This window comes from Neoarius graeffei, chromosome 9, assembly GCF_027579695.1.
Source record: "Neoarius graeffei isolate fNeoGra1 chromosome 9, fNeoGra1.pri, whole genome shotgun sequence".
In the NCBI taxonomy this organism is placed as follows: domain Eukaryota; kingdom Metazoa; phylum Chordata; class Actinopteri; order Siluriformes; family Ariidae; genus Neoarius; species Neoarius graeffei.
The window spans coordinates 57,919,826-57,991,914 of NC_083577.1; the positions used below are offsets into that span (position 1 = coordinate 57,919,826).

Consider the following 72,089-nt stretch of genomic DNA (forward strand, 5'->3'; position numbering starts at 1 on the left):
AGATTGGTTTGGTTTTTAGTAAGATATAAATCGACCCATACTGTTTCAAGGTTGTTACCAATGTCTTTCCTAGGATTAAAAGCAATATCACTTCTTTATTTGTAACAAATCCAACACCCATTCAGATTCTTTACACTTTATCCATCCATTACCTGTAGCCGCTTATCATGTCCTACAGGGTCGCAGGCAAGCTGCAGCCTATCCCAGCTGACTATGGGCAAGAGGCAGGGTACACCCTGGACAAGTCGCCAGGTTATTGCAGGGCTCACACATAGACGCAGACAACCATTCACACCTACGGTCAATTTAGAGCCACCCCTGCATGTCTTTGGACTGTAGGGGAAACCGGAACACCCGGAGGAAACCCACACAGACACGGAGAGAACATGCAAACTCGGCCCTCGTCTGCCTCTGGGCTCGAACCCAGAACCTTCTTGCTGTGAGGCGACAGTGCTAACCACTACACCACCGTGCCACCCTTTTTTACACTTTAGTCTGTACCATAACTTTGATTCTCTCTGTCTTGCTGCATGTATAGCATATACAACCCCGATTCCAAAAAAGTTGGGACAAAATACAAATTGTAAATAAAAACGGAATGCAATGATGTGGAAGTGTCAAAATTCCATATTTTATTCAGAATAGAACATAGATGATATATCAAATGTTTAAACTGAGAAAATGTATCATTTAAAGAGAAAAATTAGGTGATTTTAAATTTCATGACAACAACACATCTCAAAAAAGTTGGGACAAGGCCATGTTTACCACTGTGAGACATCCCCTTTTCTCTTTACAACAGTCTGTAAACGTCTGGGGACTGAGGAGACAAGTTGCTCAAGTTTAGGGATAGGAATGTTAACCCATTCTTGTCTAATGTAGGATTCTAGTTGTTCAACTGTCTTAGGTCTTTTTTGTCGTATCTTCCGTTTTATGATGCGCCAAATCAGGCCCGGCCCTTACCAATTTGACACCCTATAGGCAAGATTTTAGGTGGCGCCCCCTCCCCAAAACCAGTTAAAGCCACTGATAGTGTATCTATACTAACAAGAAATGGAATAGCTTTGTCTTAAAACATTCTTTTATTTAAACAAAAAAATTGCACGTTCAAAATACTTAATTAAAGGCATTAAAGAAATTGCACATTCAAAATATTTAATACTGAATTAAAGAAACAAATACAAAATATGAACTGAATATAAATAAATAATATCGACATCATCTTTACTGAGTGTGACATTACCTCTGTCTTTGTCGCGTTTTTCCTCCTCTTCTTTCCTTTTCTTTCTCCCCTGGGCTCCTGACAATTTTGGACGTTTTGACATTTTTTCAGCTTGCATTAAAGCACGACCATCCTCCCCAAGTAGTAGTCTAACATATGTAAAGCCTGGTCGGACGAGAGGGGGCGCCTTGGGAAAGTAACAGGTCTATTAATAATAATAATAATAATTATTATTATTATTATTATTATTTACTGAATTCCTCACCACCCGCTCGGTGAGTTGCTTTTGTGTCTTCTTCCTTTACAGGAGAGAAAGTGTGCCATTTATGCTATTTGTAAAGAGAACACATCTGAGTGCTTGTTTCGTTTCCCTGCAGTCTTGACGCACTGAGATTGTTTCTTGTTTTCAACGCGTTTATTATATTTTCCTCCAGGAAGCTCTTCGCAACATGGTTGCTTGAATGAGCTGCTAAACTGTCATTTTAATGAGAACACAGATCAACAAAGCAACTTTGTTTTATTAAAAAAAAAAAAAACGTGCCAGGCACCATTGGAATATCTCGCTGCGAAACGTGTTTGGTGCATAAAAGACCTTTACTTCAGCCCAGAGTGCTCAACGACACCGACAGACTGCTCCAAATGCAGTCTATTCAAAACAAGCAACAGATCTATGTCAGTTATCTACATTATGCAAAAACACTCTTTAGCCAACAACACTTAGGCTATTACATGGCCAAAACAGAGAATAGCCACGGATGCGCACTTGCGCGCCCGAAGACACACTATAGACAGGGCGAACCACTGTTGAGCGCTTATTGTATCATGATTAACAACCACCACCACACCCCGCTTTTTTTTGACAAATCGCACCCTGACTACATGCTTTGCTGTACAATTAAATTAGGCTAAGACATTATAATGCTGACTCGTTTTCAGAATAGTGGAAGTCATAATTTTTCTCCCCCCGTTTCTGCGCCCCTGGATGGACGCAGCGCCCTTAGCATTTGCCTATATTCCCTATGCCACGGGCCGGCTCTGTGCCAAATGTTTTCTATGGGTGAAAGATCTGGACTGCAGGCTGGCCAGTTCAGTACCCGGACCCTTCTTCTACGCAGCCATGATGCTGTAATTGATGCAGTATGTGGTTTGGCATTGTCATGTTGGAAAATGCAAGGTATTCCCTGAAAGAGACGTCGTCTGGATGGGAGCATATGTTGCTCTAGAACCTGGATATACGGTACCTTTCAGCATTGATGGTGTCTTTCCAGATGTGTAAGCTGCCCATGCCACACGCACTAATGCAACCCCATACCATCAGGGATGCAGGCTTCTGAACTAAGCGCTGATAACAACTTAGGTCGTCCTTCAGTCCGAATGACACGGCGTCCCTGATTTCCATAAAGAACTTCAAATTTTGATTTGTCTGACCACAGAACAGTTTTCCACTTTGTCACAGTCCATTTTAAATGAGCCTTGGCCCAGAGAAGACGTCTGCGCTTCTGCATCATGTTTAGATACGGCTTCTTCTTTGAACTATAGAGTTTTAGCTGGCAACGGCGGATGGCATGGTGAATTGTGTTCACAGATAATGTTCTCTGGAAATATTCCTGAGCCCATTTTGTGATTTCCAATACAGAAGCATGACTGTATGTGATTCAGTGCCATCTAAGGGCCCGAAGATCACGGGCACCCAGTATGGTTTTCCGGCCTTGACCCTTATGCACAGAGATTCTTCCAGATTCTCTGAATCTTTTGATGATATTATGCACTGTAGATGATGATATGTTCAAACTCTTTGCAATTTTACACTGTCGAACTCCTTTGTGATATTGCTCCACTATTTGTCGGCACAGAATTAGGGGGATTGGTGATCCTCTTCCCATCTTTACTTCCGAGAGCCGCTGCCACTCCAAGATGCTCTTTTTATACCCAGTCATGTTAATGACCTATTGCCAATTGACCTAACGAGTTGCAATTTGGTCTTCCAGCTGTTACTTTTTTGTACCTTTAACTTTTCCAGCCTCTTATTGCCCCTGTCCCAACTTTTTTGAGATGTGTTGCTGTCATGAAATTTCAAATGAGCCAATATTTGGCATGAAATTTCAAAATGTCTCACTTTCGACATTTGATATGTTGTCTATGTTCTATTGTGAATACAATATCAGTTTTTAAGATTTGTAAATTATTGCATTCCGTTTTTATTTACAATTTGTACTTTGTCCCAACTTTTTTGGAATCGGGGTTGTATGATGTGCTTTCTTCCTTTTAGTTATTGAGGTTAAGGTTAGACTATAGAGTGTATAGGTGTATGCATATTATGGGGGGGACTTATAAGTCTGAGGCTTATATCAGGCTAAGTAAAAGCATATTTTTCGCCTGCTGGTCGATCTGAAACCATATCTGTTTGTCCAATCCCACATCCATATGCGTGTTTACCGACTGCACAGCAGGGGGACTCGTGCGCGTCTCCGTTGCTTTGCGCGCTCACGGTCACTGCCTGAAAAGCTGCTCTACTGAACAGATCCTGCTCTAAAGGACAGCACGAACATGTGAGTATTTCTACGAGTCGTTTCTCTGATGAACACTGATGACAGCGCTTTAAAATCTGAATAAATTTCGGCGCATTGGATATATATATATATATATATATATATATATATATATATATATATATATATTACACAAAGCTTTAGGATTTGAGTTAGGCTACTTCTGTTTTTGCAGCATGCATTTTTAAAAACGCAATCTGCTTCTCACTTTTTTATTGATTTATTTTTTTAGAAATGCAACGCGCTTTCATGTTGTAGTGCTTAGGCAGAGACATGGCTCATAAAGTCATTTAATAGTTTCCAAGGTAATGAGTTTAAATCTCATTGGGCATACACCTGAACTCTTTACACAGGTGAGAGATTTTGCCATTTCTCATTAACCTATGTTACATCGACACATCACAAATAATCACAGTCATGAAGTCTTAGGCATTTACACCATTTACGGTGTTATACTGTACCTAATTGCTTAACATTTGATTGGGAGCATTTATAACTGTGATGGTTGGGGGATGTGAGTTTGTACTGGGTATACACTGAGTTGGCAATTTATAAAGTAAACATGAATTACATTTTCCTGTGGTTATCAATTTGCATTGATGAATGGATCTCTGAGAGCCTGTTTGTGTGTGATATCTATTGGAGTTGGTGTGCAGTGGTTAAAGGAGCATATTTGTGTGTTTGATGGCTATAGGAGTTAGTGTGTGATGGTTATATAGGAGAGTGTTGGTATGTTGATGTGCAGTGGTTATAAGAGCATGACTGTTGGAGTGTGTGTGTGAGAGAGAGAGAGAGATGGTTGTATGAGATAGTTGGTGTGTGATTGGTATCGGGGTTATTTGGTGTCTGATAGTTATAGGATCATGAATGAATGAATCAATGAATGAATGAAAACGACAACTTGGTTGCCTATACAGTAACACAATATACACCGATCAGCCATAACATTAAATCCACCTGCCAGCCATAACATTAAATCCACCCGTTGAGGCATGGACTCTACAAGGCCTCTCAAGGTGTGCTGTGGTATCTGGCACCAAGACGTTAGCAGCAGATCCTTTAACTCCTGTAAGTTGTGAGGTAGGGCCTCCATGGATCAGATCCAGCACATCCCACAGATGCTGGATCGGATTGAGAACTGGGGAAGTTGGAGGCCAAGTCAACACCTTTCTCATTGTCCCTCAAACCATTCCCGAACAATTGTTGAAGTGTGTCAGGACACATTATCCTGCTGAATAAGGCCACTTCCATGAGGGAACACCGTTACCACGAAAGGGTGTACTTGGTCTGCAACAATGTTTAGGTAGGTGATATGTGTCAAAGTAACATCCACATGAATGCCAGGACCCAAAGTTTCCCCGCAGAACATTGTCAAGAGCCTCTACCAATTTGCTTTCTTCACATAATACATCCTAGTGCCATCTCTTCCTCAGGTAAGCAATGCACAAGCATCTGGCCATCCACATGATAAAAGAAAACATGATTCATCAGTCCAGGCTACCTTCTTCCATTGCTCCACGGTCCAGTTTTGATGTTTACATGCCTATCATAGGTGCTTTCAATGGTGGACAGGGCTCAACATGGGCACTCTGACTGGTCTGCTGCTACACAGCACCGTATGCAGCAAGCTGTGATGCAGTGTGTATTCTGACGTCTTTCTATTATAGCCAGCATTAACTTCTTCAGCCATTTGTGCTACAGTAGCTCTTTTCTGGGATTGGACCAGACAGGCAAGCCTTCGCTTCCCATGTGCATAAATGAGCCTTGGGAGCCCATGACCCTGTCACCGGTTCACCAGTTGTCCTTCCTTGGACCACTTTTGGTAGATACTGATCACTGCATACCAGGAACACCCCACAAGACGTGACATTTTGGAGATGCTTAGACCCAGTTGTCTAGCTGTCACAATTTGGCCCTTGTCAAAGTCACTCAGATGCTCATGCTTGTCCATTATTCTTGCTTTCAAAACATTAGCTTTAAGAACTGACTGTTCACTTGCTGCCAAATATATCCTACCCCTTGTCAGGTGCCATTGTAATGAGTCAATGTTATTCAGTTCACCTGTCGGTCATTTTATTATTATGGCTGATCGATGTATTTAAAAAAGAAAATTGTGACAGCCTACATATTGAAAGAACATCAGTGTCTTTTTATATAGATAAATGCAAAATAATCAAATTAACAGGTTTAACTAGATGAAGTGTGGAGTGAAAGTAAGTGCTTGCCAAGCTATCATGTCTCACATCCTTTTGATTTGACCAAATTTACATTTCTGCCATATCTTATTCAAATTTGCTCTGATCACCTGGTGTTGATGTATGATGGATATGGAAGTGTGTATGTGTACGTGTGCATGTGCATGTGCATGCGTGTGTGTGATGATAATAGGAGTGTGTTGGTGTATTATAATTACATGGAATCATACACAGTCCGATGCTTTAAATATTAAATGTCTTTTTTTTTAACAGTGGTTAACTCTTCATTCTTAATTCTGGTAAAGACCAATACCATGTAATGTGTAAAACATATCTGTCATAATACACATTTAAGCAAAATTAAATGATGCAGACATGAAAAACTTTGTACATTTCTCATATCTTTGCACTTGAATTATAAAAATATGAAAACCAAGTTTAATATGTTAATCAAGTCAACCAAATGAACCCCATCTCCATAATAAATAAGATCCATTCTGCTGGAACAAATCACACATTATTACAGTTGGGCAAAGTGAACAGTCCCCCAAATTGCCTGTCCACTAAAATATAATCTTTGATGGGTTTATTACATCTATTCAATTATATATCTCTATAATTTGCAATTATATCAGTTTTAGAATATGTCTATAAAATAATACATTTTAAATACTTCTTGTTTATACTTTTATGTTGTTTGCATTTCTTTATGCAAATTGTTTTTCTATTACATTATTGATGTATTATTAATTACCGCTTATCTCTTCATCAATTTAAATAATTTTTTTGCCCCTCTCATTTCCTTGTGGTGTATTGTTATCGGCATGTAGCATGTGTGCTGTAGCATGAGAAAACAAAGATAACTCTTCTGCAACTAGCTTTTAATTTGACTGGATTTCACTCTGAAGCCTTCATATCAGGTAATTATTTGGTCATGGTCATATGACCATGCTATTTTATTTCTGATGTTTTAGTGAGCAGTATTGTGAGTTGCCTATACTATTTGTGTATTTACTAGTGGTAAGTATATATGAGAATAAACAATTCATGTAGATGTAAAAGCAGTAGTTGTGGAGCATATGTGCTAAGTATTTGACTGCAGATGAGATCTGTGTTACATCATGAACATCATTATATCATGCAAAAATAAGGTAGCATTTAGAAAGACAGGCATGTTGAATAACTTAAAGTATCATTTGTAAACCTAAGGCATTACTAAATTACTCGTGTCAAAAAAATTATACTTTCATAAGGTGTGAATAACATGCATACTGTTTACTCCACTAAGTATATTAGCTTATCATGAGCATTAGGCTAGTTGATTATAAACCATAAATTAATACAACACCTTAATGGCAATATCTTGGAATAGTGACATCTTATTTTTTGAGCTTTTTTAATGTCTCTTGTGTTGAATGGTGTACATTTTGAAGTATTACAGTATTGTGCAAAAGTCTTAGGCACATGCAATGAAATGCTGTAGAGCAAAAATGCCTTCAAAAATAATGAAATTAAATGTTTTTACAGTAATGCATGAAAAAAAGTCAATGTTTGGTGTGACGACCCTTTGCTTAAAAAATAGAAAGAAAGAAAGAAAGAAAGAAAGAAAGAAAGAAAGAAAGAAAGAAAGAAAGAGCACTTTCAGGTACAGTTAGTGCAGTTTTATAAGGAACTGAGCTGTAAATTTTACTGAGTATTTTACACAATCAGCTACAGTTCTTCCGGACACTTTGACTGTTACACTAATTTCTTATTTCTGTAGAAAACCCAGCAGCCTTTATTATGTTTTTTTTCCCCTGAAAAGTGGTCTGTTATGTTATATGTGGCTTTCTTTACTGACATACAAACGTTTTTCTGTAACATTTAATTTTGTGCTGGAAAACTAATGCTCAGAAATCTAAAGTGTTTTTTTTTTTTTTACGGTTCCATAATGCAGAAGTCATAAAATAAAAGTCGATAACAAAGTTTGTACTAAAAAGAAAAAAGTGCCTAAGACATTTGCACAGTACTGTTTATACACTGTTATTGTGTCAGGATGATAACAGTGTTCAGTAGATCATGTTTAGATATCATTAGCTAGAAAAGATAATACCTCCTACCTGCTTTGCATCACTTTGAAAAACGGAGTCCATCTCATTTTCAATGCAAAATCATTGTAACAATACAATACAAAGAGTGTATTTTAATGTGGAATGCACATTACCTGAGAAAGAGGAGGTTACAAGACCAGCATTTGTTATCAGAAATAATACATAGCACCAGTATATGTTCTGGCAAGTAAATTGCTTTAATACCATCAGTAAGTATAAATATAACTGACCTTTTAAGACAATAAATCTGTTTTCCTCTTTAACTGTCTAAATTTTCTTCAACCTCATACGTTAACCTCAGGCGTTATTTGCACTATAATAATGCTATTCAATCACACTGAATTCTATTCAATCATCTAAATCCTCCTAGAAGCAGTTCGGCATTTAGAGCATGGACCATTTTTTATTACAGAATTCAGCATCAACATTATAATCAACATGAGACAGTGAACTGTATGTCTACTATGGACAACGCCTATCCTAACTGACTGGCAGATTAAAACAGCCCTCCTGTATGGGTTTCCCTTTCTCTTTACTTGTTATCAGAATCTGGAAAATGGAAATTGGTGATGAATCCTTTATATGTTGTCATTCTGTTACATGGGATTACTTTTAAATGAATTACATTGAGTTACTTTTTTTATAAATATGATTATTTTGATTAGAACCCTTGTATTTATGATGCTGCACTCATAATTAAGTAATACTCAAATGCATAGCACAATACAGTTGTCAGAGAATATAACATAGCCAAATATTATTTTTCTTTGTTTTTTTTAAATTAGGCATTAATTTCCAGTCATTGATTCTTTGTTACTTTATTTTCAAAATTCTTAATTTCTGGCCCAAACGGTAATGTGAAGTGTGAACAAGACAAGGTGTGCTACCTCAGCCTTGGACATTTGTGTAGCAGTTATGGGAAGGGGACATGATGGAATGTGTTTTGAAAAATCTCAGTGCTGGTACTCTGGGGAAAGAGTGAGTAGCATTGGATCCATGAAGTGGTTTTGCTTCAGAGGGCTAGTTTCTGACCACTAGGTGTGAATAAGTGAAAGATCTGGATTGGTGTGGTTAATAGACTTCCATGTACTGATCCAGCATCTCTGCCTTCTATCATGACTAAAGAAAGTAATGTCCTTCAGTCTTCCATGGCTCCTCACTTCCCAGCAGGAATTCTTTTGCTTGTGTTAGTCTTTTGCTACCTGCTACCTGTTGTCATGCGGTGGCCATTGTTGCTGAGATGAACTTGTCTGTTCATTGGACTGTTGGGCTCTTGATGATGACTACCTGAGGTAATGTAATGTATGTTTGAGCAACTGACAGAAAGAGGCTTTTGTTTGTTTGTAATCAGATGAAACAACACACTTCAGAGAGACCTACCACTGTAAGTATTACTTTCAGAGACTTGGAGAGCCTTGATAAAACCCACCAATTAAATGGACCAGGGTCATCCTATCATCTCTGAGAAAGATTGAGTTATAGGAAGGGGTGTTCAGTTTCCTGCAGGGAGCTGCAAGGATATCTTGCCATGGCAATACACTGTCAGAAATAGAGGTATAGTAGGAGTCCATTTCTGTCCCCCAAGGTACAATCTACACCAATGTACCACCTTGGGCACGTTATTGGTCCTTACGGTAAATATGTATACCTTTTTAGGGACAGAGAGGTACATATATGTTCCCAAGCAGTATCTAATAGGTACAAATAAGTACCTTAGAGGGTATTGCCCCAGTGACAAGCTGTTGTACCCCTAAAGGTATGATAATGTACTTTATTTTCTGAGAGTGTATACTGTCCAGGAGTTGATATATTTCTGCACATCAGTGATTAAAATGAAACACCAAAAGCAGCAGTAGAAGAGTTTCTGGGCTCCAGAGTGTGCCAATGGGATCACTCAACATCGTGAAAAGATGACGGGACACTTTTAGCAATTGTCTCCAACTTCCTGATCTAGCTCGATGGCAAGGAGTTCACGGTTGCCTAAGTTGCAGTTTTCTTAAGACAGTAAGTTTGTAACTGAGTGGAGTTTACCTGGTTCTCTCTATATTGGGGTCAAAGCACAGTACTGATTCTTACCTCAGAAGCATGCAAGTATATGAATGTGACAGCCAGGTTTACATGACATAGGATGGAAACAGCATGTTTCTTGAAGGAAGTAAGCTATTCACAAATGGAGGTGTTTTCAGTGTGCATTTAAAGGTAGACTACCTTTCAGATTTTTCAAGTTTAGGTCATAAAAAGAATTTTCCCTGACACCCAATTCCCTGATACCCTAAATTCTTTCATGTTTTTTCTTGCTTCACCATAACCCAATTCAAGATACTACGTCATGCATCACGTGGTGGGCTTTCCCTGTTCACACAAGGCATTGTGGGATACAAATTTGAAACAGGAGAGGAAAATGGAAGACGTGAATGAAATGTGAAAGACTGACTACAGTAATGGAAAGCGAGAAGACGTTATGTTGAGAAGGAAAGGAAACGCAGGACCAAACTACTAAATATCGGCGGTCAGTGAGCGCCTTGGTGTGATCAGCTGTTCGTTTAGCAACAGAATGATATAATTGTCAGTGCACAGTCAAGGTAAACCTGTCCATGGCAGTAATGCAACACTGAAGAAGACGACGACAACTCAGGTAAGTGTGCACATTGACTTCCTCTGTCTGCTTGACTGTGCGAAGCGAGCGATTTCATGCACATTATTTGCTAGGTAATCCCCTCAAATTAAATAACTTCCCAGCCACAGAATGGCCTGTGGTTTTTTTAGATATTGCAAAAATAAACATTTTATTTTATTTATTTATTTAACCTTTCTTTAACCAGGAAATGGTCCCATTGAGTTACAATAACTCTTCTTCCAGGGAGTCCTGGCCAAGATAGGCGGCTAAAAAGTTACATTACAATAAAACACATAAAACAAACCACAGCTACACCACATCTAAACAGACAAAAACAAATCAATGCTAACAGCCTATGTATACACAGACTACTAAAAAAGCACACGGCAAACAAATAATGATATTAAAAACAATTACAATGCTCAGTTAATGTTGCTTTTAAAAGGTCTTTAAAAGAATTAATGGGTGGAAGAATTTCAAGATTTAAAGTAACTTGAAGTTCATTCCAAAGCTTTGGTGCATATGAAGAAAAGGCAGTTTTACCAAGTTCTGATCTTGTTTGTGGAGCATGTAAAAGTATTTTTCCTGATGACCTTGTCCGGTAAACACTATTATGAAAAGAAAGCAAATTAAAAATGTACAGGGGTAGTTTACCCATTAGGGCTTTAGCAATAAAAGTCAGTGCATGGATTCTCCTTCGGAGAGAGAGAGAAGACCATTGTACAGTTTCATAAAGAGTGCAGTGGTGAGTCCCGGCTGATACACCAGTGATGAACCGCAGGGCTGAATGGTACAACACATCCAGTTTTTTAAGTAAAAACAAACTGGAGTGCATATATAATGTGTCCCCATAATCAAGCACTGACAAGAACGTGCTTAGAACTAACCTTCTCCTTGCATGATAAGAAAAGCACTTCCTCATTCTAAAGAAAAAATTCAACTTTGGTCTCAATTTCTTGCAGAGGCTCTCAATATGTACACCAAAAGACATCTTATCATCCAACCAAATCCCTAAATACTTGTATGATGATACTCTTTCTATTTCAGTGCCATCTAATGTTGACACACCAATATTAGCTGGAGAGCGTGATCGTGTAAAAGACATTATTTTTGTTTTTTTAGCATTCAGTACCAACCTTAACTCAATAAGAAATGTTTGTACATGATTAAAAGCAGACTGCAGTTGTGCAAATGCATCATTCACTGATGAAGCTGTGGTATACAAAATGGTGTCATCTGCATAAAGATGCACCTTTGCTTGCTTCAAGTTCTTACCTAAATCATTTATATAAATAGAAAATAAAATTGGGCCCAAAACAGACCCTTGTGGGACACCCATAAAGACTTCTAATGATGATGAAGTATAGTTATCAATAACAATACATTGTGTTCTACCACTGAGATAATTTGAAAACCACCTTAATACAGTACCACTAAAACCTATGCTTTTTAATCGCTTCAGAAGGTGGTCATGGTTCACCGTATCAAACGCTTTAGAAAGGTCAATAAATATTGCAGCACAAGACTCCTTATTATCCAAGGCATTTAAAATATCATTTGTGACTACGGTTACGGCTGTGACTGTACCATGGCCTTGTCGGAAGCCAGACTGCATAGGATTTAAAATGGAGTTTTCAGTTAAAAAATGTTTAAGCTGCTCATTTATAAAAGATTCAAACAGTTTGGCCAGCACAGACAATCTGGAGATTGGGCGATATATCACAATGACCAAATTTCAGAGGGAACTAGATTTCACCGATTTTATGAAATTGAAAGGCCGTCTAGCTTTAAACAGCTTTTCATAAGCTGCGTAAATGAGTCATGGGTGGCACTTCTCAGGGGAAGTGGAGCACTGGGTATTCACTATGATGTGAATATTGTACATAATAGTGGATATACTTCTCTTGTCTTTCTGGTGATGAAAGGAATGAAAGTTAAAAGAGCATATGAATGTCTACTGAAAATGACTTCATCATTAGTCTGCCAGTAGGTTTGTTTAATAGCTTTTAAAGTGTAAACACATAACCAAGAGAGTAAATCTTTGTACAAGTATGGTTAACATTTAATTTCACAAATATATAGAAAAATGCTTCAGGAAACTAATGCATGATTAATTGTTTAACATTCATTATTAAACAGTATTCAAACTTGTACTTCTTACATAACTTATTTCATTATATTTTACTCATTCAAACACTACATGCTTAATGTTCATAGTATCAACAAGGTATCATAGTAGTAAATCAGACAGGTTGCCTGAAAAGCTCAGGGTTTTTAGATTTATTGCCCCACCCACCCCACCACAAAATATAACCACAATATAATGATTCGGCTTTAGTTAACATGATTGTCAACATAAAGCTATTATTTAAACCATACCTTTTCAATGTTATTCACACCTGTAATGTGATAGGAGTTACTCCTGAAATGTTATAATAATACATAGATGAAACTAAAATACATTGCTTTAATTTATCTCACCAGATGTTAATGGTCAGATCTTGGTATTTTTCTTTGGTGTGAATATAATCCTAATTAAAGCACAAGTCATTGTGGCTTATATTGTCTGGCTTATTTTAGAACAGTGTCTTCAAGAGTGCTTTCAGGGATTGCTCTGCATGAATATTTCCAGTTCATCAACTAAATTTGCAGTTCTCCACAAAGAATCAATTTAATATCTCAAATTGTACTTCACTAATAACAGTATGGCTTTCCTAGCTCTGTGACTACTTTGCCCAGAGTTCACATGTAAAGAATATCAGACTGAAGGTTATATGGTCAGGGGTGGCACCGTGGTGTAGTGGTTAGCACTGTTGCCTCACAACAAGAAGGTCCTGGGTTCAAGCCCAGCATCTGACGAGGGCCTTTCTGTGTGGCGTTTGCATGTTCTGTCTGTGTGGGTTTCCTCCGGGTGCTCTGTTTTCCCCCACAGTCCAAAGACGTGCAGGTTAAGTTAATTGGTGGCTCTAAATTGACCATGAGTGTGAACGGTTGTTTGTCTCTATGTGTTAGCCCTGCGATGACCCCGCCTCTTGCCCATAGTCAGCTGGGATAGGCTCCAGCTTGCCTGTGACCCTGTACAGGATAAGTGGCTACAGATAATGGATGGAGGGTTATATGTTCAGCAAAACCTAACTAATTTCTTTTGACTATGTACAGTGTTTAATTGAAGCACCTGTTGTGAATGAAATTTCTTTCAAGCTGAGGTATTACTGGGATATTGACTTGAAATAATAAAGTAATTTAGTATTTCATTCAGTAAGTGCATTTTTCCATTCCAAAGATAAAACCATCATTATGACAATGGTTTTCCCCAAAGCGTTTTAGCGTATCGGGCCCGATACGCTTGCTCTGCTTGCCGATATGGTTAGTCGCTTTAGTTAAAATCCGATACGCTTAGATTTATACTGATACGTTAAATTTCCTACCCGCAAGTAACTAGATACATAGGAGAGCAAATAACAGATCCGTTTACATATTGATTGATATTTGTGTTAAACAAGCGGTCTTCTTTCCCAATGTTTGTGTTGATTCTGTCAAAGTAATATGTCTGCGTGGTATGATGTAAACAAACTAATCTGTTGGCTATGTCAAGATCACGTGTTCAAACCGTCCAATAAAAATATCGAAAGAAAACGTCAGACATCCCGGAATTTTCTGATTCATTATAAGCGATCTCATCGGCTGCCGATGTTGTCCTCCACCAGACGGACAAAGCCGACTGATTTTAATAAGCTAGGAGAAGACTCGCTGGACAAATTAATCCACGTCAGCATGGATGACAGGGAGATGGACCATGAGAGGGTTGCCCAGCATTGGGCCAACCAAAAGCCAAGGAGAATTAATCTGCTTTAAAGGAGTAGGAAACTTAATTCATTAGTTTGGGTTTGCAGAAAGATTATGCACTTATAAACACTCTCACGAAGTGAAGTTGTCCAAATGTGTCAAATATAGCATAATTTCAAATAATCATAAGCATTTTTGGCAGTGTGATGTCACTGGGATCCATTTAACAAAAGAATGCTCCGGATTATTCTTTTGTTAAAGGCTCACAGTAACATCACACTGCCAAATATGCTTATCATTATTATTCGCAATTATGCTACATTTGACACTTATAAACAAATTCCCTTCATGAAATGTGTTTATAAGTGCATAATCTTTCTGCAAACTTAAACTGTAGAAATTAAGTTTTCTTTTCCTTTAAATATATGTTTTAATCTTAATCTAGTCCATTTAATAAAGTGCCAAAATTTAAACTTTATAATATGCAGTTGCCTCACTTTTCTTTTCAGTGCATCTTAGTTATACATATATTATGGTAATTGCATCAGAAACATTCTAAATCATTAGTTATAGTAATACAGCAACTTATTTTAAGGTGGCAGTTCTTAGGTTCAGATCCCTTTGTGATCAACAGGAGGTCATGATGATCGATTCTCTTCATTGGCTTGCATAAGATGGAGCAAACCACTGTTCATATTTTCATGCACATTTTTGTTACAACACTACTTGATCATAGGTAATTAAGGGATCCCCGTAGAGCTATCATATACCTCAGTAATCTATAACAAAACAGTTTAACTTGCATGTTGAACTTTAAGGTGAAATTTCAAATGTGTATACATTAATACTGTTTAGGTCAGAAATCATTGAAACACTGGTAAAATCTATCCTATAATCATGTATCTAAAACCTCTCAGAGACCCTGAAAATGCACCTGAGAGCATCTATTTTCAAAAAATTTTCCGGGAGAGCATGCCCCCGGACCCCCCTAGTTTCACTTCACGCCTTTGGCGCTTGCTTTCACACCATTGGCACTCAATTGTCTGTGTATTATCATGCCAGAATGTAGGGCTTTAATTTTTTTTCTGGGGAAAACACTGCAATTATGCACATAAAACCAGTAGAGGCATAGACACATGTCATGAGTTTCTGAGCTTACTTTTTGTTCTTGACATTCTCACCTTTACCCTTTTGCTATTTATCTCTATCTCTCTAAACGCAGCATTGCCATCCATATTTTGAATGTTCCAGCTCAAGTACACAATACTATAAATGTTATTCTGAAAAAGTTTCCTTCTGTATTTACACAGAGTTGCCAGTTTAGTATGTACACCTATCTAGTAGCATGTGGTGCATTCTTTGGTCTTTAACAGAATACAGTATTTGTACTAACTATGCCACATTTTTTACTCAGTAATGGTTCAGTTGTCATTCTTTTTTGCCTAATGGAGACACATTTCCTTGTTCTTCACTGAAAACATCGGCACCTACCTAATCTTGAGCTGTTTTAGCCTATTCGAGCTGAAAGCTAAGTGATAAATGGAGTATTTTAAGGAGAAATTCTAATATTAAATTTGAATGTCGTTTGTCTTATTCTGGCCGAGTTTTAGTGTAATTTTCAACATTCTACTCTGATCATTGATCCACAAGCTATTTTATTTGCAGGATTGACAATCACAGTTTTTTTTTTTAAATAAAATGGATGACAGTCAACCACACAAGCGCACTACCAACCGTAATCACATTCAAAATCACCACGCTCACTCCTTTTACTCATTCCATCATTCAGTTTAGTGATTCTAAAAATGCTGGTCTACCTGATTTATTCCATGTAACCACAGTTTTTGTTGAAGTAAGACTTGTTTGAATCACCATTTTTGTGAATGTAACAGCTTCAGTGTTAATGCTTAGAATGAGGGCAAATACAGTCAATTTGAAAGTTCATAGAATCTGAAAGTTTAGTCTCTGCACCTTGACAGAATGTTATATATCAGCAAAAAAGTTGTTAGAAGAAAAAACCTTTATTTGTCACATGCACACTCAAGCACAGTGAAATTCGTCCTCTGCATTTAACCCATCTGAAGCAGTGAACACAGACATACACACACACAAGTGAGCAATGAGCACACACACATACCCAGAGCAGTGGGCAGCTACATATGCTACAGCACCCAGGGAGCAGTTGGGGGTTAGGTGCCTTGCTCTAGGGCACTTCAGCCCAAGGCTGCCCCATGTTAACTTAACCGCGTGTCTTTCAACTGTGGGGGGAAACCAGAGCTCCCGGAGGAAACTCACGCAGACACGGGGAGAACATGCAAACTCCACACAGAAAAGCCCCCGTCAGCCACTGGGCTTGAATCCAGAACCTTCTTGCTGTGAGGCAACAGTGCTAACCACTACACCACCATGCCGCCCACGTCATGCACTTCATGGATTATGTTTCCATGGATGTGCTCTCAACCCCATTGATCTTAGAAATAAATTCGAATGCCTTATCACCTGACTTCACTAATGTCCTTGTGACTGAACAAAAACAAATCCCCACAATCACATTCTAAAATGAGATACACATATGTCAGATAACGGAATCCAGGGACACATGTCCGCCCGGGGGCATTTTGAGTTATTGACAGATTCAGAAAGTACAGTTTCTAAGCTTTCCAATGATGCCTTCCATATGGAGATCTGACAATATTTGAAGAATGTGTGGCCTTTTGAAAGTGCATACCTCTTAAAACAGAAAAGGGAGAAAATCGCCCTCAAAGTTTTCCATCTCAGCTACTCTGGGTGTAGGGCGGGCACATAATGGTGCTCATCTGCATGACATTAAGGAAAGCCCTACCCCCTACGAGCTAGCACGATACTACTTTCATGTAAACAAAGATCACCACGTCAATTTTCCTTCCATGCAAAGTATGCCCAAAACAATTATGAAGTACAAAAATAAGTTCTAAAGTATACTTTAACGTTTTGTGGTTGAAAAATTACTCACACCATAAGAAAGATAGCACGATGATGACACAACTAACACAACACTAGTTTCATGTAAAGCCTCGGTCACAACCGGCCATACGTGCTCCTACGGCCGGTCTACATGCAAAAAACGCAAGAAACGCATGGAGGGCGCGCGTGAAACGCACGAGAGCGCGCGTGTGACGTGCGGATTTTCGAGCCCCAGACCGGCCGCAGAGGTTCTTTGTCATGTCAAACAAACTCTACGGGCGCTTACGTTTTTTTCAGGTTGCAAGACAAACTTACGGCCAACGCGCGTCTTTCTCCATGGAAAAAAAAAACGCAGCTATTTGGGAAACGGCAAAAATCGCATGGCCAAAAAAATCGTATGTCCGGTTGTGATCTAGGCTTAACCAAACCACAACACTCTCCGTTACATGCAAAAATAACCACACAGCCTTAGATTAATAAACTTACCCCATCAGAAAGAGAAACGTCGCCTTGCACACATCAATGCCTCCAATGGAATATGTAGTCCTAGAACGGTCCGTGTATCATCCGATCATTCAAGTATTCCATTCAATCTGGAAAACGAGGTTGCGCTTTTTTTGTTGTTGCTAGAAATGGTTATCTCCGATGTAAATACCATGTGTCTGTTTGCTTCGCGGTGTTTCAGCTCCTCTGCGCTCTGTTTAGTTTGCTCATTCCATAGTGAAATTACGTGCCTGTATGCAGCTTAAGTAGCCACGAGCTCAGCTCGTATCATACAGCTGATTGACGAATAAAAAACAAAAACAAAAGACTTAAATCATCATGTGAATGGCCCATATGGTAATTTACCCACACCCCCCAGCAGGCTACAGTCCTGACAAAAATGAGACAAATTGCAACAAAAAATGTATGCTTTTCCAACAAAACAATCTATCTGAAATACTGATTGCATTCTTCAAGATCTCAACTTGCACATGATGGAAAAAAACGAAAATCACAAATTTCGAAAAAAAAAATGCTTCTTTTGTGATTATCTCAGATTCGTTTCGGCCGACATGCGTCCCTGGATTCGGTGAGGGGTCACATATTCCAAACACATATGGAAGTGATGCTTGGGTATCTATACTTTTGGTCAAGCAGTGTATTAAAAGGTCTGTTATCACTAGAAGAAACACAGCATTGTAGGGAACTGTAACTGCAAAATACACTGCGCTACCAAAAAAAAGTTGCGCACTCTAATATTTGGTTGGACCGCCTTTAGCTTTGATTACAGCATGTATTTGCCGTGGTATTGTTTTGATAAACTTATGCAATGTCGCAACATTTATTTCAGTCCAGAGTTGTATTCATTTTTCATTGAGATCTTGTGTTGAGGATGGAAGAGTCAAACCACTGCGTAAAGTCTTCTCCAGCACATCCCAAAGATACTCAGTGGGGTTAAGGTTGGATCTCTGGGGTGGACAATTCATATGTGAAAATGATTCCTCATGCATCCTGAACCACTCTTTCACAATATGAGCCCTAATTTTATGCCTGTGCCATCAGGGAAGAAAAAATCCATTGATGCGATAACCTGGTCATTCATTACATTCAGGTTGTCAATTGACTTTATTTTATTGCCCCATAATGTTGCTGAGCTTCGACCTGACCAACTGAAGCAACCCCCGATCATAACACTGCCTCCAGAGGCTTATACAGTGGCCACTAGGCATGATGGATGCATCACTTCATGCACTTCACTTCTTACCCTAACACACCTCTCACCCTGGAGTAAGGTCAGTCTGGCCTTATCAAATCACATGACCTTTCTCCATTGCTCCAGAGTCTAAGCTTTATGCTCCGTAGCAAATTGAAGCTTTTGATTAGTCTCACTACCAAGTGGTTTTCTTTTGGTCACACAGCTGTTTAGTAGCAATCCTGTGAGTTCTCATCACTCTGTGAGTGTGAAAATGCTCTTAATTTCAATATTAAACAAAGGCATGAGCTGTACTGTTGATTTTTTTTAAACGATTCGACTTCACCAAGCATTTAAGTGATCTCTGACCATGGTCAGTCAGGATCTTTTTCCAACCACATTTTTTTTTCCATGAAGTTGATGGTTCACCACTATTCTTCCATATTTTAATAATGCGTTGGACAGTTCGTAACCCAATTCCAGTCATTTCAGCAACCCCCTTAGTTGTTTTCTTTGCTTGATGCAGGCCAATAATTTGACCCTTCTGAAACACAGTTGCATCTTTTCCATGAGTACAGGATACGTCTTCCGACATGTTTGTTTAAGAAATGAGAAGCTACTCACTGCATCAGTTGGGGTGAAAAGAATTGTTGCCAGCTGAAACACATTAATCACTGCAGTAATTATCCAATCAAAGGCTCTTATGTATTTGCTTATTTAAATCCAAATGACGACTTTTTTTGGTTGGTAGTGTAATATCTTTGCCAAAATAATGAGCTCATTAGTTAAATATATTTTAAGAAGCAAAGTGTGACTGAGCTATGCTTTGTATTCCTCCAGTGCGCTAACATTTCTTGCAGAAATATTTTTTTTTTCATAGTGTCTGGGTGAAACACAGTACTGCAACTCATTTATATCCTTAATGGGTGGGACCTGGAAGCGCAATGTTCATGGGAGGGAACTGGAAGCACACTGTCTCAAAACTAAATTCAGAAACACCAGGCACAGACACAAAATATCATTAAAGAAACAGCAGTGGGTTTCCCAAAAGCCTCATAACACTAAAGGCATCTTAACTAGGAGAGACAGTGTTCATTGTGCTGCTTGCTCTACCATTTAATGATGATCTTTGTGCTGCGATGCTTTTGGGAAACCCACCCCAGTTCATTAGTAGGTGCATCACTGGTGAGGCCCTACTGAAACTGATGTGGTAAAAATGATGGCCAAACAGTTTTCAAATATAGGTCCTGTTCTCTTGTTTGAAAAGAAGGGATTGTTGGGGGTGAGCTAGTGGCTGAAGGAAAAAAGTGTCCAAAACCCAAATACCAGGTCTGGGATGAAATTTTTGGGATATCTTTTTTTTTTTTTTTTGAGTAAGTGGATGTCTGTCATTTGATGAAACATGGGTCACAGGTTATGAGGTGTGCTAATGTATAAGGAAAGGTTATTCAAACAAGTAATGGGAAGGTATGAATGAAATGAAATAGGTTAAAGGTTTGCAGAAGAGGCATGTTGTGCATCCAAACATATATTTATCAATATTGGTGCAGTTCGTGAACTTACCCATGGAGTACACAGGATAATAACAAGACAAGTAGATATACCTCCTTTACCACAGGATTTTCCAGGACATTCACATGTGGAATGTTATACACATAATTACACAAGACCAGCAAATTCAGTAGGCTAGATTGTGTGGTCTATCTCATATGGTACATACTTGTACTGTATATTCTTGTTGTGCTGCTTCTTAAAATCCAGGATCACTAAGATCACCAATTCAATATCAGACTTCAAAGGTAATGTTTTACAAATATTTTCTGTTTTCTCTGTATTTGGTCCCAGGTATGGATCCAAACACCACCAATCCAAATGGCACAGGTGTGGCTAATTTTACAGACGGGCTTGGTAGAAGTCCTGCAGGCATGATCCTTCTCTCTCTCACTCTGTCTCTGCTGGCTGTACTAACCACAGCAATCAACTCCTTAGTCATCACTGCCATCACTGTCACTCGCAAACTTCACCACCCCGCTAACTACCTTATTTGCTCTCTGGCTGTGACGGACCTGCTGGTGGCCATCCTGGTCATGCCTTTTAGCATCGTCTACATTGTGCAAGAGACATGGGTCATGGGTGAGGTAATGTGCACCATCTGGCTCAATGTTGACATCACCTGCTGCACATGCTCTATTTTGCATTTGGCAGCTATTGCTGTGGATCGTTATTGCGCCATCACAGATGCCGTGGAGTACTCCAGGAAGAGGACGTCTCTTCGGGCTGTTGTCACAATCAGTGTTGTTTGGCTCCTGTCCATTCTCATATCTCTACCTCCAATGCTTTGGAGACACTTCAAACAAGGAGAAAAGCAGGAGAACGAATGTCTCATAAGACATGAAAACATTGCTTTTGCCCTTTACTCCACATTTGGGGCCTTCTACGTCCCACTTATACTCATCCTTATCCTTTACTATAAAATATACCAAGCAGCTAAAATTATTTACCACAAAAGAAGGCCCAGCCCCATGAACAAGCTTGAGATAAATGGACACAAGATCCCTATGTGCGCTGACAGAGAACAGCAGAGTCATAATGCACTCACCCTACCAGAGAAGTCAATGTCAGAACCCTCTACAGAGAGCAACAAGAAACACAGCCCTGCCACAAGCCCAAATTTTCAGCCTCGCCATGAGATGTCGATCAAAAGACAACGGATTTCAGGGGCACGTGAAAGAAAGGCAGCCATGACCCTGGGCCTCATTCTTGGGGCATTTGTCATCTGTTGGCTGCCATTCTTCATTCAGGAAGTGATTATTAGCATATGCAGCAACTGCACCCCCTCCAATGAAATGGCTACATTTCTGACCTGGCTAGGATACCTTAACTCACTAATCAACCCACTCATTTATACCATCTTTAATGAGGACTTCAAGAAAGCATTTCATAAATTGATCAAATGCCGAAATGAACTGTGATACAGAAAAATGGAATGTCATTGCTTTCATTGAAAATGTTAAATATTGATGTGAAATTTTGAAAATGGGAGAGAAAATGAATACTTCTATAATGCAGGTGAATATTTAAAAGTGATGACCTTTGTTTGTCTGTAAAAATACACACATTGCCCATCAAAAGTTTGGAGACACCTTGCTGTTTTCAAGTGAATTTTGACTTTAAATGCTCCCAAAAAACTTTAAAACTGTGCAGGAGAAACCTGTGCAGGAGCAGTCACCCAACCTTTGCCCAGGATGTTCTGTGATGAGTCAGACTGAAAGGTTTGAGAGACAGAGGTGTTCACTGGCATGTTCTACAAGTGGTACAAGCTCTCTAAGTAACGTGTATTAAATGTGTCCATAGTTTGTATGAAGAAAGTGTAACTGTTTTTACTGCTGAGATTTTTAAATGAACATATACATTTATTCTCTTTTATATACACATTCACATACATTATAGCCAAAAGTTTGTCGATACCTGACCATCACAGTCATTTGTGCACCTTCTCCAAACTGTTCCCATAAAGACCCCAAACACTGAAGTATGCTATTACCAGTCGATTTAATTTGTATATGTCACAAACATCGTACATGTAAGCTGGTGTATGAAAATAAGTCATCTTATGGGATTATAATAATCATAAATGTTAAAGAAAAAATATGCCTGTATTTTCTGGGATAATTTTTAATATTATTAAATTGAATGTTATGTAAAGGTTATTTAATTTTTATTTAAACCTTTAATATATTTAAAGACAGTATAGGATGTCAAGAAAATAAACATGCCATATACATGATACATCTGTTATTATATATGTTGTAACATAGTCCTCAGTAATAATCAACATACTAACATTCATGCAATGCATTATTTTATTAGTCATGCAATAATTCATTTTTTTCTTATAAATATTTATTGAATATGAAAGGAGACCTGTGTAAATAATTATTGCTGACAAATAATGACACGGTTCATTTATTAGACAGAAATTCAGTGTATTGTCAATTTCAAGTTTGGTGCTGTGAAATATGAGGAAAAAAAAAACGTACAGATTTCTCTCAAACTGCTCAATGACACATGCGCAACAGACACATTTCCAGTGTTCATTCCACAAGTCATATATTTTTCTTGCTAAATATAATGCGTATAGTTAAAAATAAACAAAATATAGCAATTCTGTGGCACCATGTGAAGATGCATGAAAATGCAAGTTCAACAGTGACTCCAGCTGCATATGACAGGAAATGCAATCAATTTATTGTCTCTATAAAATTATCATCATCATTCAGTTCACAAGCCTCAGATAACAACAGGAACCCATGACCATTTGGAGAATTTTTATTAATTTACACCTTTCAGAAACCAGAGGATACATATGCTTTATTTTTAAAGCTTGTGTTATCATCGTTGCATAATATTGCTCTAGAATGATGTAACCCAGGTTCATGCAAGAGAATGAATGCAATATTAGCTGGACAGCTTTGCACCAATTTTAATTGCTGATAAGTATAATGATTATCCAGTTCTGGTTTATGAAATTGTTCACCTATTGTTTAATTTCCCTTCATATACTGCATATACATGTCTTTGACATAAAATATGGAACAGAAATTCCTGAACTAATTTGCACTTGGAATATAGGTGTCCTGTACTGAGGTGAAAAGGTAACGGAAGGTAACAGATGAAAGAGTTCACACATTACTACGCATATTATTCTAAAATTCCATCCTTTCCATACAACATGCAGTCGATTTCACAACACACACTCAACTCCCATCAGTATTTTTAACAGGACAAGTTTCACAGACAAATCAATAAATATATTATGCAAGCTTTGATATTGACATTCTAAATGGAAAACAAGTTATAGACTTATCTAAAGTTTATGCTCACTGTAAACCGTGTATGTGTGTGTGTGTGTGGGGGGGGGGGGGGGGGGGGGGGGGGGGGGTTGTTGTTTAATGGCATGCATTTTTATTTCCAGTTGCTGATATTTTTAGGTCCAGTTGCTGATATAGTCCATGCTAAACAGACCAAGTAGGGCATAATGTCTTAGTGCTTATATCTAATACAAATATTCATTTGTTTTCATAGCAATAGTGCAGCATACAAGCTAAATTAACAAAATAGTAGAGAAAAATAAATTAAATATTCTAGAAATTAATTAATTAAATTTTAAATACATTAAATATAAATTACTATACTGTTAAAATCATATTAAGAGAAATAAAGATGGTTAACACAAATCATTAAAGATATATATATATCTCCAGTATAATTATTAGCATAAGTGCTGGTAGTAAAACTTGCCCTTTGAAGTGTAGAGGAATTATTGTTAAGAATCTAGATGCATAGTTATCCCCTTAAAAGGGACGCCAGCTTTTCTGGGTTTTTTTTTTTCCATTTTTATCCTACCATTGACAGAGAAGCTGGCTACAGCCATAGTAGAAATATCTGTGCTCTCATGCATTTGCTAAAGAAAACATAAGCCTATCAGAGTTAGGCAGGTCATCCCAAAACCCTAAACACTTAGTGATAGAGTTTTAATTAGTGTGTGCTGTTGGTGGACCAGTCATAAGGCATGTAGCTAACTTTAACTTTCCCTGTAGATAGAAGAGTTTTCAGACTTGTCTTCTTCTGAGATGCCCTCATATGGTTTAAAACCCAGTTCAGCAACTGCATAGGAGAACACAACTTTTAAAAGAAGACCTTGTACATGCTATATGCAGCTTGAAATTTTTAGCAAAGTTTCAAGCTCAAAGAAAAGAGCATTGACTCAAACTGGCTCAAGCTTTTGAATCAGGCTACCTTTTCATCAGTGTCTCCAAAATCTGTCTTGTACCATTTGAAGATCTTGCTAAGCTTCAGCTCTCTTTTCACAGAATTCACAATGCAGCCATCATCAGCCTCCAGAAATGCTTCAGCAGCAGTTCGCAGCTGACTGCTAATGTCCTGGTAAGAAACATTTAGACTCTAATAATAATAATAATAATAATAATATGAAATCAAAAAGCTAATTAACTCAGAAATAAACATGCAGTTCACCTGTGGGGTATAGATCCTAATGGATGGGCAGCTTTTCGAACCACAGTTCAGTGCAAAATGAATTAGAGGCTCTGCTTCAGGAAGTGCAACCTAATGAAGTATCAAAAAACATGCGATTGATCAAAATGAAACTCATTGTCTTTTAAATGGCACGGCTACTACTACAGCGTATTACTTTGTGTTACTTTATACAGTCCATGCTTTCTCCTTCTATTTGAATAACTCAACTTAGTAAAAAAAAATGCATTGCATTAAATTAACAGCATTATCTTAAATTAAAATCATAACGTATTAAAAATACAAGAATTTGTATCGGGTAATTACTACATATTCCTCTGATATTTAAAATACTGATAATTATTAATATTATCATCATCAAGTGAACTGTGTACATTTTCTAGTTTTGCTGCTAGAATAGATAATGGAGTGCCCCTCAGAAACAAATAGTCAAAAAGACATTAGTCAGGAACAACTAGCTATTATTGTAATTATCCTATTGAGGACAGCTGTACAAGGAAGTGAGGCTGAGAATGATTGTTGTTGCTTCTTAGATGCATGGAATTATTAGCTGATGGATTAATTTAGACAATTAAGAAAGGACTCCTTAAATGCTGAGATTATAAAGCACTATAGACTGCCCCTTCTAACAACTTTACACAAGTGTTAACAGCAGTGTAAAACAGATACATTTCACCTGTAGTCTCGGGTCATTATTTGAGAAGGGCTTCAGAAATTGTGCTACTCCTTTCCTATTTCCCCGCAGCACTCCATTCTCAATATCCTGCAGTGTGAACACCTCTCCTCCAATCAGGTAGCTCACAAAGTTGAAGAACTGCACAATGATATGTGTTTTTCATTTATAATCTGTTATTTCAAAGCCACATACAACCCCAATTCCAAAAAAGTTGGCACACTGTATAAAATGTAAAAAACAGAATGCAATGATTTGCAAATCCTTTATGGTTTTGTAGTAAAAAGAGTGCAGGTGCTAAACTGGCCTGCATGTCTCCCATTGAAAATGTGTGTCGCATTATGAAGCACAAAATGCAACAGTGGAGACCCTGGACTGTCAAGCAATTTAAGTCATATATCAGGCAAGAATGGGAAAGAATTTCATGTTCAAAACTTCAACAGTTAGTATCCTTAGTTCTCGAATGCTTTCTGAGTGTTGTTAAAAGAAAAGATGATGTAACACAGTGGTAAACATGCCCCTTGTCCCAACTTTTTTGGAATGTGTTACAGGCATCAAATTCAGAATGAGTATATATTTATTAAAACAACAACAACAGCAACAATAAAGTTTATCCATTTGAACATTAAATATCTTGTCTCTGTATTCTATTCACTTGAATATAGGTTGAAAAGGATTTGCAAATCATTGTATTCTATCTTCATTTACATTTTACACAGCATCCCAACTTTTTTGGAAGTAGGGTTGTAAAATAGGATAAAATTTCATCTGAGCTTCCAAGACTAAAACAAAGCCATCTTCTTACCCGGTACCTCTGCCACATGTTTTTGGGGAAGCCGAAGCGCAGGTAGCCGTGGATAACCATGGCATTGTAGACATTGATGAAGAAGGCCAGCCTCTCATCATGACTCAGACAGAGCAGCTCCACATGCTGTAGGGCCACAACCAGCTCACAATACCGTTCATAGCATGTGCTTTTAGGTATGGCCTTATAGTCCACTAACTGTAGAAAAAATAATAATAAAAACTCCTCATAACATACAGTAGATTAATGAAGATTAGTTACATCAAACCCACTCCATTTGAAACAAGTTAATGTAATGTTAAGTAAATAAAGTAATGTTACCCGTTTACATTAAACTTGTTGAAATACTGCATGTTAGAACAGGGTAGTTAGTACCTTGCCATCAGCAGAGAGGTGATCAGAGTACAGTTTCGTGATCAGATTCCTCAGGACCTCAGATAATTCAGAAGCTGTCATTGCTGAAATAATGTTAATAAATATTCTTTATTCTTCATTTACTAAAATGGAAGGGAAATAACGCATGAGCATGTACAGAACAGTAAAGCCCCAAACTGGAAAGAGAGTCTGGATGCGTGCAGATTAATAAACACATGCAGGTCTAGAGGAGAATATGCACTTAAATGGAGTGGGTTTGGTGTGTCAATACAGAAAAAGAGATTTTTTTTTTTTAAAATGAACAAATATGATATTTATCTACACAAGCACAAAAAACAAAAAGTCAAATAGCATCACTGTAGAGGATAAATGCATTTGCACATACACCAGTGACCGCAAGCCTCTATATCCAACAAGAAACGCAACTGTCTGCAAGTTTTATGTAAGATTGTTTGGGGCCAAATGCTACCATTTCTACAAAGTACACTTAGAGTAGTGCATTGTACCTTGAATAAGGTGCTACTGTTATCCAATTGCTTTTTCCAACCAAGGCAGTAAAATACTGTAATTAGAGCCTGATCACAATGTTCTGTTCGATCACACCAGTTTTTATTCTGCACTCTGCAAGGAACACAAAATAAAAAGTTTCCCTAAAGGTTCTCTTTGGTTTGTAGAAACCTATGACATAAGGTTTCCTATGAACAAAAGGGTTCTATATAAAGCCCCATTAAAAGACTGGAACCTTTAAAGAACCCTCAGGGACCCTCTATTTAAGAAAATATTTTTTAACAAATGGCTATAGTTCTACCTAGAAGGCTAAAACAGACAGTTTTCCCAACTGAGAAGACTCTAGATAGTATCTTTTTCATAAGTTTAACTTAAAGAACTCTTGAACAACACTTTTCCTAACTGTATTTTTTAATCAAGGAATAATGATTTGATGCACAGAACAACAAACTGATATTCAATCACTCACTCATACTTCTTCCAGCTTGTCACACTTATGCGTGTGGGGTCGCTGCCAAGTGGACCCTATTGATCCACACGTCATACTAATTGGAGCATAGTAGGATGCCCTTCCTGCCGCAACCCTCCCATTTCCAGGTTTGGGAAACAACCATTTACACACACACATTCACACCTATGGACAATTTAGAGTAGCCAGTTAACCTAACTGCATGTCTTTGGACTGTGGGAGAAACCAGAGCAATGAAAACCCAGAGGAAACCCATACAGACACGGGGAGAACATGCAAACTCCACACAGAAAGGCCCCCATCGACCACTGGGCTCGAACCCAGAACCTTCTTGCTGTGAGGCGACAGTGCTAACCACTACACCACTGTGTTGCTCACAACAACAAACTAATATTATAGGAAAGAAAACACAGTGTGGTAAGTCATAATTATGTTATTTATTATACCAGTATACTTGGCTACCCATTTTTCATCTTCCCTATCTTCTACAGAGGCAGCTGTGGTATCCTCTTCTATCTGCACAGCCAATTCATCAGCTCTGTGCCTATAAATCTGTTTCTGTAGACCATCAACCCCCTCCTGGGGCTTAAGTCAATGCCAATCAATCCATGTCTCCTCATTCCTCCACACTGTATCCAGAACATTCCCTCTTACAGTCTGTAAACAGAGCCTTAGGTAACTGATGATGTGAATTTGTATTCAACCAACTAGCTAAGTCCAGAGATGACCACAGAGAGCGTTCTGCGGAATACAGGTTGTAATTGCACATGCAGCTGGGAGACATTCCAGAGAGAAAATTCTTGTCCAGATTTATTTAAAAAAATAATAATAAAAATATATATACACATATACAGATTGTTATGAACACTTCATTACCTTATTCAGGCTTTAAGTGAAAGGAAGCAAACACATGGGCATGTAGAGAACCTACAATAGGTAACAGTCCACATGCAATTTGTACACACTAACCTCCTATATCCCTCTTCTCAAAATCAGGGCTGGCTCCTGCAGATAATGGTGGGGCATCTGGGGGCACAGGCTTCTCCTTCACCATACGTACCAGAGGTTCAAGTTCCTCAGGGCCCTAAAGAAAAGACAGTGTTAAAGCTAATTTTAAAAGGTTACACCAGTAAACTTAGCTTTAATTAGAGATTACATTTAAAAATGACACTTGTCAATTGTTGGCTGAAAAAATAAATAAAAAGGCCTAAAGTAGCTGTTTAGTATATCTCAACTGATAAGAAGGAGAGACACCTTTCATGTAATAATTCAGAAAACCTTGTATTCTTAAATAACTTGCCAAAAATATTAAGTAAATTATGCCTGTTGTCTAAATGGTTTTGTTTAAATGTGAGTACTTTGTTATAGGCAGCATGTGCTGATGTAAAAGCCACACATTGCATATAAACATACACCGATCACCGCCGTAATATTAAAACCACTGACAGGTGACGTAAATGACATTGGTTATCTCATTATAATGGCACCTGTCAAGGGCTGGGATATATTAGGCAGCAAGAGAACAGTCAGTTCTTGAAGTTGATGTGTCATATGAGTATATATGAGTGTTAGAAAGGCAGCATCTATAATGTATACCTCAATTTACACAATTAAATTAATGCTGTTCAATTTTCACAAGCATGAAAGCTAAATAGTCATTATAGATTATTGGTATTATTTCCAATGCTTATTTTTTTTTTTTAATTAGTGCTAGTGTTAACCTTTGATTATACACAGGTGCTCACCCACCAAATTTTGAAGACTCTCATTTCCTCCTATGTGGACGTCGTTAAAGAATATCTGTGGCACAGTGCTGCTACCAGTCATCTTATCCAGCCAGGCCCTGACAGCTGCATCATGACTCACATCCACTTCACACACTGGTAGATTCAGGGCCTGTAAAGCAGCCTTGGCCTGTAAGCAGTGCGGGCATCCTGGCACTGAGTACACAGTAACCCTTCCTGCTATATGGTTCTCAGACACAGCCATCAATACACCTGTGGAGAGAACATCCAGTTATTTTTATTGCATGTTTGCTTTGTCTGTTTTCTTGCTGAAACCTTGTGAAAGGTCAGGTCTCTCTTGAAAAGGAGATTTTTAATTTCAGTGAGACTTTTGCCTGGTTAAATAAAAGTAATAAAAAGATAACACTTGGAAACATCCTGACTATTCACCCACCAAAGTGATTAGATATGAATATACAGTTGTGCTTGAAAGTTTGTGAACCCTTTAGAATTTTCTATATTTCTGCATAAATATGACCTAAAACAACATCAGATTTTCATACAAGTCCTAAAACTAGATAAAGAGAGCCCAGTTAAAGAAATGAGACAAAAATATTATACTTGGTCATTTATTTATTGAGGAAAATGATCCAATATTACATATCTATGAATGGCAAGAGTATTTGCTTTCAGTATCTGGTGTGACCCCCTTGTGCAGCAATAACTGCAATTAAACGTTTCCAGTAACTGTTGATCAGTCCTGCACACCAGCTTGGAGGAATTTTAGCCCATTCCTCCATACAGAACAGCTTCAACTCTGGGATGTTGGTGGGTTTCCTCACATGAACTGCTCGCTTCAGGTCCTTCCACAACATTTCGATTGGATTAAGGTCAGGACTTTGACTTGGCCATTTCAAAACATTAACTTTATTCTTCTTTAACCATTATTTGGTAGAATGACTTGTGTGCTTAGGGTTGTTGTCTTGCTGCATGACCCACCTTCTCTTGAGATTCAGATCATGGACAGATGTCCTCACATCTTCCTTTAGAATTCGTTGGTATAATTCAGAATTCATTGTTCCATCAATGATGGCAAGCCGTCCTGGCCCAGATGCAGCAAAACAGGCCCAAACCATGATACTACCACCACCATGTTTCACAGATGGGATAAGATTCTTATGCTGGAACGCAGTGTTTTCCTTTCTCCAAACATAACGCTTCTCATTTAAACCAAAAAGTTCTATTTTGGTCTCATCCATTCACAAAACATTTTTCCAATAGCCTTCTGGCTTGTCCACGTGATCTTTAGCAAACTGCAGACGAACAGCAATGTTCTTTTTGGAGAGCAGTGGCTTTCTCCTTACAACCCTGCCATGCACACCATTGTTGTTCAGTGTTTTTCTGATGGTGGACTCATGAACATTAACATTAGCCAATGTGAGAGAGGCCTTCAGTTGCTTAGAAGTTACCCTGGGGTCCTTTGTGACCTCACTGACTATTACATGCCTCGCTCTTGGAGTGATCTTTGTTGGTCGACCACTCCTGGGGAGGGTAGCAATGGTCTTGAATTTCCTCCATTTGTACACAATCTGTCTGACTGTGGATTGGTGGAGTCCAAACTCTTTAGAGATGTTTTTGTAACCTTTTCCAGCCTGATGAGCATCAGCAACACTTTTTCTGAGGTCCTCCTTTGTTCGTGCCATGATACACTTTCACAAACATGTGTTGTGAAGGTCAGACTTTGATAGATCCTTGTTCTTTAAGTAAAACAGGGTGCCTGCTCACACCTGATTGTCATCCCACTGATTGAAAACACCCGACTCTAATTTCACCTTCAAATTAACTGCTAATCCTAGAGGTTCACATACTTTTGCCACTCACAGATATGCAATATTGGATCATTTTCCTCAATAAATAAATGACCAATATAATATTTTTGTCTCATTTGTTTAACTGGGTTCTCTTTATCTACTTTTAGGACTTGTGTGAAAATCTGATGATGTTTTAGGTCATATTTATGCAGAAATATAGAACATTATAAAGAGTTCACAAACTTTCAAGCACCACTGTACAACCCCGATTCCAAAAATGTTGGGAAGCCATGCAAAATGTAAATAAAAATAGAATGCATTGATTTGCAAATCATTTTCAACCTATATTCAATTGAACACAATACAAAAACAAGATATTTAGTGTTCAAACTGATAAACTATATACACACACATTCTGAATGTGAAGAGCAACACGTCCCAGATAAGTCAGGACAGGGGCAACAAAAAGCTTGGAAAGCTGTGGAATGCTCAAAAATCAGCTGTTTGGAACATTCTACAGGTAAGCAGGTTAATTGGTAATTGGAAAGGCTTGGTTATCGTAAGCAAGGATGGGGTGAGGTTAATCATTAAAGGTGTCATTGCATCATTTTTTCATTAATTGTGCGGTCGTCTCTCGTATGAATGAATGCCCTGTGAGCTGGTTTTTGTGAAAAAAATGCTGTGGTGCTCTTGTTTCAGGCAGTTCTAGTTTGGTGAAGGAGTGGGTGGGGAGAGAACGACAGGATTTCAGCTCTTACTCATGAATATTCATGACATGCAAACATATCGCTTCTGATTGGCTAACAGCACTGTGACGCTCCCTCCAGTGGGTTATGGGCGAGGCCATGATGACTAAGTTTCGAAGTGACGCAAGTTCGTAGGGCTTTTTCTGATTCGCTTGTTTTTCCGTCTATTTTCTTTCATAGGCTAATACAGGGAATAGTGGTAGAAGAACATTTTCACGTGCAGCATGCATATGCAACTCGGAGTGACCTATGGTATTTCAAAAAGAGCAAGTATTAAACGGTTTGTTGTGGAATGACATGCACATGTACATGCAGGTTTTGGAGCAACATATGCTGCCATCCAGATGATGTTTTTTTTCAGGGACTTCCCTGTTTATTCCAGCAAGACAATGCCAAGCCACATTCTGCATGTGTTATAACAGCGTGGCTTCGTAGTAAAAGAATGCAGATGCTAAACTGGCCTGCCTGCCTCCTACTGAAAATATATTGCGCATTATGAAGTCATATGAGGCAAGAATGGGAAAGCATTTCACATTCAAAACTTCAACACTTAATATCCTCAGTTCCCAAACGCTTAGTGAGTGTGGTTAAAAGAAAAAGGTGATGTAACAGAGTGGTAAATATGCCCCCGCCCCAACTTTTTTGGAACATGTTGCAAGCATTAAATTCAGAATGCGTATGCATTTACAAAAAAAACCCCAAAACAAAACAAAGTATATCAGTTTGAACATTAAATATCGTGTTTTGTTTTTTTTTTGGAGGCTCAAAACCCCTCCAAATCCCCCCCACCTACCCTCCTCCATCTCACATGCACATTCATTACCCCTAACCAACCCCACCTAGCCTCCCCTATACAGCAACATAGCTCTTGTTTATCTTTGTCGAATTTGTCTCCATGTGTTCTGTTACATCTCTTTGTTAACATATTAGTAGTATTGTCCAGCCTTTGAAGTTGTTGTTAATGTTACGTCAGTGCTTCTGTTGTGTCATGTGTATGTACTGATTTGTTTCATTCTGTCCTTCTTACTTTGTATTTGTTAGCAAAAAAAAAAAAAAAATCGTGTCTTTGTGTTGTATTCAAATGACTATAGGTCAAAAATTATTTGCAAATCATTGCATTCTGTTTTTATTTACATTTTACACAGTGTCCCAACTTTTTGTAATCTGGGTTGTAATTGTTAGGATCAGACCAGAGATTGGTTTGAATTGCTACTCATTAAATAAATTATGTACATTCAGTCTTCAGGCTCAAAATGATACACCACAAAGGTGGATCAATTTATTTACTCCATAAAGCAGCTAATCAACCAGTCAAAACACTGTAACTACTTTTAAATAAAAACATGACACGGTGTGGTGTTTTCGGAAATAACTGCATGTCCCAAATTGTTTTATTCCTCTTATACCACAGCATGATCGTTACATTCATTCATTCATTTTCTATATCGCTGATCCATTGAGAGCCACGGATGAATTGGAGCCAATCCCATCTGACTTTGGGTGAGAGGCAGGGTACATCCTAGACATGTCACCAATCTATCGTAGGGCTAACACAGAGACAAACTATGAGGGGCCATACAAGACATTATCCATACTGGCCCTTTTACACTGTACATATATACTCGCTCTCTCACATTCTCACTCTCACATGCATACATTCTCCTCTCACATACGTACATACAAGAATGTACGCATGTGAGAGGAGAATGTATGTATGTGAGAGGAGAATGTATGTATGTGAGAGGAGAATGTATGTATGTGAGAGGAGAATGTATGTATGTGAGAGGAGAATGTACGTATGTGAGAGGAGAATGTACGTATGTGAGAGGAGAATATATGTATGTGAGAGGAGAATATACATATGTGAGAGGAGAATGTATGCATTTGAAAGGAGAATATATGTATATGAGAGGAGAATGTACGTATGTGACAGGAGAATATATGTATGTGAGAGGAGAATATATGCATATGAGAGGAGAATATATGTATGTGAGAGGAGAATATATGTATGTGAGAGGAGAATATATGTATGTGAGAGGAGAATATATGTATGTGAGAGGAGAATGTATGCATGTGAAAGGAGAATATATGTATATGAGAGGAGAATGTACGTATGTGAGAGGAGAATATACGTATGTGAGAGGAGAATGTATGCATGTGAAAGGAGAATATATGTATATGAGAGGAGAATGTACATATGTGACAGGAGAATATATGTATGTGAGAGGAGAATGTATGTATGTGAGAGGAGAATGTATGCATGTGAGAGTGAGAATATATGTATGTGAGAGGAGAATATACGTATGCGAGAGTGAGAATATATGCATGTGAGAGGAGAATGTATGCATGTGAGAGGGTCAGAATAGATAAAGTCTTATGCGGCCCCTCATAACAAACAGCCATTCACACACATTCACACCTATGGGCAATTTAGAATAGCCAGCTGACCTAATCTCACGGGTCCCAAATTTCGAACTTCCAAACGCTAGTCCATTTACGAAGTGATCCCGGAGGCTGAGGCCGCGCAGCAGCTGATCGATGGTGGCAAAGCTGCCAAGGGGGGAAGGTGCATTAGGGGCAGTCCCCTTGTCTGGAGGTCCCCCTCAGAAATTTTTTTCAAAATGGCATTGAAATATGCGATTTCCAAGCATTTCAGCTTATTTTTATGACATTTATATTGATATCAAAATTTGCAAGTGGACTGTGTATCTGCTGACAGTTAATAACAGTACATGTTTAGCGTCTGACCAAGCAGTGCCTATTTTGACAGGGCAACGACCTTAATATTTAATAAATCACACATTAGTCTTAGATCATTACAGACATTAGGACTACACTAGTCTGTCAGATGCAGATGTAGAGTTTAGATATATTAAAACACTGGGATATTTCCAATACATGGATCTCTCTACAAACCAGTAACATAAAGGGAAATGTAAGCATTTGGTCTAGATCTTGTAAATACGTTATTAAAAATAATATACAGTGGATATAAAAAGTGTACACACCCCGTTAAAATGATAGGTTTTTCTGATGCAAAAAAAATGAGACCACAATAAATAATTTCAAAACTTTTCCCACCTTTAAATGTGACCTATGGTATAACCTGTACAATTCAATTGAAAAACAAACAAATCTGTTAGGGGGAAAACATAAAAAAAAGTACAATAAGCTGGTTGCATAAGTGTGCACACCCTTAAACTAATACTTTGTTGAAGCACCTTTTGATTTAATTACAGCATTCAGTCTTTTTGGGTCGGAGTCTATCAGCCTGCCACGTCTAGACTTGGCAATATTTGCCCACTCTTCCTTGCAAAAGCGCTCCAAATCTGTCAGATTGCGAGGGCATCTCTTGTCACAGCCCTCTTCAGGTCACCCCACAGATTTTCAATAGGATTTCGGTCTGGGCTCTGGCTGGGCCATTCCAAAACTTTTTTGGGGTCAATGTCATGCTGAAAGATGAAATTCCTCTTCATCTTCAGCTTTCTAGCAGACAAAGTTTTGGCCAAAATTGACTGGTATTTAGAACAGTTCATAATTCCCTCCACCTTAACTAAAGCCCCTGTTCCAGCTGAAGAAAAACAACCCCAAAACATGATGCTGCCACCACCATGTTTCACCGTGGGTATGGTGTTCTTTTGGTGATGCGCAGTGTTGTTTTTTGCTCCAAACATACCTTTTGGAATTGCGGCCAAAAAGTTCAACCTTGGTTTTATCAGACCATAACACATTTTCCCACATGCGTTTGGGAGAGTTGATGTTTTGGGTTTTTTTTTTTGCAAAATTTAGCCAAGCCTGGATGTTTTTCTTTGACCCTACCTCATAGTCCAGACATATGAAAAATATGGGAGACTGTTGTCACGTGTAGTACACAACCAGTCAAAGTCCTTCCCACGCCTTACAGTACCTGGTATTCCTAGGCAGCCTCCCACTCAAGTACTAACCAGGCCCAACTCTGTATGTGGCGCATCGGGCGGTGCCGATCTCCGTTTCCATAGCCCTCGGCCTCTCGCCTATTACATAGCTAGGGTTACAGTGGGGGGCTAGTCCTCTGGTAACCACGAGAGTTTCCATACTCTCGTGGTTACACAACCAGTACTTGCCAGAAATTCCTGCAGCTCCTTCAGTGTTGCTGTAGGCCTCTTGGCAGCCTCCCTGACCAGTTTTCATCTTGTCTTTTCATCAATTTTGGAGGGATGCCCAGTTCTCGGTAATGTCACTGTTGGCCCATATCTTATCCACTTCTTGATGACTGTTTTCACTGTGCTCCATGGTATATCTAATGCTGTGGAAATTTTTTGTACCCTTCTCCTGACTGATACCTTTCAACAATGAGATCCCTTTGATGCTTTGTAAGCTCTCTGTGAACCCTGGCTTTTGCTGGAGGAGCAACTGAGTAAATATCTGAACTTTATTTGGGGTTAATCAGAGTCATTTTAACTGATGGCAGGTGTGAACCCAAAAAGACTGAATGCTGTAATTAAATCAAAAGGTGCTTCAACAAAGTATTAGTTTAAGGGTGTGCACACTTATGCAAACAGCTTATTGAAGGGTTTTTTTTTTATATGTTTTTCTCCCTAACAGATTTGTTTGTTTTTCAATTGAATTGTACAGGTTATACTGTAGGTCACATTAAAGGTGGGAAAAGTTTTGAAATTATTTATTGTGGTCTCATTTTTTTATGTCAGAAAAACCTATCATTTTAACGGGGTGTGTATACTTTTTATATCCACTGTATACTCACTCTGCAAAAGCTTTGCCTGGCTGCTTTGTTTGAGAATGCACACGCTTTCTCTTCTTTGGTGCAACTTGTACTTTAACCATCACAATCTGTCATGATTAATGATTACACAAATGACTGATTGTGCGCGTGAGATATACATTACGTACGGTAGAGATCAGTAATTATAAAGATTAGCTTACATACACTACCATTCAAAAGTTTGGGGTCACCCAGACAATTTCGTGTTTTCCATGAAAAGTCACACTTTAATTTACCACCATAAGTTGTAAAATGAATAGAAAATATAGTCAAGACATTTTTCTGGCCATTTTGAGCATTTAATCGACCCCACAAATATGATGCTCCAGAAACTCAATCTGCTCAAAGGAAGGTCAGTTTTATAGCTTCTCTAAAGAGCTAAACTGTTTTCAGCTGTGCTAACATGATTGTACAAGGGTTTTCTAATCATCCATTAGCCTTCTGAGGCAATGAGCAAACACATTGTACCATTAGAACACTGGAGTGAGAGTTGCTGGAAATGGGCCTCTATACACCTATGGAGATATTGCACCAAAAAACCAGACATTTGCAGCTAGAATAGTCATTTACCACATTAGCAATGTATAGAGTGGATTTCTGATTAGTTTAAAGTGATCTTCATTGAAAAGAACAGTGCTTTTCTTTCAAAAATAAGGAAATTTCAAAGTGACCCCAAACTTTTGAACGGTAGTGTATATACAGGGCGGCACGGTGGTGTAGTGCTTAGCGCTGTCGCCTCACAGCAAGAAGGTCCTGGGTTCGAGCCCCGGGGCCGGCGAGGGCCTTTCTGTGTGGAGTTTGCATGTTCTCCCCGTGTCCGCGTGGGTTTCCTCCGGGTGCTCCGGTTTCCCCCACAGTCCAAAGACATGCAGGTTAGGTTAACTGGTGACTCTAAATTGAGCGTAGGTGTGAATGTGAGTGTGAATGGTTGTCTGTGTCTATGTGTCAGCCCTGTGATGACCTGGCGACTTGTCCAGGGTGTACCCTGCCTTTCGCCCGTAGTCAGCTGGGATAGGCTCCAGCTTGCCTGCGACCCTGTAGAAGGATAAAGCGGCTAGAGATAATGAGATGAGATGAGATGAGTGTATATACATGCACACAATGACAGCAGCTGTCATGTCTGTAGGCTTGTAATTTCACGCGCCCTGTCAAAGCAATCGGAAAATCTCAGCATGTGAAATGCCAAAAAGCAGTTTCGGAAGTGGTCGAGTAGTCAGACTGTTGTGAATGAAAAGGCCAAATTTCATTTGTCATTTACCAGCATGACCGGCAGAGGGGCCCAATATATAAGACACACCACACTGACGAGTCAAGCTCTCATACATCTACATGCTTGGAAGTGCCATGCTCTCTCTCTCTCTCTCTCTCACACTCCATGCTCTCTCTCTCCCCATGCTCTCTCTCTTTCCCCATGCACTCTCTCTCCTCATGTTTGCTCTCTCTCCCCATGCTCTCTCTCTCCCTCCCCATGCTCTCTCTCTCTCTCTCCCTCTCCTCATGTTTGCTCTCTCTCCCCATGCTCTCTCTCTCTCCCCCATGCTCGCTCTCTCTCCCCCATGCTCGCTCTCTCTCCCTCTCCTCATGTTTGCTCTCTCTCCCCATGCTCACTCTCTCTCTCCCTCCCCATGCTCTCTCTCTCTCCTCATGTTTGCTCTCTTCCCCATGCTCACTCACTCTCCCTCCCCATGCTCTCCCTCTTCCCCATGCACTCTCTCACTCACTCACTCACTCACTCACACACACACACACACTCTCTCTCACACACACACTCTCTCTCTCTCTCTCTCTCTGTTTCTCTCACACACACAGGGCATGCAATCTGTACACAAATAGGCCCTGGTTGGCTGGCAGGTTCGAGCCCAGAACTTTCTTGCTGTGAGGTGACAGTGCCACCCAATGATGATTGTCATTCATAAATAATGAATGACATTTATAAATAATTACATTTAATACGTTTTATTTGTTTATAGTTGTGTCTAATATTGTGAAATGTCCGTGAAGCAAGTTAATTCCTGTTTGTCAGTTACAACAGCTAAAAGTTTCCCCTCAACTTCTCTTTTTATATTCTCATGATGTTATTATTATTTTTTTTTAAAAAGCAGCCTTGCATGTTTCAACAATTACAATAATGTGGTGCTATAGAAATATACTCACTAACCAATCAAAAGGTATTCAAAAGCGCTGTGATCTTTAAAAAAAATCACAGAGAAACTTTTCTTTTCTTTCTTTTTTTTTTTTCAGTTTACACCTAGGCTTGGCAAATTGGTTTATGAGTGTCTGGTTTGCTTCAAAGAAGCAAACGCATGAACATTTTGCACGACTGTCCAAATCAAGAGGAATAAATTCAGATCCTTTAGAGTCTCGCTGACACACCACACACAGCCTGTTAAACTCTGCTGCTGACTGGTGCTAAGGGTGTAATTCTGAAGGGTTTCATTCTAACTTCTGAGGTACTGCATGCATAATGCCCCTGATCAGGTGACAAGAGCAAACTGGTACTTCCTTCCAATGTCAGTTCAGTACCTACCTGTCAGACCAGCACTTGCGTCGAATGTTATTTCTCCATTACACCAGAAGTGACAGGTGACTCTCAAACTGAAACACAAAGCTTAAACCAGCAGGTAACAGTGGGCCTATCTGTTCTCCTCCTGCTGCTGTGTGACACTATATTACAATTACAGATTTGCTTATTGCGTTTCTCAGTATTGTTCTTAAATATAATAGTGTAATACTGCGCTATTTGAGGTCCCTTTATTATATAGTGACGACATCAGTGGACTCGTTACAAATCAGTTCCTTTGCCATGCTCCCTTGTTCACTTTCCCTTTGCACTTCTACTCGGGGATATCCATGCTGCAGGCAGTCAGCGAAATTCTAACGACAAACAATATTTTGTACATGTTGTTCAGTATTTGTCTCAATACAGCGTTATTGTTTTAGTCAACCGTACACGGGATGGGAGTTAATTTACGTGACTAAGACAATTTAACAAGACCGAAGATACGGTTGTTCTAATGTTAAAACATGTCCGAGATACGTTCAGGTAACGCAGTGGTTGTGCAGATCCTGATGACGATCTGTAGTACAGAAAATCCTGCGCAGTTTGTTGAAAACTGATGTTCTCCAACGCACCCTCCAGCTGCTCACTGCGCAGTTTTCAGAGTAAGAGTTCCTGGAGGCGCGCGCTCAACTGTGCTAACAGGAGGAATCTTCGTTAACCCTTTGATGCGAAACATGGGTCAAAAGTGACCCGGCTGCATTTTTATCTTCTATATCTTTGCAATAAATTAATCCCATCATTCAGTATTCAAGGTATTCTTCAATTAACTTGCTTTTTGATCATCATACATCCTTATTTTATTTTTTCCTTTCTTACTTTTTGAATAAAAACCCTTTTTGTATCACTACCCTTCTAATGCACAACATGAGTCAAAAACGACCTGCATTCATTTTCCAGGTTATTTCATGTATGGCTGAGTGTTTCTATGATATACTTTTGAAATAAATTCATTTTGTCATTTACTTTTCCAAATATGCAGTAAATATCTTGTTTTTGTTTAGCACAAATCATTTTTATTTGTCCTTTCTTAAGTTATGAACAAGCACAGCTTTTGTAATTCTACATCAAGTTTACACACATGGGTCAGAAACGACCCGCATGCATTTACTACAGCGTTTGGTGGGAACTGTGAATTGTGCTTGTGTCAGACATTTCACAGCTCAGCACAGCGCCCTTTGCCCATCTAATACATGTAAGTAATGTTTTTCAATTGTTCTAACATTACCTTAGAAAAAAATTGATTATGTTTAGGTTACCTCGAGAGTGAGTAGATTACTTGTCAGAAAGTTACAAGTAATTACTATTAGCTACCTAGCTGTTGACATATTCTACTTTAGTTAGCTAATTTTATTGTAGTTGGCTTAGCTAACTACATAGTTAATAAATAAATAATTGGCCCCATTCACTGCTAAAGTAATTATTTGAAACAAATTATTATTATTATAGTATTAAGACATTTAATTTTAAATCACACTTGGATGACCCATGTGTAGTAATATAAAAAGTATTTTTGTTCATAAAGTAGGAAAGAAAAAATTAAATTAATGATTTGTGGTAATTAAAAACAAGATATTTAAAGAATACTTGGAATATTCAATCATAAAATAAATTGATTTCAAAAGATAGAGCATAGAAAAAGTCAGCATGAAATAACCTGGAAAATGAATGCGGGTCATTTTTGACCCATGTTGTGCATTAGAAGGGGTGTGCATGTGTTTTGCATCAAAGGGTTAAAAAGATTCATTCATTCACCTGCAGTTCGCGCCTCCCAATCATTCAGCCAGGGGCGTCAGAAGCATTTTTAATGGGGGGGGAGAGACACTGGCGGGGGTCTGGGGGTCGTCCTCCAGAAAAATTTGTAATTAATTAGATGCCATTTCCTGCATTCTGGTGTATTTTTAACAGGTTGTTAAACACCTAATTTTACCTACAAAAGTCACTTTTAGAGACTCAACAATAAGTCCTCATTCAACTAGTCCATATATTCATCAGCCTGTTTTTAAACCCACTGCTATGCCTAAGATAATGAGATGAATGTGACACAATTTATCACCAACAATGACTTAATGGGCGCATTTTACTTTCTATTTTGTGTTTCCTTTTTTATTTAGTTTTAGATGTAACACAACATGCCACTGTGCCAAGCAATAGTGACACTCAACTGTATGTTTAAAAATAAGAATATTCATAATTTCACACAATGAACAGGCATGACATGGCATCATGCAAACTTCATAACACAAAATCACACTGTGTCAAGCAACGGTGACGTAAAAAACAACTTCACACAATGAACAGGTGCAATTTTGTTCACCACCAACAGTGACTTTAGTGGGTGTGTTTTACTTTTTTCCGATTTAGTGATACTCAACAAAAATGACATGGCATCATGCAGTCTTCATAACACAAAATCACACTGTGTCAAGCAACGACACATAAAAGAGAACTTCACACAATGAAAAAGTGCAGTTTTGTCAACCTACATGCAATGGTGGTACTACAGTAACATTTACAGATGAGTATAACAAATAGATTTATAGATATAACTCCTTCTTATATTGGTGCCACCACAATTTCTACCACTTCATAACGTTTATCCCCCTTTCCTTCACAATCCACCTGGAATAACATCTATCTCTCTCCATTGCTTTCCTTTCTACTGTTCCTTCCCCATACACTGATGTTACCCATGTTACTTTCCAGAAAACTGCGCGCGGTGAGCTGTTGTAGGGACCGCCCGGAAAACCCGGACTGGATTTTCAGTGGTCTGTGTATTCTCTTATCAATCAAGTGGAATGGATTCTTTCACGAAGCAATAGAAACGGCGCTGGGTGAACTCATATTTTATGTTAAATGTGTGTGTGTGTGGGGGGGGCAAACGAAGAATTATGAAATGTGAAGGGGGCACGTCCCCTTCACATTCAATGGTGGCGACGCCCATGCATTCAGCTCTTTCAGTCATTCATTTCCTTGTTGTCAAACTTAAAACGACAAAATACTGAGTAGCCTAATAGTTATATGTTTCAAACGTATTATACTGTAAAATCCGTCCTGTACTAAAGTAAATTATTGGTCAGTGTTATCAAGACAATATATGAAAATGGCCCACAATAACTAAAAAAGACAGCATGTATACTAATCGCTTATTACATGGCTTTTTCAAACACCACAGAAAATTATTAGAGACAATAGGATTTATGTAAATAGCATATTATGTTTCCACTGTGGGCGGTGTAGTGGTTAGCACTGTCGCCTCACGGCAAGAAGGTCCTGGGTCCGAGCCCAGCAGCCGACGAGGGCCCTTCTGTGTGGAGTTTGCATGCTCTCCCCGTGTCTGCGTGGGTTTCCTCCAGGTGCATGCAGGTTAGTTTAACTGGTGGCTCGAAATTGACCGTAGGTGTGAATGTGAGTGTGAATGGTTGTTTGTCTCTATGTGTCAGCCCTGCGATGACCTGGTGACTTGTCCAGGGTGTCCCCTGCCTCTCACCCATAGTCAGCTGGGATAGGCTCCAGCTTGCCTGCGACCCTGTAGGGCAGGATAAGTGGCTAAAGATAATAGATGGATGGATGGTCCATTTAGTAGGCTATGTCTTTAAAAAGCTGGTTTGTTAACTGAAATGTCAAAACACTGCAAATAAAAGAAGGCAGGCCACTGGATCGTTTATTCTCTAACAGCACTTCCAGATGAGACTGACAGGCCATGCAGGGGTATCCAGAAGCACGAATGAATCGCTGATCAGGGGTGGCTTTCCCAAAGGCCTCTTAACTAAGAGCATCTTAACTAGGAGAGAGAGCATTCATTGTGCTGCTCGCTAGACCATTTAACAATGATCTTTGTGCTGTGATGCTTTTGAGAAACTCAGGCCAGTTCAGTTTCAGTGCATTCGTTTTGGTGATTCGTTAGAAAAGATTCATTCATTCATCTGGTTCCCATCTCTGAACTATACATTCTCCATTGCACCAACTGCAGGTGCTTGTAGTTTTCAGTCGATCTAAGAAGAAATGAGAAGGCAAGCTAACATTATATGGATCATTATATTGAGAAAACTGAATGTTTTAAATATTTGGGAGTTTGGTTGTACAGCAAGTTAACCTGGAACACACATATCTCTAAAGTAGTTATTAAAAAAACAAGGTTTTAAATAAAATGAGATGTTTAACAGGGTATTTCAGGGGAGCAGAAAAGAGCACCCTTTTAACTTATTTATCAATCTATGATTACATCACTTTTTGATTAGTGGTGGCATGGTGGTACAGTGGTTAGTACTGTCGCCTCACAGCAAGAAGGTTCCCGAGTTCGAACCTCACAGCTGACGGGGGCCTTTCTTGGAGTTTGCATGTTCTCCCTGTGTCTGTGTGAGTTTCCTCCAGATGCTCTGGTTTCCCACATGGTATACCCAACCACTGGGGTTGCACAAGTCAGTGCATACTTAGTGCTGGTCCCAAGCATGGATAGATTGGAGAGGGTTGCATCAAGAAGGGCATTCAGTGTAAAACTTATGCCAAATCAAATATGTGAAACAGATCTGCTGTGGCGACCCCTAACTGGAGCAACCAAAAGAAGAAGAGGTTTCAAGTCTATGGATCAGCACCTGTGTCTGTCTTGAAAAGACTTGATGTGGTACAAGCAAATGCATCACATATGTATGTACTGGTGCTTTTAGCTTTATGTCCATTCCTGCCTTACTTGTAGAAATGGGGGGAAAGCCTAGGCACGAGATGTCTTTAACTATCATTAAACTTTTAGAACAAACTAAGGGAAAGAACCAGTGTTTGTCCAGCCCATACTATGTCAGAATGCTATGAATTTAATGGAAAACAAAAGAAATGAGTGCTATGTTAGACAATGTTTAAAATGGGCTAAAGATTTTAAACTACTAAATATTGTTCCTGCTAAAAGCTCAATCAGTTCCTGGATGGTTCCTTCCTTTTGTATATGTCAATTTTAAATTTACTTAATGATATTCATGGGAGCCCCGTGGCCAGCGAGGGCCTTTCTGTGCGGAGTTTGCATGTTCTCCCCGTGTCCGTGTGGGTTTCCTCCGGGTGTTCTGGTTTCCCTCACAGTCCAAAGACATGCAGGTTAGGTTAACTGGTGACTCTAAATTGACCGTAGGTGTGAATGTGAGTGTGAATGGTTGTCTGTGTCTATGTGTCAGCCCTCCGATGACCTGGCGACTTGTCCAGGGTGTACCCCGCCTTTCGCCCGTAGTCAGCTGGTATAGGCTCCAGCTTGCCTGCGACCCTGTAGAACAGGATAAAGCAGCTAGAGATAATGAGATGAGATGAGATATTCATGGGGGAAAAAAATGCTGACTTCTTTTATGAAACAACTTTAATGTATATTTAGTCTGTCTGGAGTTCTTTTCTTCAGATTTATACAGATAGCTCTAAAGATCCTCCGTTTGGAAAAACTAGCTGTACTTTTTATGTCCATCAGTTGGATTTGAGATTTGGTAATACATTAAATGATGATGTCTCTGTGATTACAACAGAAACAGTAGCCATCCTAAGTGTGCTTTAGTGGGCAGAGGAGACAAGCCCTAATAGGATAGTAATATGCTCAGACTCTCCTTCAGTTCTGCAATGCACAAACAAACAAACAAACAAACAAACAAACAAACAAACAAACAAACAAACAAACAAACAAACATTTGACACCCGACCTTATAACTGAGCTGTTTTTAAGTTTGCACTGTCTCACTCACTTAGGATGTGAAGTCAATTTTAATGGGTCCCATCTCTCATAGGCATAATGGGGTAATAAAGGAATGGACAGAATTGCCAAACAATCTTTAAATCAAGAAAAAGTCTCAATTAAAGTTAGTTATAGCAGAACAAAACTAAGAAGGAAACTAATAGAGGGTATTGTACAATTATAGCCGCATCAGTGGGAAAGAGCATCTAAGTTTAGGCAACTTTTGTTTATAAAATCTTCAGTAAAGAAGTAAAATATTCAATCTGGGAACAGGGTTCAGCAAGTCAAGTTGACTCATCTGAGATTGGGGCATTGTAAACTGAATTATTATCTTTATCAAATAGGTAAACATCTAGATGGGCTTTGTGAGAACTGCAAAGTCCCTGAAACTGTATTAATTAGTTGTTGGAATTATAATGAAGAAAGAAGTAAACTTATTTATGAACTTTCAAAGATTGATGTTACCACTTTCTCGCTGTCCTCTATTTTAGGAGTAAAGGATGTTAATATAACATTTTTCCTTCTTGATTTCTTAATCCTCTGAATATAAACTGAACCAGACCAGTTATGTGGAAAGTCTGTATACTGTATGTGGCAGTAATGCGCTAAATGGTGTCTTATCTCCATTAAACCTGAGAAGGAGAAGAAGAAGAAGAACAGCAAGCACAAGTAATGAAGTTTGTCACAGATGTGGGAATGTCCTTTTTTCAGCACTTCACACCATTGTAGGCTTCACCTTTACTGACGTGTGAATTCTGTTCATGTTTTACACCATGGCTCAGTGTGTAGCTGTAGTTCTAGCAGGCTGTGGCATTTTCAACAGGACTAAAATCCACGAAGCTTCTGCAGTTCTGGTGTATTTAAGCCGAAATGGAGCAACTGAGTTCCCCCTATTCCAAACGCACACACTAGGGATGGGCGAGACCTGATTTTCTTTTCAATCTGATACCAAATAATACTAAGGCTTTAAAACATACTTTAAAAAGTCTTCTTGTGTCCACAAAAACAGCAAATCTTTGTGATTTCTAAAGAGAAAATTGGTAAATGCAGTCATCAAAGTTGTACTTGAAAATTTGGCACGAGTATTAAAAACTATAAAGATCAGATGTCTCTGTTTTGTTTCAATTTTAATAACATAGTTACACATTTACACAGGCAATGGCTTAACACTTAGTGTGTAACTTTAATTCAATTCAATCAGCTCCAAAATAGCTTATCCACCATTAGATAAAAGTGACACATTTGTGATGAAATGATGGCTGACAGAAGTTATACTGTATTTACTGTCAATAATCCCTGAAGGTTTTAGCAACCTGAGATCTTTACCTTTAAAACGGTAGTTTCTAATAAAATAATCTATCTTTTGAAAGTCTGAGCAACGTGTATTCGTTTTTCCACAAAATGGAAGTAGTACATAATTTTTCAAATCTAGTAACCTACTGATTATCGCAATAATTCGACTGTTTATATGGATCAACAATACCACGTTTAGAATTAAAGAAGAAGAGGTTATTTATTCAAGATCAGTGAAGGTTTTTTTTTCTTCATAAAAGACCTGGTTTCATGTACACATAAAATAAAAACATATATATGTTTTTATTTATGTGTACACACACACACACACACACACACACACACACATATATATATATATATATATATTCATTCATTCATTCATATATATATATATATATATATATATATATATATATATATATATATATATATATATATATATATAAAATAAAACATATATGTTTTTATTTTATGTGTACATATATATAAACTCAAGATGTTATTATCTTGGTATATTATCAAGATTTGTTTACTGTTATTATTTAGATGCCAGTTAAACACATCAGATAAACGTGTTACAGTGACTTTTTACATTTGCACTATTGACCTTAGTCGCTACACTGATGCTGTACAGTGCAATATTCTGCACCTCAATAAATAACCAGCATTTCCGGTTTACTTTTCAAATGGTTAATTTAACCTACACTAGGATTATCATTGATTACCTGGATTATGCCTGTGTCTCTCAAAGGCTTCTGTCAGATGTGCCACGCTGCGTGAAAAACAAAAATCTATGACGTCAGTGAAAGTCCTCTTCACCTTACCGACTTTCAACGTTTTGTTTTATTGTTATTTACGGAAGTGAAATGGCTCCAAACAGCGCTTCGTTCCTTTTCTGCATTTGTGAAACTGCCTCCCAGGCAATAATCTGTTTCTCTGTGGGCCTCATTACTGCCTCATTACTGGCTCTGTAAAGAGCTGAGGGAGAAGGTGGAAGGGAAAATGGTTCCTATCATAAGCAGCAATAAAACAAACAACCATACAAAAAAAATTAAGAAAGTAAGAAAGTTAATAAAATCACTACTTAAAAAACCCAACAACAATACCTGATATCATTTTTTAAAGTATTATTTTGAGGGTCGATTATCAAAACCGACCCAACACACACACACACACACAGAGAGAGAGAGAGAGAGAGAGAGAGAGAGAGAGAGAACAAAGCCAGAACAGACTGGTACAAATGGTACTAGCTAGAGAATAACGCAGGAAAGATCGAAAGCAAATTTTAAATCAACGACAATAACACATACAACATATAAAGCGGGTAGATTAGTGATTTTCCTGTTGCACATGTAGAACATTGAGAAATAGTTAAGATAAGATAAGATAAGATAAGATAAGATAAGATAAGATAAGATAAGATAAGATAAGATAAGATAAGATAAGATAAGATAAAGCATTCATCCCGAATGAAATTCTTGTGCCAGAAATCGCCCCATAACAACATAGTAGCCTATGTTAAAATACAACAATACAAGCTGAAAATAAACTGTATGTAAAATAAAACTGTACAAGAAATAAATGCCTGAAAAACAAAAATAAAATAATAGAAATACTATAGGTTACACAAGGGGCGAAACTACAAGATTAAGATGGGGGAAACAGTACCTAGATAGTTAGCATTCTAACAAAAGAAATACGTTAGGTTATGTGAGAGACTAATCTGATGGTGAAAGCAAATATTGCACATGATGTTGGGAAAGACAATATTGCACATGGTGTTGGGGAAAATCATTATTGTATATGACTAACAGCAATATTTCCTAATGCACTCTGTTTATCATAATTTGTGTTGACAGACACAAAGAAAGGAACTGTTTAATTTAGGGCATAACATTTCAACATTTTTTTTTTAATCCTGTTTTATCATATAACACCAGGAGATACAGTACTTATAAATTGGAGCTGGATGAACACATACTTTGGCCGCTAGAGGCCGCCATGAATCAATATCAGAATGAACATTTGAAGATTCTTTTTAACCAATTTCATCTTTTGCTTTTCTCGTATGAAAACTGAAATTAAGATATTCATTAATAGCATTTGTTGTACCACAAGCACTATGATCAGAATCAGTTTTATTGGCCAGACGCAAATGACATGCGTTAGGAATTTAATTTGGTGCTGCATACAAACAAGAACCAAAAGTAAATAAAATGCACTCTGCAATGGGCTGATGTACATCTAGAGATCTAGAGTACACATATATTCATAGTTTTAAAGGTACATTTATCTAAATACAATACTGATACATGTACCTTTAAATCAATCAATCAATCTCTCTATCTATTTATAATTAATAATAATTATCGTTGTCATTATTCTAGGTTAAAATATTCGCACACTGCATTGATCAGATGCATGTTGTAGATCACCTGAAAGGTGCCCCCACCGAGGAGAAGCTCAATGTGCTTGTGGAGAGTGCTAGACTCGCCCGAGGTGACATTCATGATCTGCCTGATCTCAATGTAAATGATTCTGATGCCATTATTTTCCCAGATTAGAAAGCTGACCTCTCATTTCTTTTTGAAGTTTTCTTGAAACATTATTTGAGATCTTTTTCCTTTAATTTATTAGCCTCTGGGTCAATATCCCATTATACTTGGGTGCCTTTTGACCTGTACGTTGCATTTCTGAAAGGCAAAACTTTCAACTTCTTTTAATACTTTTTTGTTATTTGAAAGAAGACATGTTTTGACTGGGGGGCATCTGACCCAAATCAGGCACCTATATCTGTCAACCCTGTTACTGCCATCCACACAATTACAATACCTCATCTCATCTCATTATCTGTAGCCGCTTTATCCTGTTCTACAGGGTCGCAGGCAAGCTGGAGCCTATCCCAGCTGACTACGGGCAAAAGGCAGGGTACACCCTGGACAAGTCGCCAGGTCATCACAGGGCTGACACATAGACACAGACAACCATTCACACTCACATTCACACCTACGGTCAATTTAGAGTCACCAGTTAACCTAACCTGCATGTCTTTGGACTGTGGGGGAAACCGGAGCACCCGGAGGAAACCCACGCAGACACGGGGAGAACATGCAAACTCCGCACAGAAAGGCCCTCGCCTTCCACGGGGCTCGAACCCAGACCTTCTTGCTGTGAGGCAACAGCGCTAACCACTGCACCACCATTACACCCTAAATACATTTAAGTTGAAGTTATTTATTTGACACTTACGTATAAAGCAGCGTACTGGGAAGCAGAATATAATCCAGGCACGGAGCTGAAGATTTGAGGATTGAGGATTTGAGGGTTGAGAGTTGTGGCTGGCCCTGTGATGACCTGGTGACTTGTCCAGGGTGTACCCCGCCTTTCGCCCGTAGTCAGCTGGGATAGGCTCCAGCTTGCTAGCGACCCTGTAGAACAGGATAAAGTGGCTAGAGATAATGAGATGAGATAAGTTGTGGCTGTCTAGCTGTTGTGAGGATGTGCACTCGTAATCTTTTGATTACTAGCTCAAAACCTCAAAATGAAATATTTATTGTGAAGAATTATAATTCCAGGCCTACCGTGAAATGCAATGTACAAAAAAGTAGAAATACTCAGAAAGTTTGTTCCAGTAACCTAATCAATATAAAATTAGATCATACTGACTGTACAGCTGCTGCCAGCACCTTTGATCTAAAGGTGGGGCTATTAAATATTAGATCTCTTACATCTAAAGTGTTAATTGTTAATGAATTTATTACTGATCAGGAGTTTAATGTACTGTGTTTAACAGAAACATGGATTAAGCCAAATGAATATATAGCATTAAATGAAGCAAGTCCTCTTGGATACAATTATATACCTTGGATACTATTATATGCCTTGTCTAACTGGCAGAGGAGAAGGCGTCACTGTTATTTATAATGATTATCTAGGTGTAACACAAAAAACAGGTTATATAATGTATATAGCCTTGAAAAATAGGTCTACCCACTTAATTCTGTTACTTATTATTTACAGGCCCCTGTGGCCATATTCTGAGTTTCTTTCTGAATTTGCAGATTTGATCTCAGACCTGGTTATTTCCTTAGACAAAGCTTTAGCTGTTGGAGATTTTAATATTCACTTCAATAACCCAGAAGACTCTTTGAAAACAGCGTTTGTGTCCATTTTAGATTCAGTAGGGCTTAATCAGAGTGTCATATGGACCGACCCATAATTGTGGTCACACTCTCAATCTAATACTAACAATCGGGTTAAACATAGAAAATACAGTCAAACTTCCACAGTCTGAAGTTATCTCAGATCATTATCTTATTTCATTCAAAATATGTCTGAGTAATAATATATGCACCTCACCATGCTACTGTATTAAACGTACATTCACATCAACTACTGCACAGAGCTTTATAAATGATCTCCCAGAGCTGTCAACTTTGATCAGGTCACTGTCAGCCCCTGCAGAACTTGATCAGGCGACTGAATGCTTAGAGTCAACATTCTGCTATACTTTAGATAATGTAGGTCCTCTTAAAAGGAAAATGATCAGAGAGAAAAAATTAGCACCCTGGTATAATGATGACACTCGCACTTTAAAACAGACCACTCGAAAATTGGAACGTAAATGGCGTCAAACAAAATTGGTAGCATTCAAATTAGCTTGGAAGGAGAGCTTCCTGAATTATAGAAAAGCTCTTAGTCCTGCGAGATCAACTTCTCTCCTCCCTAATAGAAGATAACAAAAATAATCCTAGATTCCTATTTAATACTGTAGCAAAATTAACCAGGAATAAGTCCACTATAGACACATGCACACCTGCAGTATGTAGTAGCAGCGACTTCATGAATTTTTTCGATGACAAAAGTAAAAATATCTGACAAAAAATTCAAACTACTAATTTAAGGTCAGACAACTTAAGTGACAATTTAAGTGACCCTGTAGTTAACAATATACAGTGGTGCTTGAAAGTTTGTGAACCCTTTAGAATTTTCTATATTTCTGCATAAATATGACCTAAAACATCATCAGATTTTCACACAAGGCCTAAAAGTAGATAAAGAGAACCCAGTTAAACAAATGAGACAAAAATATTATACTTGGTCATTTATTTATTGAGGAAAATGATCCAATATTACATATCTGTCAGTGGCAAAAGTATGTGAACCTCTAGGATTAGCAGTTAATTTGAAGGTGAAATTAGAGTCAGGTGTTTTCAATCAACGGGATGACAATCAGGTGTGAGTGGGCACCCTGTTTTATTTAAAGAACAGGGATCTATCAAAGTCTGATCTTCACAACACATGTTTGTGAAAGTGTATCATGGCACTTCCACAAAGGAGGTTTCTGAGGACCTCAGAAAAAGCATTGTTGATGCTCATCAGGCTGGAAAAGGTTACAAAACCATCTCTAAAGAGTTTGGGTTCCACCAATCCACAGTCAGACAGATTGTGTACAAATGGAGGAAATTCAAGACCATTGTTGCCCTCCCCAGGAGTGGTCGACCAACAAAGATCACTCCAAGAGCAAGGTGTGTAATAGTCGGCGAGGTCACAAAGGACCCCAGGGTAACTTCTAAGCAACTCAAGGCCTCTCTCACATTGGCTAATGTTAATGTTCATGAGTCCACCATCAGGAGAACACTGAACAACAATGGTGTGCATGGCAGGGTTGCAAGGAGAAAGCCACTGCTCTCCAAAAAGAACATTGCTGCTCATCTGCAGTTTGCTAAAGATCACGTGGACAAGCCAGAAGGCTATTGGAAGAATGTTTTGGGGACGGATGAGACCAAAATAGAACTTCTGGTTTAAATGAGAAGCATTATGTTTGGAGAAAGGAAAACACTGCATTCCAGCATAAGAACCTTATCCCATCTGTGAAACATGGTGGTGGTAGTATCATGGTTTGGGCCTGTTTTGCTGCATCTGGGCCAGGATGGCTTGCCATCAGTGATGGAACAATGAATTCTGAATTATAACAGTGAATTCTAAAGGAAAACGTCAGGACATCTGTCCATGAACTGAATCTCAAGAGAAGGTGGGTCATGCAGCAAGACGACGACCCTAAGCACACAAGTTGTTCTACCAAAGAATGGTTAAAGAAGAATAAAGTTAATGTTTTGGAATGGCCAAGTCAAAGTCCTGACCTTAATCCAATGGAAATGTTGTGGAAGGACCTGAAGCGAGCAGTTCATGTGAGGAAACCCACCAACATCCCAGAGTTGAAGCTGTTCTGTATGGAGGAATGGGCTAAAATTCCTCCAAGCCGGTGTGCAGGACTGATCAACAGTTACCGGAAACATTTAGTTGGAGTTATCGCTGCACAAGGGGGTCACACCAGATACTGAAAGCAAAGGTTCACATACTTTTGCCACTCACAGATATGTAATATTGGATCATTTTCCTCAATAAATAAATGACCAAGTATAATATTTTTGTCTCATTTGTTTAACTGGGTTCTCTTTATCTACTTTTAGGATTTATGTGCAAATCTGATGATGTTTTAGGTCATATTTATGCAGAAATATAGAAAATTCTAAAGGGTTCACAAACTTTCAAGCACCACTGTATCAGTCAGGATTTAGACCTCATCATAGCACAGAGACAGCACTGGTTAAAGTAGTAAATGACCTACTGTTGGCATCTGATCAGGGCTGTGTCTCGCTGCTTGTGTTGCTTGACCTTAGTGCAGCATTTGATACTGTTGATCATTCCATTCTTTTTGGATAGACTAGTTATCTGCCTCACTGTTTTTTTCCACCATCCTAACTAGTCAACAGCTCCCCACAACAGTGACTAGTTAATGTATTAGTTAATGAGTCAACTAGTTTGTGCAACCCCTATTTCAGACATGTAAAAGCAATAATATTTCATGGTTGCACGTACAGTGCCCTCCACAGTTATTGGCACCCCTTGTAAATATTAGGAAAAAGGGTTAGAAAAAAAATCCAGTAATAGTGGCACATGTTTTTGTTGAAAATAATTATTTCTTGATGAGGAATTTGTTTTTCTCTGAATAAATTTATTTCAGTTAAAAGTTTATTTTCAGTGTGAGATGAAGCTACTTCACCAGAATATGGATTTTTTTCTAACCCCCCCCCCAAAAAAAAACAAAAACAAAAAACAAACAAAAAAAAACCCCCAACTTTAATTAGTAACAGTAGTCATCCTTCTAAAATTGAATATTTTACATAGTTGTCAGGTACACGACGGAGGCGGCTGTATGTGCAGAATTGTTCAGTTTAATACAGTGCAATAGATACATAAAGTGCATAAAACGCACACAAAGGCAAACAGTCCAAAATGGCAGGCAAGATCAGAAACGTGAAAACAGGCAAATGGTCAGCCGAGGTGCAAACAGTATGTCAGAGGCTAGGCGAGAACAAGAACTAGAAACAGGAACAAGAATTGAGAAACCAAGAACAAGGGTAGAAAGGCTCGGTAATGCGTACTTAACGTAGCGTATACTTCGCATTGCATTTGCATCAGCGCAGTCCTTAATTAGCCAAACACATAGTTCTCTAATTGAGTTCAGGTGTGCCTTGTTCACAGCACACATGCTGGAGCTCACTCGGCGCACTCGCAGCCTGAGGCACACCTTCAGGTGCACGCGCCATAGCACGCAGGACTGACAATAGTCAAATCGTTATTGAATAGGGGAGACCGGGTATGGTCGTAACACAGGGTGAGTTGTGACACCACCAATTCCACCAATCAGGGATAAGATATGAGCCATGTGACAGTTTCAGTCTCCTCAGACTTCCTTTACGATCACACATGGACATTTTCAAGTTGTTGGTGCAATTTCTCCCGGAGCAAGGAGGAAAATTCAAAGTCGGTAAGAAAGTAACTTTTTTTTTTAGAAATTTTTTTCTAGTGCTTTTACCATTGTAGACAAAGTTGTAAGAGTTATTTCAGGTCAAACTATAATTTCTCTAGAAAAGAATGGTGTACTGTAGCTCTCCCTTGCTAATGTCAAAGCACCATGCTAATACAGCTTGCTAAACAATGGATGACAGTGGTGGGGTACTGTAGGTTGTAACACGTTTTTTGAAAGTGTTACAACCATCCCCTCACATACAAAGAAGATTTTTTTTTGTGATTTTAATGATTCTACAGAATGCCTAGAACATGGGTGAGGAGTGGAGTGGATGCCAAGGTACTAAAAAGAGCAGCAGAGGAGGTTAAAAAAGGAACATCTGTCAGGGCAGTGGCAAGAAAGCATGGTATCTGCCATGTTACCCTTCATAGGTTCTGGCAGAAGTTCAAACTACTGAAAGACCAGGGATCGCTGAACCTTCCTCGGGTAGGATACTCAGTCCGAACAGAGTCTTCAACAGGGAGCAGGAGGAGATATTGGCAGATTACATTAGCCAGGCAGCTGATATATACTTTGGGCTAACTCCACGCGAGGTAAGCATGATAGCTGAGAACAGGGTAGAATAGGCAAAAGTCAAGACCTCGCAATTTGTATTAGACCTTTCAAGGATGCATTTAATTTGTTCGGTGTTACCAAAATTACCCATGTTCTCTAAAAAAAATGTTCTGTGGAATGGGGCTAGTGGACATGTCTATGTTCATTCATTTTATCTTTGTGTGTGTGACTGTTCAGCTCTCTCTCTCTCCTCACAAGACACAAATATACACACACACAAAGTAGAAATGTTATGCTTTTTATATTTTGTTTAAAGCAATATGATATTAATTCTTTATGTGAATGGATTGTATGTTATAGGCCTACAATATATGTTGTTGAATCTATTTTCAAACCCTGTTTATGCAATAAATCGGCATATCGAATGAAGTTCCATTGTTTTTCTGCATTTTGTCTATCTGTTACAATCTACCCCAGTAGTGGGGTAGGTTGTAACAAAGGTATGCACTGTGTTTGTCATAATCTCACAAATTTTGTGATATAGTTGAGGAGATTTAAATGGTTGCCACTTGTAGGAGACAAATGTGGGTACTTTGCCTGAAAGTTCCAGAACTGTAGCTTTGAAAAAAATGATAGTTTTCAGTGATGAAAAAAAGTGTTACAACCATACCCGGTCTCCCCTATTTTACATAGTCAAATACAAGCCTAACAGAAAATAGCCAAAAAAAAAAAAAGTTTAAAAATCTAATGGAATGTTATTTTTCTAGCATGGTTATTATATTTATATGGTTATTTATAGGGATTTTTTAAATTGTGCTTTTCCAGTTTTCATGTGCTATCTTGTTTTCTTTTGATTAGGGAGAGTAGTTTTTTTTTTATTTAAATGTGTATTCTAATTTATTGAGATACAGTTTAACATCAAGTTTGAGTTTCAGCAGTCATTATACATCACCCCGACTTGTGGACAGTGATATGCAGGAGAGTCCTCTTTCTTTAAATCATCTTACTTTTTAACAATTTGTGTAACAATTCATGCTTGTACATGAAAAAAAACCTCCTCACATTTTCTAGTAATTTCATCTTTCTAGTTGGTTATATTATTTTTCGAATAGTTAAATATTTCTGTTTCCATACTTCAGTGTCTGAATCAATGAGACAAAACCATCATGCACATAATGAGCAAGCTCTGTGACTTATTTTATTTTTTCAGATCTCCTGATATACCAGAAACTGCAGAAGCCATCACCCAGCTGAGCTGCAAACACATCTGCAAGAATGTCAATGAAGCGTATGTGGATGAGAAAAATAAGATTGTGACCACCTGTGTCTTTATGTGCATGGCACCTCACCACGAGATACAATATTTGATGGCACTGGTGTGATGATGATTCAGAATGTTCTCAAACTTATCTGAATGCACACTAGCACCACAATCCAGCAAGTATAAAAACCTTTTTAGAGCTACAAAGCACATCAAAGAATGACCTTTGCCTTACTACTGTGTTGCATGTTAATTGTGAAGTAGAATTTCCTAAATAAACTGTATTTGACTGAATTGAAATTCTCCATTGTTGTCAGCTGTCATTCCCGAATGCTCATTTCTCTCCACACACAGCCCCTCAGCAAGCCAATGCTGTTAAACTTCCTTTCCTAGTTTCTATGTACAGTGGTTCTTGAAAGTTTGTGAACCCTTCAGAATGTTCTGTATTTCTGCATAAATATGACCTAACACATCACCAGATTTTCACACAAGTCCTAAAAGTAGATGAAGAGAACCCAGTTAAACAAATGAGACAAATATTATACTTGGTCATTTATTTATTGAGGAAAATGATCCAATATTACATATCTGTGAGTGGCAAAAGTATGTGAACCTTTGCTTTCAATATCTGGTGTGACCCCCTTGTGCAGCAATAACTGCAACTAAATGTTTCTGGTAACTGTTGATCAGTCCTGCACACCGGCTTGGAGGAATTTTAACCCATTCCTCCGTACAGAACAGCTTCAACTCTGGGATGTTGGTGGGTTTCCTCACATGAACTGCTCGCTTCAGGTCCTTCCACAACATTTCGATTGGATTAATGTCAGGACTTTGACTTGGCCATTCCAAAACATTAATTTTATTCTTCTTTAACCATTCTTTGGTAGAACGACTTGTGTGCTTAGGGTCGTTGTCTTGCTGCATGACCCACCTTCTCTTGAGATTCAGTTCATGGACAGATGTCCTGACATCTTCCTTTAGAATTCGCTGGTATAATTCAGAATTCATTGTTTCATCAATGATGGCAAGCCATCCTGGCCCAGATGCAGCAAAACAGGCCCAAACCATGATACTACCACCACCATGTTTCACAGATGGGATAAGGTTCTTATGCTGGAATGCAGTGTTTTCCTTTCTCCAAACATAACACTTCTCATTTAAACCAAAAAGTTCTATTTTGGTCTCATCTGTCCACAAAACATTTTTCCAATAGCCTTCTGGCGTCTATGTGATCTTTAGCAAACTGCAGATGAGCAGCAATGTTCTTTTTGGAGAGCAGTGGCTTCCTCCTTGCAACCCTGCCATGCACACCATTGTTGTTCAGTGTTCTCCTGATGGTGGAATCATGAACATTTAACATTAGCCAATGTGAGAGAGGCCTTGAGTTGCTTAGAAGTTAAAATAACTAAATATACCATCCACCATTGAGTTGTATGATGTCTGTATTACTAAATATGATCATTATTCATGCCACATATTATCTTGTGCTTTGGCAGGTAATAAAAGCAGTCTAGTACTTTATCAGGCTTCATTGACACACATATTAAAATGTTAGTCATTCAAAACAATCACCATTCAAAAATTAAAGCTGAGTCAAATGTCAGCTTGAGTTAAAGTTTTATGTCTCGTCTCGTCTCGTCTTCATCCGCTTATCCGGGGCCGGGTCGCGGAGGCAGCAGTCTGAGCATGGAAGCCCAAACTTCCCTCTCCCCAGACACCTCGGCCAGCTCCTCGGGAAGAACACCGAGGCGTTCCCAGGGCAGCCGAGAGACATATGGGCCTTTTCCACTACCCTTTTTCAGCTCACTTCAGCCCAACACGGCTCGCGTTTCGACTACCTCAGAGCAGCACGACTGAGCTCACTTCAGCCCTACTCAGCACCCAAAACTCGCACGGTTTTGGAGTGGGGCTGAAGTGAGCCCAACCGAGCCGAGTGGGGCTAGGGACGTGAGGAGACACTCCCCTGTGCACTGATTGGTGAGGAGGAGTGTCCTCACATGCCCACACACGCCCCGCGAGCACGCTGGGATCTGTAAACACCGTAAACCCGGAAGAAGAAGAATTACGAGCAACACTAACCAGCAGCAGAATTACCAGCAACACTAACGACTCCATGTCCTCCATGTTTATTGTTTACTATCCGGGTCGTGAGACTACTGCTTAAAAGGTCACTGATGTCACTGTTTGCGCCACCTAACGACATCACATGACGTCCACCCACTTTCGCTAACTCCACCCAATGTGTCCACCCACTTCCAGCCAGCACGGTTCAGCGCGGTTGTAGTCGAAATGCAACCCCAACAGCCCCACTCAGCTCGACTCAGCACCGCACGGCTCAGCCCAACTCAGCCGCGTTGGTAGTGGAAAAGCCCCAATAGTCCCTCCAGCGTGTCCTGGGTCTTCACCGGGGCCTCCTCCCGGGGGGACATGCCTGGAACACCTCCCCAGGGAGGCATCCAGGAGGCATCCGAAAAAGATGCCCGAGCCACCTCAGCTGATTCCTCTCGATGTGGAGGAGCAGCGGCTCTACTCTGAGCTCCTCCCGAGTGACTGTGCTAAAGTTTTATGTGTGAGTTATAATTATAATAACGTTCAAGCAGATGATGAATAATAGGAGTCAGTGCTTTGGTTTGTGCTTATGAAATTGCATGACCCAAGTACGGAACAGTCAGGGACTGTCTCCAGGTTGTCAATGAGTTGCACTATACTATCTACAGCATCTGTGCTCAGCACAGTCGATGCATTATTCTTAAATTTCCCTTCCAAATGCTCCTGACTGAGAGGCTTTCTCCAGTGACCATAAAATGTGTTGCAACGTGCTGTGTGTGTTTCTCTGTTGGCCATCTCCACAACAACTTCAGAGTACATCTTTTCGAAACTAGCCTGATTGTCTTTTGGATTTTCCAGATGAACTTTGAGGAGCAGGTCCTTCAGTGCTTTCCTTTCCATCATTTTACTGCTGAAGGAGTCCATAGTGACCTCACTATCAAGCAGTGCACTGCAGCAACTGAACTGGTATGAGTGCCTAGCCTCGTGCTCCGTCACTGGGAGTGGACAGTCTATGTATCTGGATGAAGGGACTCTCAGAACAATCCTCTTAATTTGACTGAGATCAGCATTTGGCTCTATGGTGTGAATTTTATTCCTCGCTTTTATTGCTGTATCAGCTACCCAGTGCATGCCAAGATGTGCAGGAAAGCGCTTAAATGCAATATCCTGTTCTTCCAGCACCCACCTGTACTGGCTAGATGGGGAAACCTCAGCCAAATGACATGGTAAATAATCCTGGTAGAAAATGCTAAAACCTGACTCCAGGTCCAGAATGTGTTTGTTGCCCTCTAGACCAAGAAGGGCAAACTGAGATGCTTCCAGGCCCCACCTAGCAGCGTTTCCCAAGTGCAGTGGCTTAGTCTGAGTAGCAGCATTTGCCAGAGGAGCACCAGCAGATGAACATGCAATAGCAAGAGCTGCCATGGTCTGAGATGGAGACAGACCCAGGAGTTTAGCTGTGGCAGCTGCACTGCCCATAACTCCAACAACTGTAGGAGGGTGGAACCTGAGAAAGGAAGACAAAAGATTTCACATGACTGATAAGCTTTTTGCTCAAAGATAAAATGACAATGATTTTCCCAAGGATTATAACAAGTTGCAATTGGGGAGTAAAATATCCATCCATCCATTATCTGTAGCCGCTTATCTTGTTCTACAGCAGAGGTTGGCAACCTTTTTGCCATGTAGTGCCAATTAGAAATTTTCTTGTTAGTTAGTGTGCCATTCAAATAGGTGTTGTTAACTATGTGTAATTAGACCCCACAAATTTTAGACGGATATGGATATTTAATGCATTGAGCAAATCTAAAACACCATTGCACTTGTTTTATGCCATTAACCTCACACACTTTAACCAAATTGCACTTGTTTTATGCCATTAACCTCACACACAAGGTTTAAGACCCCCCCCCCCCCCCCCCCCCCCCCCCCCCATTGGATAACAACATTGCAAGCAGCTTATACAAATTCACAAAATAACATTCAAAATCTTTCAGTAGGTAACAGGCCCAAGTAATTCACAATAAAGACGTAGCAGCCTAATGGAAATGGAACTGATGAATAATAAAACTGCAGAAAAAAAATTAAATAATGAGTGTCAGAGAACATTGACAAGTAGCCTACATAAAGTGGCTTAACAATAAACTGCAAATTTGAAGTAGCCTTGTTACAAAATAAATGTTTTGCCTATCAGTCAATGAGTGTGTTTACATGCACATAGAGAAAATCGAATTTCTGCCATAGCTCGACTGAAATCAAAGTTCTAAATGCCATGGATACACCTTAGCTCGGCTGAAATCAAAATGAACTGGATTTCTCGTAATCGAGCTACGCAACCTAGATTATGCGATTGTAGCCGAGCTACTTAGTGCATGTAACCCTATCGAGCTACATAGTCGAGCTACTTACTTCCCTTCCGGAAGTGACGAGTGACGTGACCACAAGCGGGAAACACAACAGCCTCGGTCGGCATGACAACAGTAGTAGTAGCGAGCAGCAGAAGAGGTAAGGAGGAACAAGGAGACAAAAAACAAAAACAATTGAACTTTTTGTGTGTTTATTAAGACATAAGTTAAATTGTAAGCAAAAAATGGACTTTAGAAAAATATACAATTGTGCAAAATAAGTTGTCTTACAAAACAGTGGTCTGCGCAGGACAGTTTGTAGCCAACAGGTGGCAATGACGTGGTGTGAATGTAAAGTTGAAATCACTCCTCTTCTTCATGACGACAACCGGAAGGGTACCAACACGTTTGTCTTGCACCTTGCAGTCGGAGATTTAGGTCGTTGAGATGTCCTGTAATGTCAGTGAGGAACATAAGCTTCATGATCCACTTCTCGTCTTCCAATTCAGGGTAGTCTTGAGCCCTCTCAAGTAGGAAGGCCTTGATGGCATCCAGACAGCTAACAAATCGCTCCAAAACTTTTCCGCCACTCCGCCACCTTACGGCAGAGTGGAGAGGGATATCTTTATACACGCAGTCCATTTCGTCTAACAGAGACTGAAACTGTCGGTGTGTTAGAGAGGAACGTTTGATGATAAAGTTTATGGTCTTCACCACTGTATCCATGACGCTGTTGAGATCAGAATTAGACAGTTTGGCACATAGATTTTCTTGATGTATTATGCAGTGGAGTTTCATGATGGGGTGACCGACTTTATCTTCAATTAATTTGACTGCTCCCTTCCGTTTCCCGACCATAGCGGGGGCACCATCAGTTGTCACTGATGGTGCCCAAAAATCCTGCCCAAGTCAATACCTCGCTCTTCAAAATGCTCCACCAACACCTTGGCTATGTCCTCTCCTTTAGTTGTGTCGGTCATTGGCCTTAAACAGCAGAGCTCCTTTCTCACAGTCACATCACAATATCTTGCCATCACTGCCAAATGTGCTACATCATTCACATCTACGCTTTCGTCAACCGCAATGCTAAATACTGCTGCATCTTTTATGCCAGTTGTTTGCTGCACCCTTACGTTTTCTGCTATTTCACCAATTCGTCGCTCAACAGTTCTGGCTGATACGGGCATGTCTTTTATTCTTGATTTTATTGTCTCTTTATTTGGCAGCCCCTCAAAAAGACTATCCAAGCTGGACAGAAAGGCCTCCTTAATGTATTCACCATCTGTGAATGGCTTTCCATGTTTAGCTATGCAGTGAGAAATTATATAGCTAGCTTCAGTGGCATTGTTTTTAGCTGAGGCAAAGACTTTTAAAGTGTGGGCTTGCTTCCCATATCTGCACACTGCGCGTGAGATTGATTCGTCCCTATCTGCCTGATCTTTGAAAGTCTTTTCGTGCTTTGCCTCGAAGTGACGTTTAACACTGGATGTTCGACACACAACACTTTCAAAACACAACGTGCACACAGCACGGTCCCTCTGAGAAACGAACCCATATTCTTTGGTCCACGAGGAGAGGAAAGCCCAGACTGTCTGCTTCTTTGCCATCTTAGCGCAACTGCTGCATCAAGTGGGCCCATCTCGTGAGAAATATGGGGAGGGAGGTGCTATATTGTTGTGTAGTCATGCTAAAAGAGCAGGCTCGCCATGCAACAGCCAATGACAGTTCAAGATGACGTTTGAACATTTTTAATGTGTTGAATAATTAGGTTTGTGTATCATCGTCAGTGTGCCACTGGAAATTCCTCGGTGTGCCAGTTGTGGCACGCGTGCCTAGGGTTGCCGACCCCGTTCTACAAGGTTGCAGGCAAGCTGGAGCCTATCCCTATGGGCGAGAGGCAGGGTACATTCTGGACAAATCGCCAGGTCATCGCAGGGCTGACACAGAGACAAACAACCATTCACACTTATGGTCAATTTAGAGCCTCCAATTAGCCTAACCTGCATGTCTTTGAATTGTGGGGGAAACCGGAGCACCCGGGGGAAACCGACGCAGACACGGGGAGAACATGCAAACTCCACACAGAAAGGCCCTCGCCGGCTGCTGGGCTCGAACCCAGGACCTTCTTGCTGTGAGGCAACAGTGCTAACCACTACACCACTGTGCCGCCGAGAAAAATATGATTCTAACCAAATAAATCGTTAGCCTTTTTTTTTTTGCCTTTCCCCTAAACTTTAGAATAGTGTTCTAGATTAATATAAACAGCTCAGACTGAATCCAGATTAAATATGTGCATGGCATATTTATAATTTGGGGGCCTTTTTCTTCTTTAATACACCTTTTATTGCAGTAATTCACTATAACTATTTCTTTTACATTCCTCTCAATTCTAGGATAAAACTGGGTGAGTGTGATGTAAATGTTTAATTTGGCCAAATGTAGTTCAATTTTGTTTAGTAGCAACTTTCTACACAAAATAATTACTGAGTACTTTACAGTTTCTACCAAACACTTACTAGTTTAATATGTAGAGCTTGCGTTTATTTATAGGTAATTACTTAGTGATTGGGGATTGCTTCAGTAACATGGCTTATCATAAATAATTTGTTTTGACCTTCTAATCTTTTTAAAAATTCAGTAAGCAAGATGTCCTCATACCTTTTGGGGATGTTAAAGGCAAACAGTCTAAAACGGCAGGCAAGATCAGAAACGTGAAAACAGACAAATGGTTGGCCAAGGCGCAAACAGTATGTCAGAAGCTAGGCGAGAACAAGAACTAGAAACAGGAACAAGAATCGAGAAACCAGGAAACCAAGAACAAGGGTAGAAAGGCTCAGTAATACGTACTTAACGTAGTGTATACTTCGCATTGCATTTGCATCAGCGCAGTCCTTAATTAACCCATTTACCCTGGGTTCCTTTGTGACCTCGCCGACTATTACACGCCTTGCTCTTGGAGTGATCTTTGTTGGTCGACCACTCCTGGGGAGGGTAACAATGGTCTTGAATTTCCTCCATTTGTACACAATCTGTCTGACTGTGGATTGGTGGAGTCCAAACTCTTTAGAGATGGTTTTGTAACCTTTTCCAGCCTGATGAGCATCAACAACGCATTTTCTGAGGTCCTCAGAAATCTCCTTTGTTCGTGCCATGATACACTTCCACAAACATGTGTTGTGAAGATCAGACTTTGATAGATCCCTGTTATTTAAATAAAACAGGGTGCCCGCTCACACCTGATTGTCATCCCATTAATTGAAAACACCTGACTCTAATATTTCACCTTCAAATTAACTGCTAATCCTAGAGGTTCACATATTTTTGCCACTCACAGATATGTAATATTGGATAATTTTCCTCAATAAATAAATGATCAATTATAATATTTTTGTCTCATTTGTTTACCTGGGTTCTCTTTATCTACTTTTAGGACTTGTGTGAAAATCTGATGATGTTTTAGGTCATATTTATGCAGAAATATAGAAAATTCTAAAGGGTTCACAAACTTTCAAGCACCACTGTATTTTGTTTCATTGTACTACATGATCTTGACTTAACAGTTGCCAGTGTGTTAATTACACCAACTTAGTTCACTTAGCTTTTTGGTATGCTGTGTAGGTATATGAGTTAATCAGAGGAAACCACCTAGGACTACTGCTGACCAGATATTATTGCTGTTTACCATTTCCAGTAAAGCAATGACACTGATAAGGTATTGGTCAGGTAGTTTGTGTGGCTTTGGTATGAAACTGAGGTACATGAAGGCCCGATTCCTGGAACAACTAGATCCACTATGGTTTGCATACCAATCCAACTGAACAACAGATGATGCCATCTCAACTTCCCTCCACCTCACACTCTCTCATCTCGACAAAAAAGACAGTTGTATCAGAATGCTGTTCGTAGACTTTAGCTAAGCATTCAATGCAATCATTCCACAGACACTGGTAGGGAAGCTGAGCCTACTGGGCATGAACACTTCCCTCTGTAACTGGATCCTGGATTTCCTCACTGACCTTTCCCAATCTGTCAGCATAGACAACATCACCTACAGGGTCGTCAGACTGAGCACCAGCACACCCCGCTTTTGTGTGCTCAGCCCGCTGCTGCACCCTGCTGACACATGACTGTGCTGCCAACCACAGTTCAAACCATATCACCAAGTTTACAGACAACACAACAACAGTGGGACTCATCAGTAACAATGATGAGTCTGCATATAGAAAGGAGGTCAGATAGCTGGTCAATTGATGTCAAGACAACAACGTGCCTCTGAATGTTGAAAAGACAAAAGAGATGGTTTTTGACTTCAGGAGGGACCCTGCCACCTGCACTCTACTCCACATCAGTGGCTCTGCTGTTGAGATAGTCAGCAGCATGAAGTTCCTGGGAGTGAATATGGCAGACATCTGGACACTCAACACTACCATCATCACCAGAAAAGCCCAGCAGCATCTCCACTTCCTGCGGAGGCTGAAAAGGCCAGCTTCCCCCTTCCCGTTCTTACCACCTTCTACTGGTGGACAATCAAGAGCATCCTCTAGACATGCATCACTGTCTGGTATGGGAACTGCAATGTCACTGATCACAAGTCCCTACAGTGGATTGTGAGGACTGCTGAGAGGATCAGGGTCCCCCTCCCATCACTTTACAATAAACACTCTATCCACCGTACAACCAGCATTGTGGCAGACCCTTTCCACCCCTCCCATGGACTGTTCACCCCTCGTTTGTCTGGCAAAAGGTTTAGGAGTATCTGAACCACTGCTGCCAGATACTACAACAGCTTCTTCCCCCAGGCAGTTAGGCTCCTCAACAACTCGGTACCCTCTTCCTGCACCAAGAGCCTGAAAACGGATTGACTCACTTCTGGACTATTTCATTGCACTGGCAATTAGCATAAAGTCACTTTATACTTACTGTTGCATAATTTATTATGTTTCATCTCATCTCATTATCTCTAGCCGCTTTATCCTGTTCTACAGGGTCACAGGCAAGCTGGAGCCTATCCCAGCTAACTACGGGCAAAAGGTGGGGTACACCCTGGACAAGTTGCCAGGTCATCACAGGGCTGACACATAGACACAGACAACCATTCACACTCACATTCACACCTACGGTCAATTTAGAGTCACCAGTTAACCTAACCTGCATGTCTTTGGACTGTGGGGGAAACCCACGCGGACATGGGGAGAACATGCAAACTCCACACAGAAAGTCCCTCGCCGGCCACGGGGCTCAAACCCGGACCTTCTTGCTGTGAGGCGATAACGCTAACCACTACACCACCGTGCCGCCCCTAATTTATTATGTATTGTTTTTTGTTTTTTTTTTGTTTCTCAATGCTTGGTTTACATTGCACTGACACTTTAAAATGGCACAAAGTCACTTTACACTCTCCACTGCATAATGTACATTATCATTCCATTACTCATTGCTCATTTTACACTACCTGTTTGTCCATTTGACTTGCACTGGTTTATGTTTGTCCTTTGTCTTGTATTTTGTCTTTTATGTTGCACCATAGGTCTTAGAGTTATTTCCACCTTACTGTAAATGTGTATATGGATGGGCTGACAATAAACATCTCTTGAATCTTGAAACTATCATGCACAGCAGTGTTGCATGGGATTTTCCAGCAATTCAGTGTAACAGCTGGGTTAAGAACAGTTCACCAACCAACAAACTATCCAGCCAACAGGATCCTGTGTTCAGAAAATGTGCACATAAATAGATGAGCTGTGGTTATTAAAAACAAAGTAGCCTACACTTCCCATTCACATTAACAGACACAATATTTCATTTCCCTATTTGGAGACACCAAATTCAACTTACCATTTAAATACAGTGATTAGAAGGTACACTGTCAGAAATAGGGGTACAGTAGGAGGTACACAGTAAGAGGTACACTAAAGTACCCCCTAGGGCTCATTATTGGACCTCATATGTGTACCTTTTTAGGGCCAAAAAGGCAAATATATGTTCCCAAACAGTATATAAAGGGTACAAATAAGTACCTTAGCAGGTACTGCCCCAGTGACAAGCAGTTGTACCTCTAAAGGTACCATAAATAGAGAATATTACACGGTTGCGCAAAGACCTGAAGTTTATCTTTGAGTGGTGAATGGATATATCACAAGTGAATACAGCAAACAAGTGATATATTTTTCACCACGAGAAGATAAACTTTGTATCTTCATGCCACTGTGTAGCATTCTTTATATTATATAGACACATCCACAATAAAAACAAGTTAATCAAAATACTTTAACTTTGAACCATTTTCCCATTTTGACAATGTGCGGCTAGTCAGCGGGAAAATACTGGGAGTGACGTCATCGGAGTGAAATATTGGAAAATATGTCACTCAGATCCGCGATGTATTTTGTATTACAAATGCGAGTTTTTCAACATGAGAAGATAAACTTCATATTTTCAAGCCAAAGTGTGATTTTCTTTTTATTATATAGACACATTCACAAACTAAAAGTACCCAAATGTATCAAAACAATTCATCGATTTCCTCAGGAGTGACATATTGAAAATTATTATACATACAGGACACTTTTTCTATGAAATAAATATATATTATTTACCAGCTGGGAGGTCCGTATCATGAAATACCGTGACCGAGGTCTTGAAAATACTGACCGAGGCCCCTGGGTCAAGGTCAGTATTTTCAAGGCCGAGGTCACGGTATTTCACAATACAGACCGACCTTAAGCTGGTAAATAATATATTAATTTTTTTCTTTACCAAATTCAAACAGAAAATGAGAGTGTCCAAAAAGGAAACCATATTTAGAACAAACCTGCTACAAGCTCGTTTTCGGCTTTCTCCTGAAATGTTTTCTTTTATTTCATCTTCCTCAGGGTAGTAAAATTCGCTTTCGCTGTGAACACTGTTGTTATCGCTATCCATGCTGTAAAATTAATGCTATTATACTGAGAAATGCAAAAATAAATGTTGACAAAAAATTGCTGCTATGTTTGTTGTTGCTGTGAACGAGCGAATTGCCAAAGGTCCACAACCGGGGTCCGGATTGTAGGATTCCAGACCACTCGCAAGCCAATCAGATCGCACGATTTGATGGAAACCGGACCGCAAAAAAACCCCCATGTATTCTATTCCCTTCAAGTGGGTTTCGTTTGGTTTGATAGCATGCAATATTGTTAGCATATCGCTTATTCTACATGTATTACGCCACTCTACCCAATGGAAAATGAGCGTTGAATATGGTTTACGATATTGCATGGTTGTCAAAACAACATGACATCACACATCAGAGACATAAAAATTCCACGTTAGCGAGTGACTGTGACAATTTGTAAACAAATATGGTCGCCAGGTTTGCTTCGTTAAATACGGAAGACTTTGAGAGAATTTTGAAAGAGAAAGATGTGTTGAACACCCGAAAGGAATGTGTATGTATAATAATAATAATAATAGGGTGGCACGGTGGTGTAGCGGTTAGCGCTGTCGCCTCACAGCAAGAAGGTCCGGGTTTGAGCCCCGTGGCCGGCGAGGGCCTTTCTGTGCGGAGTTTGCATGTTCTCCCCGTGTCCGCGTGGGTTTCCTCCGGGTGCTCTGGTTTCCCCCACAGTTCAAAGACATGTAGGTTAGGTTAACTGGTGACTCTAAATTGACCGTAGGTGTGAATGTGAGTGTGAATGGTTGTCTGTGTCTATGTGTCAGCCCTGTGATGACCTGGCGACTTGTCCAGGGTGTACCCCGCCTTTCGCCCGTAGTCAGCTGGGATAGGCTCCAGCTTGCCTGCGACCCTGTAGAACAGGATAAAGTGGCTAAAGATAATGAGATGAGATGAGATAATAATGGGGCAGCACGGTGGTGTAGTGGTTAGCACTGTCAGCAAAAAGGTCCTGGGTTCGAGCCCAACAGCCGCCAAGGGCCTTTCTGTGTGGAGTTTGCATGTTCTCCCCGTGTCTGCATGGATTTCCTCCGGGTGCTCCATTTTCCCCCACAGTTCAAAGACATGTAGGTTAGGCTAACTGGTGGCTCTAAATTGACCGTAGGTGTGAATGTGAGTGTGAATGGTTGTTTGTCTCTATGTGTCAGCCCTGCGATAACCTGGCAACTTGTCCAGGGTGTACCCTGCCTCTCGCCCATAGTCAGCTGGGATAGGTTCCAGCTTGCCTGCAACCCTGTAGGACAGGATAAGCGGCTACAGATAATGGATGGATGGAATAAAAATAATATTGGCTGGCTTTTTTTTTCATCGTATCTCAGATAGATATATTCCATTAGCTGAATGGAATATATCTGATACAACACTCAACGCCAGCTATTTAAATATGTCACAGTTTTGTATCTTCATGTCCCGGATGTAGCTCATATGAAATATTTCGAGTGATGTATTTCCCGGTAAAACACTCATGTCCATATAATATTGTATTTCATTTTCAGAGAGATGGGTGGCACGGTGGTGTAGTGGTTAGCGCTGTCGCCTCACAGCAAGAAGGTCTGGGTTCGAGCCCCGTGGCCGGCGAGGGCCTTTCTGTGCGGAGTTTGCATGTTCTCCTCGTGTCCGCGTGGGTTTCCTCCGGGTGCTCCGGTTTCCCCCACAGTCCAAAGACATGCAGGTTAGGTTAACTGGTGGCTCTAAATTGACCGTAGGTGTGAATGTGAGTGTGAATGGTTGTCTGTGTCTATGTGTCGGCCCTGCGATGACCTGGCGACTTGTCCAGGGTGTACCCCGCCTTTCGCCCGTAGTCAGCTGGGATAGGCTCCAGCTTGCCTGCGACCCTGTAGAACAGGATAAAGCGGCTAGAGATAATGAGATGAGATGAGATTTTCAGAGAGTGTACAGTATGTTGGGGCAGACTTTGACCCTCCAGGACGAAAGTTGAGGAACCTTGTTGTAAACCAAGACATGTCGAAATTCTTTGTAACAACACCAGATGGCAACCTTCTCTGTGGTTTTATTGTGAATTCTTTGGAAATGAGCAACCACTTGTGCACAGTTTTTACAAACAAACAAACATCTTTAAACCAATTTAGTTTGAATATTGCTCCTGGGTGTTTTGGTGGGTGATGTATTGTGTTCTGTGATTCCTCATCACCATGTTGCCCCAAAGGTCTGTAAGAGAGGGACATTTACAATGTAATATGCGATGGCTTTCACTGACACACACACACCTGCCACCTGCAGGTCCTTCATTTGTCGATAGAGGGTTAACGTCTGTCATCGATCAGAGCTCCTCAGCAGTCTGTACATCTCCTCCCACGCACCCTATTTAATCAAACCCTCTGCCCTTCGCTCCACCAGCTTGTGGAAGGGAAAAACCTCATTCAGTTCACGCTTACGAGCAGCTCTGATCTTTGCTGAAGACGACATGGCTTTGGCGGATCCACAGCGTGGAATAAATAACGGTGCAGATCGTTGCTCGGCGTTTTCGGAAATTATTGAACTAAATGTTGGTGGCCAAGTGTACGTGACAAGACACGCAACTTTGATCGCAGTGCCGGACTCTCTTTTATGGGGCATGTTCAGTAAGAACACACCCAAGGACTTGTCGCGAGATAGCAAAGGGCGCTTCTTCTTGGACCGGGACGGCTTTTTGTTCCGTTACATCCTCGATTACCTGCGGGACCTCAACCTGGTGCTGCCCGATTACTTCCCGGAGAAGAAGCGTCTGCAAAGGGAGGCCGAGTTCTTTCAGCTGCGAGAGCTGTGCAAGCGCCTGAGCCCTAAAATGAGCAAGGACGACTCGGTGTGTGAAGAGAGCTGCTATCAGAGCGATTCGGATGAGATGGTGATGGCGCACGGTGCCGCGGTTTCCGGTTGGGATGCGTCGCGCGCACTTTCCGTCCTCAGCATGGCGCGCTCGCCCTCGGGGGAAGTCAGAAAGTCGGGCTACATCACCATTGGCTACAGGGGCTCGTACACCATCGGGAGGGACATTCAGACCGACGCCAAGTTCAGACGCGTGGCGCGCATCACCGTGTGCGGAAAGACGTCCCTCGCCAAAGAGGTGTTCGGAGACACCCTGAACGAGAGCAGAGACCCGGACAGGCCCCCGGAGAGATACACTTCCCGCTATTATCTCAAATACAACTTCCTGGAGCAGGCTTTCGACAGACTCACTGAGTTCGGCTTCCGCATGGTCGCCTGCAGCTCCACAGGGACATGCGCTTATTCGAGCAACGACCCGGCCGAGGATAAAATCTGGACGAGTTACACAGAGTATGTGTTCTGTCGGGATTAACACTCATGAGAAATGTCCAGCTCCATGAATATCATTCATGTAGGAGTGTACAAACACCCTTAATAATGTAGCCTTTTAGGTTATCCGAAGTCAACACTGTATCACTGAGTGACTATTAATTGTTATGTAAATACAGTAGCTCCGTCACATCCCTTTAATAGTTTACTGACTTACTCCATAGTAGTCAGAGCATTTTTTAACATAGTTACTGGGAGAACAAATGGTCTCCCAGTGGCCAGATTTGGTCTCCTAGTCAATGCTAAACCAGCTTCACTGGGAGACTAAATTTTAAACCAAGTTATGTTAGATTGATGCTGAAAGGTAAAACTGAAATGGGATTATGGGAGATGCTTGAATTGCTGGTCCAAATTCATAAGACTGTGTTTTCTTTGGATTGGAATGTTTAAGAAATATTGAAGTTGGGTTGTCAAGACTGTGGGTGGTAAAAGAGAGCAACTGGACTTGCTTGAAGATTCTTGAAGACGTTTCACCTCTCATCCGAAAGGCTTCGAAGAAGCATCTCCCATAATCCCATTTCAGTTTTACCTTTCAGCATCAATCTAACATAACTTGGTTTAAAATTTAACCACAGTTTACCATGACCTGGATGACTGAGAATCTTCACAGACAGGTTGTCAAGACTGTTCCAATTTCCAAATTATAGACTAAATATGCAGTTATTTGATACTATGTTTCACATTGAGCAATAAAATTGAAGATTTTCTTATTTCTTATTTTTCACTGTTTCTTAAAATACATAATATTATGAAAGTTGATAAAACATTAACTTAAACTCAGTGTAATTTTAGTATTTTACCATACTTCTGATGAAGTTACGGTAACTTGGCACTGCATTAACTATGTTGATATTATGCTGGCTGAAACGAGGATTCGTAATGCGGCAGTTTGCATCACAGAATATGCCGCAGCGGTGCAGCCGCATGGACTCTGGGGCCTGTGATTGTATTGCCCAGACCAGTTGGTCTCCTAGTGGAAAATCCTTAAAAAATGCTCTGATAGTAGTTAGCTTTACTTTATGACCACTAAATGCAAGGCATCAGATATTAAAGATAGATTCTTTCATACTGCCCGCTAGACTTTAAGAACTAAAACAACTTACAATTAAATTTTAAATTAAAATAGCCTAGAATATTTAAACCCATAATAATTGCTCGCAAGCCTGTAAAGAATTTGAGAAACCTTATTTGTACTGTAGCAATTAAGTAAACCTTTACAGCTGGATGTATATAGACCGCTTACAATACATGATGATGCCTTAG

At 39.6% G+C, this 72,089-nt stretch overlaps 5 protein-coding genes across 6 annotated transcripts in view; 3 read left to right on the forward strand and 2 right to left on the reverse strand.

Annotated features, from left to right (window-relative positions):
- Nucleotides 1–3,718: 3,718 nt before the first annotated feature.
- htr1fa (5-hydroxytryptamine (serotonin) receptor 1Fa) lies at nt 3,719–22,726 on the forward strand. 2 transcript variants are annotated; one of them, XM_060929919.1, is made up of 2 exons: nt 3,719–3,771; nt 20,923–22,726. In XM_060929919.1, exon 2 carries the CDS (start codon nt 20,925–20,927, stop codon nt 22,047–22,049), a length of 1,125 nt encoding a protein of 374 aa, XP_060785902.1. In that variant the 5' UTR covers nt 3,719–3,771; nt 20,923–20,924; the 3' UTR covers nt 22,050–22,726. The 2 variants fall into 2 exon arrangements, with proteins under 2 accessions (XP_060785902.1, XP_060785900.1); XM_060929917.1 differs by lacking the exon at nt 3,719–3,771 and adding an exon at nt 10,408–10,691.
- A 1,567-nt stretch (nt 22,727–24,293) lies between these two features.
- zgc:152951 (uncharacterized protein LOC569013 homolog) lies at nt 24,294–39,868 on the reverse strand. The gene is made up of 9 exons (XM_060929916.1): nt 39,531–39,868; nt 29,710–29,957; nt 28,930–29,044; nt 26,985–27,067; nt 26,610–26,807; nt 25,808–25,945; nt 25,114–25,203; nt 24,877–25,020; nt 24,294–24,744 (listed from the first exon to the last, which is right to left on the reverse strand). The coding sequence occupies exons 2-9, from the start codon at nt 29,947–29,949 to the stop codon at nt 24,616–24,618; spliced, it is 1,137 nt and encodes a 378-aa protein (XP_060785899.1). The 5' UTR covers nt 29,950–29,957; nt 39,531–39,868; the 3' UTR covers nt 24,294–24,615.
- Nucleotides 39,869–46,034: 6,166 nt separating this feature from the next.
- zgc:162944 (uncharacterized protein LOC569993 homolog) lies at nt 46,035–56,310 on the forward strand. Its single transcript, XM_060930564.1, has 5 exons — nt 46,035–46,136; nt 47,309–47,314; nt 48,945–49,110; nt 54,106–54,157; nt 56,139–56,310. The coding sequence occupies exons 1-5, from the start codon at nt 46,035–46,037 to the stop codon at nt 56,308–56,310; spliced, it is 498 nt and encodes a 165-aa protein (XP_060786547.1).
- Nucleotides 56,311–58,781: 2,471 nt separating this feature from the next.
- acod1 (aconitate decarboxylase 1) lies at nt 58,782–69,938 on the reverse strand. The gene is made up of 5 exons (XM_060930565.1): nt 69,848–69,938; nt 65,278–65,417; nt 64,904–65,178; nt 63,242–63,268; nt 58,782–59,745 (listed from the first exon to the last, which is right to left on the reverse strand). The coding sequence occupies exons 1-5, from the start codon at nt 69,936–69,938 to the stop codon at nt 58,782–58,784; spliced, it is 1,497 nt and encodes a 498-aa protein (XP_060786548.1).
- Nucleotides 69,884–72,089, forward strand: part of kctd12.1 (potassium channel tetramerisation domain containing 12.1) — a 2,477-nt gene continuing 271 nt past the window's right edge. Inside the window, exon 1 of the mRNA XM_060928780.1 lies at nt 69,884–72,089. This exon is cut by the window's right edge and continues 271 nt beyond it. Coding sequence (XP_060784763.1) covers nt 69,937–70,809 — 873 coding nt within the window. The 5' untranslated portion in view covers nt 69,884–69,936 and the 3' untranslated portion in view covers nt 70,810–72,089.

Excerpts from the sequence above, each read along its gene's own strand:
- htr1fa (XM_060929919.1), top strand. The coding sequence starts at position 20,925 with ATGGATCCAAACACCACCAATCCAAATGGCACAGGTGTGGCTAATTTT.
- zgc:162944 (XM_060930564.1), top strand. The coding sequence starts at position 46,035 with ATGGCTCAGTGTGTAGCTGTAGTTCTAGCAGGCTGTGGCATTTTCAAC. Across the intron at positions 49,111-54,105 it reads TGATTCTGATGCCATTATTT|CACACATGCTGGAGCTCACT; the intron begins TCCCAGATTAGA and ends CCTTGTTCACAG. Across the intron at positions 54,158-56,138 it reads AGCCTGAGGCACACCTTCAG|ATCTCCTGATATACCAGAAA; the intron begins GTGCACGCGCCA and ends TTATTTTTTCAG.
- acod1 (XM_060930565.1), bottom strand. The coding sequence starts at position 69,938 with ATGTCGTCTTCAGCAAAGATCAGAGCTGCTCGTAAGCGTGAACTGAAT. Across the intron at positions 65,179-65,277 it reads CCATGGGAGGGGTGGAAAGG|GGACTTGTGATCAGTGACAT; the intron begins GTCTGCCACAAT and ends AATCCACTGTAG. Across the intron at positions 63,269-64,903 it reads AGTAGAGTGCAGGTGGCAGG|ACTGTTTGCCTTTAACATCC; the intron begins GTCCCTCCTGAA and ends CTGCCGTTTTAG.
- zgc:152951 (XM_060929916.1), bottom strand. The coding sequence starts at position 29,949 with ATGGCTGTGTCTGAGAACCATATAGCAGGAAGGGTTACTGTGTACTCA. Across the intron at positions 27,068-28,929 it reads TGAGAAGAGGGATATAGGAG|CAATGACAGCTTCTGAATTA; the intron begins GTTAGTGTGTAC and ends ACATTATTTCAG. Across the intron at positions 24,745-24,876 it reads TTGGAGACACTGATGAAAAG|TTGCTGAACTGGGTTTTAAA; the intron begins GTAGCCTGATTC and ends TCTCCTATGCAG.